Source organism: Argentina anserina, chromosome 7 (assembly GCF_933775445.1).
Source record: "Argentina anserina chromosome 7, drPotAnse1.1, whole genome shotgun sequence".
Taxonomy (NCBI): Eukaryota; Viridiplantae; Streptophyta; class Magnoliopsida; order Rosales; family Rosaceae; genus Argentina; species Argentina anserina.
In genome coordinates this window covers 16,576,424-16,644,300 of record NC_065878.1, presented here as the reverse complement: position 1 = coordinate 16,644,300, position 67,877 = coordinate 16,576,424, and the positions used below count along the sequence as shown (strand labels likewise).

The window sequence follows — 67,877 nt, the reverse complement described above, 5'->3', positions numbered from 1 at the left end:
TGCTAAAAATATGGACCCTCATCTAATTAAGAACCGTATGCAACTATGCATATAACCCATATGATCAATTTAAAGCTTCACCCAATCCTGATCCTAACCTTCAGAGTTGGCTAACGCTCAACTTGTATAGTTACATGGCTGATGTTGTACTCCCTTCTGATATAATCAATCACTTTGTTCAGCACCATGTCTGCATTTGCTTCTGGTCTGACTTTCACATGGCAAGCCAGCAGGACTTTCCCAACTGTAATTGCCCATATATGGAGCTCATGGATTTCCACCACCTCTTCCATCTCCAACAGCCCCTTCTCGAGCTTTGCTGCATCAATCTCTCGTGGTGTGCTTTCCATTAGTACATCGAGTATGTTCCTCATCATCCTGACAGTAGTCCCCAACACAATAACCGAGAAAATTAGGGTACAAATCAAATCAACTATTTTCCATTCCGGCTTGTACCATATGATAGCCCCACCAATCATGACACCGATACTTTGAACTGAGTCTCCAAGAACATGGAGGTAAGCTCCTTGCACGTTTATGTTCCGTTGCTTCTTCTGTCCATGCCCGTCTTTTGGCTTGTCCAAGAGTGGCTCATGAGCATGGCCTTCATCAGCACCATTGTGCTTATGATCATCATGACTGTGATGGTGTTTATCATGTGAGTGTTCTTCATGATCATGATGGTGCTCATCATCCGAGTGTTCTTCATGGTGATGATGATGGGTAGAAATTGTCATTCCATGGCTGTGATGATCATGATCATCATGTCCATGGCCATGACCATGATCATGGCCTAACAGTACAGCCATGCCAATATTAACTACTAGACCAAATGCAGCAACAAGAAACATCAGAAAACCATTCACCTCTGATGTGTTACTAATCATTCTAACAATGGCTTCATACACCAATATCCCAGCAAGCAACCATATGAGTTGGATAGAAACAAGAGCACCGAGTATCTCGATCCTGAAAAAGCCATAAGACTGACGGGGAGTGGCTTCCCAGCCAGCAGCCCACAGGGAGAACAAGGAGATGGCAAAGGCTGCAACATCGGACAGCAAATGTGCTGCATCAGTCAATATTGCTAAGCTATTGGCTTCAATGCCACCAAACACTTCAACACCCATGAAGAGAACACAAAGTACCACTGCTATCAAGAGCTTGCGCATGGCAGTTGATCGTTCTTTGGAATCTTTAGAATTCTGTCCAACATCTGATAGTCCACATGGTGCTTCTCCACAAATCTTAGTCCCACCCACATTCGTCTCTCCACCAGAAAAATCCCCATGAATCTCAATAATCTGGAAATGTTGTGTATTCTCCGATTCCATCTGAAAAATTAAAGAAGTACACTTATATATGCTGCAGCGACGCAAAATAGCATAAAAATATACAAGTACCACAATGTAATCTTCCTGAAAGTAAAAAGCATAATGTCTATTATTTATTTCAAAATTCGTCATAGTCTAGAGTGGCAAAGGTTCATTATTATTGTCATTTAGACATTTAGAATAGCTTTATGAGCATGTTAAGATCAAAGCACCGAGTACACAGTGAGTACACCAACTGCAGCATCATGTCCCTGTTCAACGAAAACTTGATGGAATATTATACTTACTAGTATCAGTTACAGTATAAACTTCTCGAAAGTATATGATCAATTATCTGATCCATGTCTTTTTTCAAAGGAAGCCGCATGTTATCCATATTTTACTAAATTATTAGGGAAGATATGCGTCCTCAAGTTGTACTGAAAAGGAGAATAAAATCATATTGCATATATTTGACATTCTTAGAGTTATATTTTGAATTTAGTATCAAGTGCTAGTTACTCGCTATGAATTCCTAACTTCAGTCAATCTGAAAGTCGCCCTATGGCAGTTCTATGAACCCAAAATTTGAAGAGGTTTATGATACAGATTCAACTTTTAGTACAAAAAACAGACAGAAATTTCTCAGTAAGAGGGAATATATCAACCAAAGCAAAAGGACCGGCAAACTCAGGCCTATGAACTCCATGAATGAAACAGCTTAACCAACAAATTTGACACTTCCAGGAAGTGGATGTAAACATACCCACACAAAGGAATCAGGTTTGAAATAGTTTCTCAAGTTAAAAGGTTTGCCATGAGCCCATGAAGGTCTCTAAACCATAAGTGAAATTTCAGACTGCTTTATGCTAAGTTGGAATCTATACAATGCATATGATCAGATTTTGTGATCAAATTAAGAAAATTGTTACAGGTTAAAGTCCAAGCAGAAAGTAATGCCATTAGTAGTTAAACAAAACATCCCAGCGACAAAAATAGATTAACTAGCAACAGAGACTCTCAATGGTGATCGCAACCCAGAAAACATAATCAAAGCTACACAGTTTCAAGAGAACAAACGGGCATAAACCCTATGGTCATCAGTAATGTAAAACCCTGCAGCCAATTAAGCATTTCAAACATGATTACATGAACATTCTCCCCAGAATACAAAACACTCAGTTTGATTATTGAAAAAAACATAAAGGCCAATCAAACGTCAAAATATACCCACAAACATCAAATTAAGCAAGTAAAACTACAAAACTAAGAGTTGGGCAAGAAATTATCAACCTTTAAGGAACTTCTGGCAATCTGGCCTGCAAAAGGTTGTGTCTTTCTTCTCTGGGTTTCTGCTACTGATACTGATACGGGTCCTTATTATGGCCTTGAGAATCTTATCAACTATCAATGGCCTCATGAGTCATGGGAGATCCCTAAAACCCTTAAAGGCTCCACTTTTATTCCATCGCAGTCCATGACTACTATTACTCTATTAGTCTATTACAGATTTAGCCTTCACCAGATATTCAAACCATCTTCTTCCACAACAAAACTCCAAGCTGCAGCTTCTCTTCAGCCAACCCTCCTGTGTTGTGGTAGAGTTGCTCACGTGGGCCTCCGGGTCGTGGCAAAGTTTGTCCATTTTGATAATGGCACATTACCACACCCCGGTTCATATTACAATATTCCACCTTCAATTCAAATGTATTGCTTAAAATAGGAAATGATCCTGGAATTGAGCAGCTCTGTTTGGTTGTATGATTCAGCAATCTTGTATCTCCATTATTGTCCATGTGGGTTCTATCTAGTATTCAATTGTGATCAGCGTAGTTGTATGGACCAAATGTGTAATTATTAAAGGGACAGCTCGAATGAGAAATGAGGGGAGGTTATTCCAAAAGCCTCAGTCCAAAATTAGGAATCCCACTTCCACAAACCTGGTAATGGTCTTAATTAGGATTAAAGAGCACAGTGCTAATCAATAGCATAGAATATTAGAACACCTTAATCTACACTATAATATATAGTTCAAACTAGTAGATATGACAAATTAGATATATGTTTTTTTTATATGAACAAATTAGTTAGTCATTTCATTATCTAATTATTTCTTCCACTACTGGACGAAAATTTGAGGTCATTAATCTGTGCATGGTTTTCTTTGTCAGTTAAACATGCTCATTTGATTAACATCAGCCTTTTTATTTCTTAATATCGGTTTACGTTTTACTCATCTTTTTGCTTGTTTTGTTTTTTTGCATGAGTGACTCGTGGAAAATAAAAAATATTGGAAAAAGATGGAACCTAAAGGGGCAGTTTCTTGATGCTGATATATGTTGGAGCATAAAAAAAAAACATGACCCAATTTTCATAGAAGTTTACTCACCCTTAACATGATAGGTTGACATAATCAGCTACATATAATATATTGCGATCCAGCCATTCGGATTGATATAGTTGTCGATTTGTCATCCAAACAATATCTTGCAATTGCAAATCATATTTGGCTGCTGATCGATTTCCCTTTCATACTTAAAGTTGCTTCACTTGCTTGTAAATTTGAGGGTAAAGAATACCAAAGAGGACGGAGTGATGCATTTTGTTGGGAAAAATGATAGAGTGGGAACAGAACTAACAGACAATAGCAAAATATCGATATAATCTTAAATTAATTAATCGATCGACAAGGACACAAGGGAAGGTAGGGCAATTCACAAGAATCTATATACCTAATTCTCATGCAGGTCGGTCTGCAAATTTCTATACTAGCATTTTGTATATATGCCACTTTTTTGAGTTTTTAAGTGCTGGTTAGTTCATTACATACGGATTGAATTCTCTATGATTTTCTTCAATTTTCTGCAACTTCGATATGTATCTTTCCGTCTTACTTTGGATATTAAGTGGTGTACACCAATTGAGATCTCTAGTTGATGAGTGATATTTTCTATAGGAATTCTATTTTGAATGTTTGTTTTAGCCTCGGTAGTTATAGGTTTTTTTAGCGCTCATTTTACGAGAATTAATTGTCATTGATTACTTTTATTCCAGACGGACGTAGGCTCACCGCTGATATTTTGTTTTTGGTCAATCACCGCTGATATTTTAGGACAATTTAGTTTGTGATGTATGTAGCCCTGGCCCGGTTTAATGGAAATCTTTCTTTTAAAAAAAATCTAGCTGTGGAGAATGATACTTGATAGTGCATATGCATGAAACGACATAGAAAGACAACACCAGAAGATTAATTGATCATCACGGAGCATTATTGACCAAAAAAAATCATCACGGAGCATTTGATTGTGACAGGACCAACCTACAAGTCAAATTCTTATTTCAGATTTAAATATTGACAATGCTCGTGAAGAAATATAGAAAAAAAGAAGGAGAGGGTGGTAGGTTTGAGTTTTGACTTCTAATACTCTTCAAAAGACACAGGATTTCCTGTGTTTTACTATGCTTTTCTCTCGGTGATTTGGATACTTTGAGCCTTCTTAACTAGGCCTGTGTCTTTGCTAGGATGAAATTATCACAAGAAGGGAGAGCCGTAAGGAAATGTGATATTTATCACTATAATAAAAAGTCTATTTAGCAGACAGTTTCATTTATAAATGATTAAGGGCAACGCATCAGCTCTTTATTAAAAATAAAAAAATAAAAACAAAACAAAAGGACAACTCTCATTTGATGAGTTTTCATGAGGCTTTTATGTGTTTTCATTGTTTAAAGGTTGTTTTCTTTCTAAACTTTTATTACAACCCTTTCACACTTTGAATTAGGCCGCAAATGTTCATGGGCTCAAACAGATAAAGAAAATACAAATGAAAAAAACGAGAATAACTTTTATTTCATTTTATCTCAAATAATCTGTGGGAAAATCACTTAATCTGGCCGTTCTAATTAGGATTTGTACTTGCAACTACATAATTATTAGTCTGTAACATCTAACTGACTAGTGCCTAAGGTCATTAATTCTGAAAAAAGAAGAAGAAAAGGTCTGATTCACGACTAACTGACTAAGTGGGCTAGATGGATACTATTATAGAAAACTAATTCAGCAATTAATTTGCAGTTGTTTAACAGATGAATTTGATACCTATAAGCTGCACGAGACTACTAGACACTAAAAAGAGTAGGAATCAAGCATATACAATGACTTGTCCAAACTAATCTATGATATATAGAGATGCGATGCCCATTACTACTCCCAATAAAGGCTGGCTTGTGGCACAAATCTGTCGACAATATATATAGAATCACTAGACTTGATGTATTTCAAGCTTAATTTCAAATACAGTTCGATTAGCGTGAATCTCTTGGTCATTCTAACTTAGCTTTGTGAAGTTAAGGACGAAATTCATGTGACCCTTCTCTCCAGCAATAGGCAATCGAGTTTCAATTTCATGCTTTTACAAGAAGTGATTTGTCACTCGCTATAAGTCCATGTACGTACATTCCTACGAAACACAATTTTAGATGAGTCTGCGAGAACACAAAGTTACCATCAAATACCATTACCTCATGTACCCTTCTTCATGGCCGGACCTGAGGGGAGGCCTAAGAGGCAACCGCCTCAGGCACCAAGGTCAAGGTGAGTGAGTGAGAGAGCGCAATTTCAATGATAATGAACAAACTCTCTAATATATAAAAGGTTCGTCTTAAGAGTTTGTAATACCATATTAAGTTTTAGGTATGATAAAATTGTCCGCAATAAAAAAAATAAGTCTGCGATTTAAGGAGAATTATCTTACAAGAGCTATAAACCCTACGTACCGGTGTGTCTAATTTGTATTATACTATCTAAATATATACAAGACATATTTCATCGTAGGAGAATTTCAAATGTCTAAAATATATATGTTAGGATTAAATACTTGTGACACCTTATATTTTAGGTGTAAAAATAGTTTTGTCATTCTACTTTCAAATTTAATCTGTATATCTTTTAACTCTTATTTTTTAACAGTTTTGTCCATTCCGTTAGTTGACCGTCAAAAAATTCCGTTAAGCTGTTAAAATGTCTAGAATACCCCCAATTCAAATTAGATTTTTTTTTCTTTCTTTTATTATGCCTTTTTATTTTCTCTTTTGGTTTTTCTTTTTGTTTTTAAATTTAATTAATCATATGTGCTATTAAATATATATAATTGTAATCAACACAAATTATCAAATTAATTGTAAACAAGAGAATGCCGATCTTGTTCCCTATCAAGTTATCTGTAATTTTGTTGAACGCTTGCGAGAACTTGGAGCAGATGTAAAACAAGTAAAATGGAATGGCTCTCCTCACGTAGGTGTGCTTCAAAACTCAAACTTAGAGCGAATGATAGTGAATGTATTGCTTGAAAACTTTATTACTAGTAATTTCATTTTGTTTCCAATTATAATCTAATCCTTATCGTACGACAAGAGGTTTAGTTCCAAATATTACTTTTTAACTTTTTTTCTTCCTTTGGTCAGAGCACTCAAGCCCATTGTTGGAAAGTTTGTTAATTTACTTGTGCAGTAAAAGGGGAATTAATGACAATTTCTTAACATCAAGTTGGAAATAAATAATTTGAAACTATTTTTGCATCAAAGTATGGTTATGATAGTAGAAGTCTTTTGTCTTAGCATTGTAGAAAATAATCAAAATATGTTTGTACAATATCATAATACAAAGGAAGTTTCTAACTGGATTTGCGTACAGACACTCACAGGTCATTTTAGGCATTATGCAATTGATTATAAGATGTTTACAATTAATTTGATAATTTGTGTTGATTACAATTATATATATTTGATAGCACATATGATGAATTAAATTTAAAAACAAGAAAAACAAAAAAAACCAAAAGAGAAAATAAAAAAGTCAAAAGAAAAGAAAGAAAAAATCTAATTTGAATTGGGGGTATTCTAGACATTTTAATGGCTTAACGGAATTTTTTAACGGTCAACTAACGGAATAGACAAAACTGTTAAAAATAAGAGTTAAAGGATATACAGATTAAATTTGAAAGTAGAAGAATAAAAATGTTAAAAAATCAGAGTTAAAGGATATACACATTAAATTTGAAAGTAGAATGACAAAACTGTTTTTACACCTAAAGTATATAGTGTCACAAGTATTTAATCTTATATGTTATATACATATATGGTATATTGTCAATAACAAAACAAGATTAAAACCAAATGACAAGTTTAATGGAGTTATTTTTAGAGGGCACCATTTATCACTACTACACATAGTACCTTTAATGACATTTTAGAGATGACGTTTTTTTTAAAAGGTCATTGAAAGTAGATTCAATGGCATTTTAAAAAAACGTCATTGAATTTTCAAGGCACCATTTTAAAATTATATTTATGGCGTTTGGAAATTTTATAAAATTTACGGCGTTTCAAAAACGCTATTATAATTGCATTTGATGGCGTTTGGCAAACGCCTTTGCCAAATGAAAGTTTGATGGCGTTTCTAAACGTCATATATATTAGATATGCTTGCTCTTATTTTCACTTATTTGTATCGATTCCATCGAGACCCTATATCTATCCCCAAACAAGTATTTACTTCTCTATCTCTCTCTCTCCCTGACCTCAAACACTTGGTTTCTTCAAACCCAAATCTTAAGCATCTGAATCTCTCCGCTTCAACTTCCTTGTTCTTCATTCCTACTCTTCCGCCATGACCGATAAAATTGATTCATCTTCACCCAGAAAGGCCAATAGACATGTTAATAGCTGTTCCCCCCAACCCGACTCCATTGCTTCCGATTTTTACACTGCAACTCGAACTTCGCGGATACACACTTCAGCTCTCATTCTTTCTTACTCCCCAGAAATTAGGGTTTTCAATTTCCATGGATCCCCATCCTCGCCTCGATGACGTAAGCCTCTCAGCTCAATCCTCATTCCATTTATATCAGCTCAATTTCTCTTTGTGATTAATTTCGATTCCGTTAAATTTAGGATGATGATTACGGAGTTGAGTTCCCAAGAACCAGCGGTGCCCCCTGGTCAGGTAAGCTTCGCTCTCGTCGTCAAGCTATTAATGCGTGATTGGTTTTTTGGTTGTTGATTTCTTGGTGTGTGTAAATTTTAGGGAATAAGAGAAGTTTTGGGGAGATTGATGACGAAGATGACTTCTTTGGCTCAAAGCAGGTATCTTCATATTCGTTCATATCGAAATTTCGAAGAATGATGTTTGAATTTGTAGGAGTCTATTTGTCGATTTACAACGAAACTTGATCAATTCAGCAAATGAAGCTTTAAGAGGCTTTAAAGATTATATTACACCTCATACTATCAGACATTACAAAAGTTTTCGTCATCTGATGTCACTATATGATGATAAAGTGTAGGGTTTATGGTGCATATGAATTCAAATACATTCTGATAGGTTTCATAGGAAGAAAATGCTTTGACAAGTTACATCTGATATATATGCATTGTTTTCTGTTCAGTTATTTGTCCTTTTAAAAGAAAGATACTGATATATTTACAATGTATGCTAAAGCAAAAGTCGAAGAAAATGGTCCTGGTGTTGCAACATGAATGATTTTGTCCCTGCATGAGAGGTATGCTGGAATTTAGAATGGTTTATAGTTTACTGATTAAACCTTTATACTTTGGGTAGTTGGTTTTGCGTTGAATTTTCTTTCAGTCCTGAATCGATTTTGACTATGAACTTTTCTTTTTGCAGTCTCGAGACGTGTAAGGTAAGATCTAATTGTTAAATTTTCACTTGATTTCCCTTGTATTGTGCTTCATTATAGTAATATCCTCTTAATATTATTTTTATGAACAATTGTTGAATTGTATGTTACTGTAGTAAACTCATTATTATCAATCTGTTTGAGTCATTGCCTCTCTCTTGCATATGGGTAGGTAGTTTCTCTTTATTCTTGTAGTCTGAGATAGTTGGTACATAATTTCTGAATTTGATGTTCAAATATGTAAGAACCAATGTCATTTGAGTTTCTGTTGATCTACCTTCAGAGCTTGATGTTCTTAAAGAAGTGAAACAGAAGCTTGACCTCAGATCAGTTAAATTTGAGGCATGACTACCAATAAAATGTTGATTTGTTTGATTACACTTTGTGAGAAAATTTAGAAGTATCTTTTGTCTACCATTCTAACTATATATACATACCACTCAGCTTGGTATGATACTATATGGCCAAAGTATCTATGCTGCAACTAGTTTAATGATATAGATGCTATCTTTGCACTATATGTTTACATCTTTATCCTTATGTTTTCTTGTTTTCTGTCCAGCAGATGTGTTTATCTTTCTGATGGAGGTCATTCTTTCTAACTCAAAGAACGTATGAGACGTATTTAAAGGAAAATGAGGATCTTCAAAGGTTAAAGGACGACCTATAAAGGCATTGTCACGAGTACCGACCTTCAAAGATAGAGAAAACCATACTAGTCTTTATCCCTTATTGTAATGTTCTCCATTCACTCATTGGTTTATAATTAACAGTTGCATGTGTTATAATTGGACATGAAAGTATTGTAGAATTAATATTTCTTCTTTGATTAAATTACAGAATCTATGAGATGTGTGTTTGTTGATTTTCTGTAATTAATCAGACTATCAATATATAATTTTTTTTTAAAGTTGAAATGAAATTCCATGGCGTTTTTCAAACATCATAGAAAGAAATTCCATGGCTAATTCATGGCGTTTTTGAAACGCCATGGAATTTCTTTCAACGACGTTTGAAAAACGCCATGGATCTGGCTCCAAAAGCACGGCGTCGGTTTCTACAGCATCTGACGATGGCGTCGGAAAACGCTATGGAAGACTTTTGATGGCGTTTTTCAAACGCCGTGGAAGTCTCTGTGTGTAGAAACTCGCTTCAAGTCTCAAAATCTCAGTTCCAGTCATGTCCTTATGTTCTTTTTTCCAATACAATTTAACTTTAAAAACATGCTTAGCCGAGATGAATCAGGAAGATTGTATTATCTGATAAGCTCCATCGATCACAATTTCTAGTTCTCGGAGAAACAAAGAACTTATTGCATACTTTCAACGCACTTCATAATAATCAGAAACAAATTTGTTGCACGCCCCTACTGTGTCCACCACATGCTCTCTTCACAAAAAAATGCAAATATAATTTTTCTCAACAAATTTATAACTATGGTTATAATAAAAGACACTTGTAATTTATTTGTGAGGTGAGCACAATAAGAATTGACGACAAATTTGTTTCTATAATATACTTTCTCATTACAATTCAAATAGTTTGCGGAGGTAAATTAGCTACAAGTGTCATGCCAAACCACACATACAACCACCTACACTGACATGAAGATCCCTTCTATGGCCATGCGTCATTTGCCACCTCTTCATCTCCATCGTCCCTTCAAATTCTGATCAAACTAGAATCACTTTTTGACACATACAGAAGGAAATAAATTTTCACCACCCTAAATAAATACCAAGTGACTTTTATAATATTATAGTTATAAATGTGTTAAGAAAAATGACACTTGATATTTACTTAGAGTGATAGGCATATCGAGGGGAGGTGAGTGAAAAATTTGCTTCTTAAAGCCATGTTCAATGAAACTTAAATATATACCTAATCATCTCCTTCCTCATCAGTCCCCATGTCACGTATGAACTCGAAATGATGGAGAAGAAGAAGAAGAAGAAGAAGAAGATCATTATCTTTGTTCATCTTCATGCTCAAATACATAATAAAATAAACTAACGAAAACTTAATTAACTACAGAAATACTCTAATGCAAGTCTGCAACAACCAAGAATCTACTCGATCATATATCAACTTTACAAGCAGGTGTACCCAGCAATGGAACTTGACCCACGAACCCTTTCTTCAATCCAACCAGCACATCACACTTGACGTAGATCCCATAATGCCCGGTCCTTATATCCAGTCCCGTTATCTTCCACCTCAGTCTCCCCACCACCACCACCCTCAGCCTCACCACCCCATACGCCTCGTCCATCATCAGACCGTTCACCACCTCCGCTGACACCGGCACCGGTACTCCCCCAAGCACAGGCGACACAGCCACGCTGCTGCGGCGCCGGTGGGCCAGCGGTGGAAGCATCACCTGCTGGGTGATGGCTTGGTTTCGGTAGGCCACAAAGGCCTGGAGACGATCGTAGCGTATGGAGACTCTGTGGTTAGGGTTGCGGGTGACGATGGTGAACTGCATGGTGGTGGAGATTTGAGAGGGAGGTGAGGTGGCGTTGAGGGAGTAGATGGCAGCCGCAGCGACGGTGAACTGCGGCTTGTGGGGGCGGTAGATAAGCCAGAGTGTGAGGGCGATGGCGCCGAGAACGAGGAGGACGATGGTGAGACAGGTGCAGATAGCTCTGTAGGAGTCACTGGTTTGGTAGTAGTTTGAGTAGGCATCCTTGTTTTTCGGGCGTTTTTGCTCCGGACTCATTTTGGGTGGTGGAGGGTAGTTTTGTGGTTGTTGTTGCCGTGGCGGTGATTCCGGAGGAAGGTGGTGCCGTTGGCATTCTGCCATGATAATGAGGAGTGTGAAAGTGAGTAGATATAGAACGAGAGTGGGGGTGGGGGGAAGGAGAAGAATATGAATGTGAGACAAGTGGAAGGAAAAAGAAGGCTTTTTGCATTGTGAACTATTCTAGTGTTTTTCCTCATTGTATATCAAATCCAACTTAGTAATCACTAAAGTAAGCTACTTTGATTATGGTTCTATTTAAAATTAGCAAAAGATGCCACTCTCTTTTAAGTTTTGAGAAATGGTAGTTTTCAGTTTGTATGAATACGCACAGTAAGAGTGATCATTTGAATTAATTTCCACTAGAATAAGTTTTATTTTTCCACTACATTAAGGAGATCGAACAACTTTGAGAAGGATGCCCCAATGGTCTCATTTCAGTATCTTCTGGATTTTCCTTTCCTTTATAATGTACGTTCAGCCTCACTGCCAATATTGTGTTTCTTCTTTCGGAAGTCTCCCCACTTTTTCTTTGCCATTGGAGTCATAGTTGGTTAGTAGAGTTGCTTTGTGGCTAAACATTGCATTCGTTTTAACTCACCAGTTAAAAGCAATAGACTTCAAAAGGTCCCAACCCTACCCTGCTTGTGTGTGCCCCTTTATTCTATTCGGATGGTCCTAATGTTTGCAGTCTTATTCCCTTCTATCTATTTCTAATGTGATGCTCCTGACTTCTTCATGCAGAGTAATCTGTGGTTTACTATCCCACCCTATCATATGAGTATGAGACCCTCTTGATCAAAAAATTAGCAAGCTTAGTACTTAAACGTAGCAATTTAGCTATGACATATATAACAATATAAGGTAATATCAGCCATTATGATCAAGAACAAACACAAACTAAAATTAGCCGAATGGTTTTGCTAATACAGTAATACACAGTCATGTCTACCATTTCCCAATGGAAATGTATTGGAGAGGAGGTTGGAAGAAGTGAAGCTTCTGTATCTCTCTGGAGAAAGAGCAAGCAAAGCGCCAGCTTAAGCACTAGTTGTAGCTTACGTACTGCTTCTTTATCCAAACATGGATAAGTTCTCTATAATGGAAGCAACTGTATCTGCATGGACTGGAAGGTGGCTCTTTCTTGCCTTTAACACTTGCTTGGTCTCTGTTGGCTTTCTGCTTCGTCAGATCCCAACCTTTACACACAAGTATCCATGCTCAATAAAAGCAAATGCTGACCTTCCATGCGCGCATTTGTACTATTTTCTTTATGGCCAAACTAAAGATCCAACACATTTTTCACGATAAATCCAAATCCAAGTCCCAGTTGCTAGAATAAAGCAAACCCATTCAAGCAAATAACTATACCAATCAAACTTCTCTGACTACAATCACTCATCTAAATATATAGAGAACTCACTGTGTAGTACAGGTGACACTGAAACTTTTCTCAGATAGCACTACCTACATAATTACAGCACTACCTCATTCCTAAAACCAAAGTAGTGTTAAAAGGACTCAAAATCAATAGCAATGCCGGGGACTTCAGCACTCGCCGTGAGTGTCATTCTACTCGTTACAAAAGCTTTAAATACAAAGAATCCCTCACCGCACAACCTGAGATGAAGACCTTGACAGGAAGATGTGTGAACTTGGTATCACGAACCAACAGCATTGGCAGTTGGCGAATTAGTAGGAGCTCTATGCACGAATTGACCTTTCACTCTCGGCCGCTTCTCTGCCAGTATTTTCCGGCTTTGGTATCGAACCTGTATAACGATTATAATGAAAAGATGAGAAAGAGGCTGCAATACATACGTTATACCCGTGTTTGATTTGGTATCAGTTTGAAAAATGACGTGTTCTATTAATGGCAAGTGCAGTCAATTTGGAATTTTCTTTTACATGGACACCTGAATATATATCAATGTGTATATGCATAAGACACACATACAGTATTCAAGGTCCTGCATTCAACTTCAATTGACTATAGCAGCAGCAACAGTTTTTACACGAGTTAAAGAAGATGATGACAATACCTTCTTCTCAAAGCATCTATCTTTCCGCTTCAGTCGGAACTTGGTCAGAGCTGCTTCCCTTTGGCTGGAACGAAGAGAATCCGGTCCAAGACCGTCATAACAACTACTGCTGTTCAAACTCTTGGAACCTGTGGCCATCTCACCTGGTACAGCCAAACTGGTCTTAACATCATTGCTACCGCAAATGCTTCCATATGTACTGCCACTTTTATGATTATCAACGGTACCATTTCCTAAGCTACTACAACCACTCTGAGAAGTAGCAGGAGAGCTTGGTTTCTCCACATTCTCTGGTTTCTTCTGCTCATGCAGGATTTGCTCAATATATATGTCAGTAGTTTTATCAGACCGGTCATAACATTGTTCTGCGTCAAAGGGAGATTGTGTGCTCAGGCCAACTGATTTGGTACCGAACTTAGGCGTCAAATCGGATTGTCCAGGAAACAAGGATGGGAAGTACTGACTGTATCCAGCATTCATATTATCTGACCTCACACCGGTGACAGGAAACACCCCAACTTGAGGGCCTTGGATGGATGAATCAGCTTGCTCAGTTTGACCATCAACAAGGTTTTCTAGATTGACCTGTCTATCATACGAATTGCTTGCATCCTTTGAATCTTTACCGGAAAGTGTTGAGAAAAGAGATTGCAGTCCCTTGCTATGATTATACCTGTATACAAAAAAAACTTTGAATATCAGAAAACTAGCAACTATAACAAGAAGTTTGCAGTAATTTGAAGTTATTCTGTTTTTCTTTCTAAGGTCGTAGAAAGAAACATGCAACTTTCATCAATCTAACAAAACAAAAAACATCATCTTATAATGTAAAAAATGCTCAAGTTCATCATTGGAAAACAACCATAACACTCACCGTGAAAAGGCAGAGGCATCAGAATGGTTCAGTGCAGGCCTCTCCTCATTCACTTCCTTGTGTGAGCTATCCAAACTTCTTAAAGATAGTTCTAACCCAAAGTGCTTCATACCATCATATTTGTTCTTTGAACTTCCAACATTGCAGTTCGGCCAATTGTCAAAGGTGCAAAGCAAGTCCCTGACCCCACTATAGGGTTCAACTGGTTCATAATTGCAGCCGGGAGTTCCACTAGCGGATTTAGACTTTCCTTCACCAATTTCTGCTTGGACATCTTCATCTCGAACCATTGGTTTAACAGACACATGTTTCTCTCTCAGTCTTGAGGAAACTGCATTAAGTGCTTCATCCAAAGGTGCAATATCAGACCCAAATGTACCTGAATTCTCTGAAACCAATTACTTGTTAGATACGCACTACTAAAATTACTAGGGTAAAAAGAAAAGTCCCCAAGACGTAATTGAGATGGAAGCACGAAAATATGGTATACCTTTAGTTTCATTCTCATGCACAACTGATTCATTGTCCAATCTATCACAGTCTTCAAGCATTTCGATATCTATATTGCTCAAATTAGAAGCACTGTCATACTTAAGCTGTGAAAAATCCTGCATAGTTTCAATGCATGCACTATTAGCTTCCAAGTAAGGAGTTGTACAGGAGTTCTGCACATGAGGTAACAAAACATGCAATCTGCACATGAGACTCCACAAAGCTATCTATTCTAGAAGGAAGAAGATTTCACGATTGATAAGCAACTTCAGGAACATTTGCCTGTAACTACATCCATCTAACAACCTATTTCTTGTCCTTCTTAACTGTTATGATATGAAGTATACAACCTGAAACAGGAGCGTCTTCTATATTTGGTGATTCTTGACTAATTATTGATCATTTTTCCTTTTGTACAAAATTCAAGATCAGAAACTAGCCACAGCTAACAATTTACTGCATAATTCGCAGAATGCACGTATATGGCAGCATCTTTCATGTCATAAGTACAACGAATACCCTAGAGTAAATGACTGAAAACAAGATCGCTAAAATATAAATAGACTCACTTGGACATCAATGGCTTTCTCACAGAATCCCTTATTTTCGAGCACATCAGCTGCACAATCATTTGAATGATTACTTGTTGCATTATTTTCCGAAGTGGCTTCAACTTTTTGTCGAGAAACTGTTAAGTTCTGAGGAGCTTGTCCGCTCAGTAGCTGTTAAACAAAAACAGACCACAAGAACCACTAATCAGTTTTAGACTAATACAACATGAAACTCAAATAAATCACAGAAAATGAAATAAAATGGTACTGAAAGAACAGGGCAGAAATTTCAAACTCACAGCCTGCTTTCTCCACACATGTTGCCAAAGGTTCCTCAACTCATTCTTCCTCACCGGCTTAATCAAATAGTCTGCTGCCCCTTTTTGCATGCACTTCAAAACCATGTTCACTGAATCTTGAGACGACATCACTACATAGCCACCACAAAGAGATTTCAGTTTCAATATCCATTTCCATTTCTATATCAAACAGCTCTACCAAAAAGAAAAGGCAGATTAAATGAATCCAACATACTTATAACAGGTATGTGCCTGCAGATATCATGCTCCATAACCAAAGTAAGAAGCGCAAATCCAGATATAGATGGCAACTCTGCCTCAGTCAGAATAAGGTCAATCTTATTATGCTTCACCTTAATCGTCTCCCACGCCCTCAATCCATCAGAAACCGAAACAACTGCTCAAACCAAACACAAACCATATTCAGAAAACCAAAACCCAATACAAAAGATCCCTACTTTCTCAACAACCCAAATTCTAAAACAATATAAAACACCAAACTTTGAACTCAAACCAAGTCAACTTTCAAACCCCATAAACATCATACCTCTGTAATTACATTTCCGAAGAAGGGCAGTGATAATCTGACGAGTAGAGTCATCAGCTTCAACCAAAAGAACCCTAAGCACGGTTGTGGGAAGATAGCTCCCCCACCTCACCACCTCAGTTGAGCTAGCACCACCCTCCTCTTCTTTTTCCTCCTTCCTCCCAATTTTTACAGCCTCCATCGAAAAAACTTACCCCAACTAATCACAACTGAAAACCCAGAATCCAGAGACAGGGATTAACTGCTTTGGTTGTGTTGCAGTGAACTGAGATTGATCCAAGAACCTAATCCGAATTTTGAGGGAGAATAAAAAATGGGTAGAGAGAGAGAGAGAGAGAGAGAGAGAGAAATCTTGCGGGAAATGCGGGGTAGTTTGTGGAAGATTAAAATCAGCCGCTGATTGTATTTGAGGAGAATCGGAGGTTGGCTCTCGGCCGCAAAAACAAGGGAGAAATATCTTGACGGGATCAAAAGGTGGGTCGTCATTGGCTTCTGCTTTGAGGGGTGACGTGGCGCGTCCTCAGCCCTGGTTTTGATTATTCTCGGTTGTACTGATCCTCTACGGCCATCGTTTGACACGTGTTTAGGGGAATGGGATTTTTGGAGTAGATATTTTTATGGAATGATGCCACATCGGCTTCGGGCTCCACTAGTACTCAGAGTTTCGTGGTTGTGAGCGTTCCACGTGAGGATTGAGGTTGAGTCGTTGATGCCATGATGGTGGAGGTGCCCAAAAAGATAGTTTGGTTGAAAGTTGAAACTCTAGGGATTCTAGAGGACTAAAATACCGGTGATTAAAAAAATATTGAGAAAATAAATTTTTTTGAAAAATATCGATATTAAAAAATAATTGAGAGAATTGATGAATTTTTAAATAAAAACATGGAAGTTTTTAATGAAAGTTCGAGAGATATTTCTTTGATTCAATTATCTACTATATTTTATAAAATCTTGTATAAATATTAATCTATGATAAGTTATATTAATTTAAAGTGAAACAGTCGTCAATAATTCTTAAAAATTGACTTGAAGGAATATAGTTAAGGGTGAGCACGAGAAGACATAAGATAAATGAGACTAGTTCTGCGTCCCGTCTTACTCTTTGAATTTGAGATAGGATCGGGACCATACTTGTATTTCAAAGGGATTACAGCTTTTTATGTCCAATCTTAAATATAATTGCATGGCCATTGTTAAATTTCTCCCCTAAGTTTATCGTTAATCTATAATGGGTAAGTGGAACAATAATCAAATTCCTACTCAATAATACTAAATATATAATTACCAAAGTGCATCGCTAATCCAATAAGGGGGTAAGTGGGAAAAAAATAAAAATAAAGAAGAACAAAAATGTGCAACCCTGCAATAATGTATTAAATTCATAGTGATTTAATTTTTGAACATAGTTAAAAACTGAAATGCATGTGAATAAGTAGAGGTAGAAAAACAAATAAAGTAGAAAATGAGGCTTTCCATCCCTTATGTTATGTCATCTCATGATTTGATGATGTTTACTTTTTTAGAGAAGAGTTAGTCTTGTATGATTTTGATGAAGAAAATCCTCAAAAGTTCATGAATTTATCGCTTTTTCTAATTGGGTTATTGGTTATGCAAAAGAAGGTAATAGGATTTGTTTGGTTTTTTAGTCCAATTGAAACTAGTTACCCAAGTCAGTCCCAACAGAAAAGATGACTAAGAAACTAAAGAAGAAAAGAAACAGAAGAACTGTAGGCCTCATCATTTAGCCCGCGGATCCGATAAGTCACAGAGGCCTGCAAGCCCGATGAGTTTTTACCCGGCCCGGCCCGTGAGAAAGCCCGCTTTCGTGGGTAGAGGGTCGGGCTTAGTTTAGAGGTGTGAAACCTGACCCGCCAAAAGCCCGCAAGGCCCGACCCGTAAAAGCACACCAAGTAATAAAATATTATACATACATATTCTATTAGATTTATAATAAAACTATCGCATTATGTAGCGACTATATAAAAGAAACTTCTCGGGATCAATCGACAACAGCCGATATGATCGGTATATATATTTAGTGACCCTGTAAAAATTTCATTAAATTCGGACCTCGTATGACCGTCAGAGTTTCTAGTAAACCGAAAACACCACTAATATGTCATAAAGGAGGACCCATTACTAAGATGTGAATATGCCTCATCATTTAGCCTGCGGTGGCCCCCAAGCCTGATGGGCTTTTACCCGGCCCGGCCCGCGAGAAAGCCCACCAAAGCCCGCTTCCATGGATAGAGGACCGGGCTTAGTTTAGAGGTGTGAAACTTAGTCTGGCTCGCCAAATATCCACAAGGCCCGACCCGTAAAAACCCGCTAAAAATAAAATATTATATATGCATATAATATATTATACATATATCAATTATATGTCTTTTTTTAAATAATTATACATAAAATATTATATATGTTAATAATACTAGATTTAAAATTTTATATTTATTTATATTATAACTTTATACTATATTTAAAATAAAATTGTAGCATTATGAAAAAACTATATGAAGTATATGAAGTAAACTTCTCAGGATTAATCGACACCAGCTGATGTTATCGGTACTAATATTTAGGGACCCTGTTAAAACTTAATCTAATTCGGATCTCGTCTGACCGTCAGAATTTCCTGTAAACCGAAAACACCACTAATATGTCATAAGGGAGGACCCATTATCAGGATGCGAACGTCAAAAGCAGTTTGCATATCTAAAATCACATATTTTTTTACACCGATCGTGCGTGGTCGCACCGAGGAATCCCATTTGGCAAAACCCCGGTCAATAGGGGTTTTAATATGTCAAAACGCCTATCTTTTTTTACAGTAGGTACAAACAGTCAAACTATGTCCAAAACAGACGAAATTTTTACAGGGTCCCTAAATATATATATTGATCACATATGCTGAAGTTGTTGATCGCCGAAGTGTCCACTAATGTATCATAACCTTTATATTATGTTTATAATAAAACTATTGCATTATGAAGTGACTATATGAAGGAAATTTCTTAGGATTAATCGAAACTAGCCGATGTGATTGGTAATTATATTTATTGACCCTATAAAAATTTCATCCAATTCGGACCTCGTTTGACCATTAGAATTTTCGATAAACCGAAAACACCACTAATATGCCTAAAAGGAGAACCCATTACAAAGATGTGAACACTAAAAGCCGTTTGCATATCTGAAATCACCTAATTTTTTTTACTTATCGTGTGCGGTCGCACTGAGAAAACTGATTTGGCAAAGCCCCGGTCAATGAGGTTTCAATATGTCAAAGAGCCTCTTTTTTTTGTTGACCATAGGTACGAACAGTCAAACCATGTCCAAAACAGACTAAATTAAAACCCCTAAATATATATACTGATCACATCTGCTTGTGTCGTTCGACCATATTTCGAACTGGAGTTGTCGATCGCCTAAGTGTCCACTAATGTATCATAACTTTTATATTATGTTTATAATAAAACTATCGCATTATGAAATGACTATATGAAAGAAACTTATCGGGATCAATCGACACCAGCCGATGTGGTCGGTATATATATTTAGCGACCCTGTACAAATTTCATTCAATTTTGACCTCGTTTGACAGTTAGATTTTTCGGTAAACTAAAAACACCACTAATATGCTATAAGGGAAGACCTATTACCAAGATGCGAACATCGAAAGCCGTTTATATATCTGAAATCACATATTTTTTGTCACCGATCGTGCGCGGTCGCACCGAGGAAACTCATTTGGTAAAACCCTTGTCAATTGGGGTTTTAAACTTTTAATATGTCAAAATACCTTTTTTTTATTGACTGTGGGTACGGACAGTCAAATCATGTTCAAAACGGATGAAATTTTTATGGGTTCCCTAAATATATATACCAATCACATATGTTGGTATCGATCGACCATATTTCGAATTGGAGTTGTCGATTGTCGAAGTGTCCATTAATGTATCATAACCTGTTTACATATTTGAAATCACTTAATTTTTGTCACCGATCATGCGCGGTCGCACTGAGGAAATCCATTTGGTAAAGCCTCGGTCAATGAGGTCTGAATATGTCAAAACACATCTTTTTTGGTTGACCGTATGTACGGATGGTCAAGCTATGTGTAAAACAGACAAAATTTTTATTGGGTCCCTACATATATATATTGATCACATCTATTAGTATCAATCGACAATATTTTGAAACTAGAATTTATTTGTCACCTTTTTTGGGAATGTTTCCGAGAATTTTTTTATTATTCCAAACCTTTAAATACGAGTATTATATTTTTTTTTCTAATACAAGCTCACAAGCCCCTTAAAAACCCGTAAGTCCCGGCCCGTAAAAGCCCGCAATCTCTACTTTAGATGGGTGGCCCGTCACTTTATTCAAATGTACCTAGGCGCGGCCCAGCCCGAGCTCACTACTCATAGACCGGGCCCGTTAACGAGCGCTAAGAAAAAAACTGTAGGCGTAGCCACATTGGGGCCAAAAGGGTCAATTGACCATCCTCAAGATTTGTTGTCAAGCTATGATCAGTTGTTATATACGTATTGTATCATGGTTTAATCCTATTATTGACCATTCTCACACTACTTTGAAAATGTTTGTCTTACAAATTATATTTGTGTTGTGGGTACTCTTCTATGACAAATGACCCTCATCTACGATTTGATAAAAAAAGAAGAAGATTCATCTGTATTCAAAAACTCAATAGGTACTCTTAATCTCCGTGATCTCTCTACTTCTGCTTGGCATTTGCTAACTAATGTCAACTACTTAACTGAACATAGTTAATTAAGCATTAACATTTGTTTTCTTGAACATATGCATATATTTAAGCTTATTAAGTTTTTTTGTTTGTTGTCTCGTGCTATTCACCTTAATCGTTTTTTCTCGTCTTTCGTATGTTCTAATAAAACTTTCGGTTGATTTTGTTTCTAGCAGTAATTGTTACCCCTGCTTATGAATTCTGGCTACACCACTGGAAGGAACAAAATAAAAGAACAGAGCTCCGGCGCCGACGAAAATCAAGACCTCGGCTGAGTCATGGGCGTCCAAAATTCGAGTTAGGAAGCGGCGGGCAAGGTAATCCACGATTGGTTGATCAATTGAAGGTTGTTGGGTCATATTATATCTCTGCGTGCTCCAGCTTCAAGCTTCAAGCTTCGAGCTTTGCTGGGTGTCTCTCAGGTACTTTCCTTTTTATCGATTCAAAAATTTCAAATCCTTGTGATCCGGCAATGTTACTTGCGACCCTTTTCTTTACGTTTGATTCGTCAACGCATCATTTTCGTGGTTGGATCTGGGATTCGATTCTGTTGCATTCACTCCCAAACCTAATTGTTCTGATTTTGAAACTGAATTTTCAATATACTAGTAACTAATTGCGTATGCTATTCTCACACTGAGGTTGTCCGGTTCATATGTTTTTAATCAATTTTGTTGTGCGTGCGTTGCTTAATTATAAGTTGAAACTCAATTCTAGTATTCAGACTGAGAAAAACTTAAAATGATCTTAACATGAATGATTAGCGATGCCTTCAATTGCTAAGGACATATGAAACTCTTTCATTTGTTTATATATATATCGATTTTCTACTTTCTATAGTTGCCCTGATTTGTTCTTATGTTGATGTTTTGCAGAACAAGCGCACGCAAACGGGGCTCCGAATACTTCAACCCGGCCCATAATCACTCGAGCTCAAATACCTCCGACAGTCTTAACCGTCTTCACTGATGGACTCCGATCCACCGTCGATCGACTTCGGCAGCCAAGACGCGCTCCGCCACGTCCGCAGCCTCACCGACGTCGGCGCCATGACGCGCCTCCTCCACGAGTGCATCGCCTACCAACGCGCCCTCGATCTCAACCTCGACTCCCTCCTCTCCCAGCGCTCCGACCTCGACAAGCACCTCTCCTCCCTCCAGAAATCCTCCCAGATCCTCCACATCGTCTCCTCCGACGCCGGCTCCGTCCTCCGCAACGTCTCCTCCACCTCCGACCTCGCCGACCGCGTCTCCGCCAAGGTCCGCCAGCTCGACCTCGCCCAGTCGCGCGTCAACTCCACGCTCCTCCGCCTCGACGCCATCGTCGAGCGCACCACCTGCATCGACGGCGTCAAGGCCGCCCTCGACTCCCAGGACTACGAGTCCGCCGCGAAATTCGTCCGGAGGTTCCTCCAGATCGAGTCGGAGTACCGCGATTCCGGCTCGGAGCAGAGGGATCAGCTCATGGAGTCCAAGAGGCAGCTGGAGTCGATTGTGAAGAAGAAGCTCTCCGCCGCCGTGGACCAGAGAGACCACGGCAATGTGCTGAGGTTCATCAGGCTCTACGCGCCGTTAGGTATAGAAGAGGAGGGCTTACAGGCCTATGTGAGCTACCTGAGGAAGGTGATAGGGATGCGATCGAGGCTAGAGTTCGAGAACTTGATGGAGCTGATGGAGCAGAGAAACATTAATAATCAGAGCCAGGTTAATTTCGTGGCGTGCTTGACGAGTTTGTTCAAGGACATTGTGCTGGCGATTGAAGAGAATGATGAGATTCTGAGGGGGCTTTGCGGCGAGGATGGGATTGTGTATGCGATTTGTGAGCTGCAGGAGGAGTGTGATTCGAGGGGGATGATGATTTTGAAGAAGTATATGGAGTATAGGAGGCTGGCAAAGCTGTCGTCGGAGATTAATGCGCAGAATGTGAGTTTGCTTGATGTTGGTGTTGCCGGTGTTGGAAATGAGGGGCCGGACCCGAGGGAGGTGGAGATGATATTGGAGGAGATACTGTTGTTGATGCAGTTGGGGGAGGATTATACGGAGTTTATGGTGTCGAAAATCAAAGGGTTGAGTAATGTGGATCCGGATTTGGCCCCGAGAGCAACTAAATCGTTTAGGAGTGGGAGTTTTAGCAAAGTGGTTCAGGACATTACGGGGTTTTATGTTATATTAGAGGGGTTTTTTATGGTTGAGAATGTGAGGAAGGCTATAAGGATTGATGAGCATGTGCCTGATAGTCTTACGACTTCTATGGTGGACGATGTGTTTTATGTTCTGCAGAGTTGCTTGCGTAGGGCAATATCCACTCTGAATATCAGCTCGGTGATTGCTGTGTTGAGTGGCGCCAGTAGTTTGTTGAGTAATGAGTACCATGAGGCTTTGCAGCAGAAAATGAGAGAGCCTAATCTTGGTGCCAAGCTGTTCTTGGGTGGTGTTGGTGTTCAAAAGACGGGTACTGAGATTGCCACGGTTTTGAATAACATGGATGTGAGTAGTGAGTATGTGCTCAAACTGAAACACGAGATTGAGGAGCGGTGTTTGGAGGTAATTTAAATGATTTACTGTGTTGTTTCTCACATTGTACCTTCCTTTGGATTACGTTCAAAGCCCCATTTGCATATTAGATTCGCTGTATCATTGTACTGTAGTGTAGTGTAGAAAGATATACAATTCTTGGTTTTGTATTACTGATCCTGCTTGTTAGTGCCCCCTGCCATGGAGCTCTCTTATGCTTTTTTCTTGTCTTTAAAATTTTATTTTGAATTCTGCAGTTTAGGCTTTTCATATGATCAAATTTAGAAGGTTATTTACAGTTGGTGTTTGCATACATTCATATCTGCTCTTACTGAGTGCATAATCTTTTCTTGTAGCTATTTCATATGTATTGAACCTCTGAAACTTTCTAGTCTGTTCCCGAAAATTGTTTTACTGAAACTCTTGCTTATAGTGATAGAGATGTAAATTGAAGAAAGTTTTTGGACTCAGTTAGGCAGTTGTTTAACCTTTCTGTAGAGCCCTCTGTTACCTCTGAACAATATGAGGCGAGTATTGAGAGCCAAAGGTTGTCCGGACTTGTAAAATTATGGTCTTGAGAATATGTAGGATTTGTTTGGGGTTGTATACCACCATGCCTGTCACTTTGTTGGCTGTAGACGTACTTCTGTATATTTTTGCATTGTCCTGTATAACATTATGAGCTGTATGAGCTTCCCTTGATTCCATAATTCATTTTTTACTTGTTTAGTTGAATTAGAATCTATGCTACAAATTGATTCAAAAAAGAATCTATGTTACAAATTGTTGTGTCCTTATCAAAGTTTTTCCATTATCGGGTATCAAACTGAATGATGTTTTTATTTATGCAGGTATTTCCTGCACCAGCTGACAGAGAAAAAGTTAAGTCTTGTTTGTCTGAGTTAGGGGATTTGAGCAACACATTCAAGCAAGCTTTGAATGCTGGCTTGGAACAACTTGTGGCAACTGTGACACCACCTATCCGACCAGTGCTTGATAATGTTGCAACCATCAGCTATGAGCTGTCAGAGGCTGAATATGCCGATAATGAGGTCAATGACCCATGGGTTCAAAGGCTGCTTCATGCTGTTGAGATGAATGCAGCATGGCTGCAGTCACTGATGACTGCCAACAACTACGACTCATTCATACATTTGATAATTGAATTCCTTGTTAAGAGGCTTGAAGTAATTATGATGCAGAAAAGGTTCAGTCAACTTGGAGGCCTTCAGCTGGACAGAGATTGTAGGGCATTGGTGAGCCACTTCTCTAGCATGACTCAAAGAACTGTTAGAGACAAGTTCGCTCGCCTCACTCAAATGGCAACCATTCTCAACTTAGAAAAGGTCTCTGAGATTCTGGATTTCTGGGGTGAGAATTCAGGACCTATGACTTGGAGACTGACACCAGCCGAGGTCAGGCGAGTGTTGGGTCTAAGAGTTGATTTCAAATCCGAAGCAATTGCCGCACTCAAGTTGTAATTCCCTCTGAACAACACTTCTCCTTCTTACTTTTTTTTTGTTTCTGCCCTCTTGAAAAAGATTCATATCTTCATTTTTTTACTGCTTACTACAGTTTTGTTCACCATATTTCTCTGTATTAATTATATATCTCAGTCAGATTTGTGTAATACTTATGCTTGGACATGTACTAGATATCTTTGAACCTCTATAGAAGTGTAGAATAGCTGAATAGTACTTCTGACTGCATTACTACAGCTTGAACAAGTAAACTGCTTCTAGTAGAAAAGCAAATACATCTAACATATTGAAAAGTAACTAGAGAAGGGAATGAAATGAGAAGAGAATTTGCATCAAATTATAATTTTAGATTTATTTGCATGAGTCCATAATTGTTCCATGAGATCTTTGTTTCATGCAGTGTCATATATATGTTTTGACCGGCTTGAAATTAATGATAGACGATTAGCTAGGAAATGCATGACAGGAGATCATGAAAATTTGGTTAGTTTTGCTCATTTGAAATGTAATGATACTAAGCTACATACTGGTCAGAGAAAGAGAGGAAACTCGATCTTGTGGTTTTCCTTTTATCAAAGTAGCTTCCATTCATATCTCTTCGATCTTGTTCAAGCTTTTTTCCTCATTTTACCCGATGGTGCTATGGAATGATTTTGTCACACACCACTTAATGGAACTATGGAAGTAGGTTCTGCAGAGATTGGTAAACTCAAGGCAGCGGCCATAATCGGACATGATTATGTCGTTCGGGCTGCGAGTGCTGCTTTCCCAAGGGTTAGCTCTTCTCCATTTCAATCTTTATTTGTGTTTTCGTTCTTCATAGCTACAATTTATTGAGTCCACTTCATCCGATCCCTATGTTACTTCAACTTGAAAGTAAGAAAGAGATACTGATCAATGTCTTTTGTTTCATAGTTTGAATTTGATGAGTTAACGGCTGTTCTAGATGGGTTTGAAGATCCACAGACCTTGTCAAACGGTTTTTCATTTGGGGGAAAAACTTACTTGATCATGCCACAAGATGATGAGGAGATCATTCGTGGAGTCTTGGTGAGCTTCTATACCAAATTTATCTATCTAATATCTATATAGCTAACTCATGTATATTTAGCATCAGTTTGAGCTAATTAATGTCTAATATGATTGATTAGGACACTGAAAGTATTACCATAAAAAAGACTCGGACTTTATTCGTTGTTGGTATATATGACGGGTACTATGAGTCTTCATGTAACATGCTGTGCGACCAAATTGTAAGAGGCTTGCGGTGTAGTGGTGTACTTTGTTGAAGAGAACTTCTAACTTCTAATTTCGTAATTGCACTTGCTTTGAGAATAGCTACGGATCGTAATAAACAATTGATCTTTTCAATCTTATTTATGTAATTTCGAATTTTCGATCCTGTACCATTCTCCTTGTATGGATGACACTTTCTTAATCTATTATGCTTTTGAGGATAAGTTGTGCATGAGTCATACAACACCTCAATTTTTTGATCTTTTATGAGTTTTACCGATGCATTGATATTGTAACGCATCCCATACAGTGAACATGAAAATCAGAAAATTGAAGTCGAGTGAACCATATATCTCCAAGCAAAATTTGTACAGAATGTGTAGATATAAAAGTATGATGAAATTGGGCAGAAGTCACAAAACAACATCCCTTTAGGGTAAACTGTTGCAATTACAGAAACAGTGATAATTTAGAACAAACACAAATGACCAAAATTCAAACGAAAACCCACCCTAAACACAAGTATTCAAGTTTCTAGTAGAAATGCAAATACCATCATTTTAAGTGACACGAGAACTGCTAGCAGTAGCTAAAATTTTATAGCATGCACCTAGGAATAGAGAAATAGCACAAGCAGACTGCTCAAGGTCCGACAAAGATTAGACCTTGGCAGTGCCTTGAGTGAATTTAGGGTCCTCACATCTATAGCGGCCATCAGGCCCTATTCCAAAGCCTTTAGGATCGGCAAACACATTCTCCAGCAGCTGGCTGCGAGGTGGGAGCGGGCTCTCATCGGCAAACTCAACAGCGTCTTCAAGCACCTCATCAATCTTCTTGTCTATGGCCTTCAACTCTTCTTCTTTGGCTAAGTTGTGCTCAAAAATGTATTTCTTCAAGGCTGTGATGGGGTCTCTGGCAGCATAGTGTGCCTTCTCAGCTGGCAAAGTAAAACCAAATATGGTGGTTAATATATAACAACCTCGATTAAGTGATGTGAAAAAATAAATGAATTAACCATGCGAGGTGAAAAGTCTGGTAAAGAATAATGATAATAGGATAGTGGTGTTCACAGTTGAGGTAGACAAATGGATTTAAGGAAACTGGTCGCGTCAAGGGCATAAACACACACAAAAACATTTCTCTGATAAATGATTTTATCAGCAGATGCTAAGAAATCAGAGACTCCATAATGCCAGCCAAGTAAGATGACTAAAATGCTTCTTCAAAATAAAAAAGAAGCAGATATCTAATATTCAAACAGCAGAACTATCTACTTTATTTGGTTGTACAACGTAATAACCATCATCTAATTGAAAACTAACAGGAAGTGATGTTATAAAAAAGGATCCAGACAAAAAGGACTGGCAGGAATAGGTAAAGTTAACTCTTGAATGTACAAAAGAGAAGCATAATTAGGAAAAACATCAATCAAATACTCACCAGGGTCACGGAGCTCATCGGGATCAGCCAATGAGTGTCCTCTAAACCTGTATGTTTCACATTCCACCAAGGTCGGTCCCTCTCCTCTCCTGGCTCTACCAATTGCTTCCTTCGCAACTTCCCTCACTTTCAAAACATCCATCCCGTCCACATGAACTCCGGGCATACCAAATGCTTCTCCCTTCTTCCAAATTTCAGGAACAGAAGTTGCCCTCAAGTGAGACATTCCAATAGCCCACAAATTGTTTTCCACTACAAATATAATTGGTAATTTCCACAATGCCGCCATGTTCAAACATTCAAAGAACTGGCCATTGTTGGCAGTTCCATCTCCAAAAAATGCCAGTGTCACGTGATCACAGTCTGCCTGATTCAAAACCTCCCTCCTATATTTAGAACTGAAGGCTGCCCCTGTAGCCACTGGAATACCTTCACCAATAAACGCAAACCCACCTAGCACATTGTGAGCTTTCGAGAACATGTGCATAGAACCACCTTGTCCCCGGCAACAACCAGTGGCCTTTCCAAAGAGCTCACTCATGACTTCACGAGCAGGGACACCCTTACTCAAAGAGTGAACGTGATCACGGTATGTGCTCACCACAGTATCTTCCTGCTTTGTAAGTTTAATGAACCCAGTTGACACAGCTTCTTGGCCATTGTAAAGGTGAACAAACCCAAACATCTTGCCTCTGTAATACATCTGAGCACACATGTCCTCGAAAGCTCTACCCAATACCATGTCTTCATAAATCTCCAAGCCTTCCTCTCTCGTGATCAGCTAAATACAACAAACCAATCCAAAAACCATAGTCTTAGACACTGTTCATTTTAATTATGAAAAATAAAAAATTCTTCACAAACCACATTAGAGAAACAGAAAAAAAAATACAGCACTTCTGCGTACGTTTGAACTTAATGAGATGTGAACTTTCCCTTATATATTTAACTCAAGTTGATCCATACACACCAAGTCGTATTTTTTATTCGACAACAAACTTAGAAGGGTACCTCTACATATCTCTCAACTTAATTAAACAAATGCAATGAAGTTCGCAGGACTTTAAACATTACACTCAAATCAGTTCAATTTGACTTAAATGCACCCTTGAACTTTTGAATGGAATCTCTGGATCAAACAACTCAGATGGTTACTTCTAGACATATCTCAACTTAATACAATGAAGTTTGCTGAGACTTCAAGCACTACACTCCAATCAAATCAAATTGAACTAAATGCACCCACGCTGAATTTTTTGGATGAATTAACAGCTACCATGTAACAAATCAATCCAATTCTCCTATATTCCAACAATGCATGGCAAACTAAACCAAACCATCCAAACATTCAATCAAAGAAATGAAATTTTAAGCAGAAAGTGATTACCAGATTGGTGGAAGCCTTGGCCTTCTTCTCCTTGACAGCCTCGGAGACAGAAACGACGGCGGATCGGCGCTGCGCATTGGGCTTGGCAGCAGCCACAGACCCATGTCGGAGCTTGCGGTTGGATCCCAGAAAAGACGAAGTCTTTGACACGAGGAGAGAAGAGGGTAGCTTGTCATTGGATCTGGCGGAGGATGCGACGGCGGTGGTGCTGAGGTGGAGGGGCTGAGTGGTGGCAGCAGAGAAGGACATGGCTCCTCTTTAATCTCAAACTCTCTCTCTCTCTCTCTCTGTTGTTTTTGGGTGAAGAAGAAGAGGAAGGAGAGGAGGGAGTTTAAGAAGGAGAAGAGAAGGCGGAGGGAACGAGGGGGAGGAGCTTGGAAATAAACGCCTGAAGAGCGTTGGAAATCCAAACCAAACTCAACTAATTCACTTCTCTCTGTTGCTACTTGGCACTCGTGTGTTCTGTTTTGGCTTCTATGTTATTTTGGGGGTGTCATTCACTAGTTGTCTAGTTTAGGGCCTTGTAATGTCCGAGGGTCGTAGTGCCATTATTGCTCTTGCACAGTTGGGGATTTGGAGGAGAAGGGTGGAAATGGTGATGGTGAGGAAGGAAAGGATGTGTGAGGCAAAAGATTGAATGGGAATTTGGGTTAATTTTTGTGTGACATGTTTAGGGTTGTGATTGTGACCTTGTGGACATGGATGAGTTCCAACGTGTCATTGGATGAGGACTAAGAAGTGCATGGAAACAACTTTTTCTTTTTTATCACATGGGGATGATAAATTAGATGGTTAATGGTATGAACTATGAAATATTATTGTATCCTGAGCGAGGGGTGAAAAGAAATTCAAAATTCTAAACATATTTAAAAAAATGTTTATCTTTACATTCGTTACGTGATAAATCGTTTTGATTAGTCTAACCGGCGCCTAAGCCATCTATGTTTAAAATTGTTCCCATCAAGCGTTTCCACAGCCTATCAAAGTATGATCTACAAGCGTAATGACTTATTAACGTAACAATCAAGAAGCATAATATTGTTGAGATGTGTCTTCTACCAGAATTGTTTTGACTAATTAACGTATGACTAAGTAACAAGGGGGTCCATAGCTCAGTGGTAGAGCATTTGACTGCAGATCAAGAGGTCACCGGTTCGAACCCGGTTGGGCCCTTTTTTATTTTTATTTTCCTTTAATTTTTTTCTTCTCTGAAACCTATATATTCAGTTTTTAACTGAAATGTTTCAGGCTCTGTTGTTGTCCCCGCGTTCCTGTCTCTCGTGCAAATCGCAGGTCTTTGTTTCCACTTCTTCGATGAAACAGAACAGCACCCAGGTCAGTTTATCTAATTCCTTTCTGGTTCTTCATTGCTTTTTTTCACTTTTGCTGCGCGTCTTTTGAGTTTTTGATTCCCTTTCGATTTCTGATAGAAATATCTCGAATCTTGCTTGCTTTAGTTTCCTTTGATTCTAAGGTCTCCTATTGGAATGCCACTGATTTTCCATCATGGGTTTTGGGTTGATGAAACGTTAGACCACAGTGGTCTCTTTAATTTTTATAGTTTTGAGGATTTTGGATTCGCATGTTTGGCCAGGGCTTCAACATTGTTGTTAAAGATTAATTTTTTTTAATAAAGTTTGGATTTTTAGTGTAGTGTGGCCTAAGATGATACCAGAATGTAGTATTGGTTCCTACCCTTGTTAGTGTATCTACATCTTAGTAATTGGTTGTGTACGCATTTTTGTTTTTGATTTCTGCATTTTGTAGATTGAGGTTAAGAATATGAATTTCTTGGATGTTTACAGCTTATGAAAGCCTGCACATAAGGAAAAGGAGAGTTCTTTAGCTTGTTGTTATCGTGTCGGCTGGTGAGTGTCCTTTTTTTCAATATGGTCTAGTTCTTCCTGTTATCATATTATGAAATGGTTGATTAATATAGGATGTATATGTTTATTGTTTCTTCGATTTCTTGTTCTGTAGAGTACTTGGAAGAAACAAGTGAAATTCCAAAATGCTTCAACAGCAGATTGTACAATCCCCAGCTAGGCTAGGCCTATCGAACCCCAATTCACCTGCTCTTCACAACCCTACCCCTCCAAAAGTTCCTTCCCAGCAGCAAGCTTCTTCTGCTTTGTCCTCTTCACAGCTTCCCAATCTCTCCCCATCCCTAGTCTCTCTCCTCTCACCCCTCCCAAGAGCTCAATCCCTTCTAGTTCAAATGGCCTCCCTTGCGTCTAAGCTCTTTGAAGTTTCACCTAATCGATCGCTTTGGCTCAATGCATTCCGTGGGTCCCTGCCAACCTTCCTTCCTCCCCAAACTCAATCCCAGTCCTCAATCCCGCTTGAGAGTTGTCCTTCCTCCACCAAAGATGTCCTTTCCCAGTTCACAGCTCTGCAAACCCAACTGTTTGAGGCTGTAGCTGAACTCCAAGAAATTCTTGATCTTCAGGACGCTAAGCTGAAAATTGCATGCGAAGTCCAGTCCAAGGATGCCTCACTTCTTGCCTTCTCCAAGAAACTCAAGGATGTTGAGCAGGTGCTTGATAGTCTTGTTGATGATTACTCGGATCTATCCTGCCCGAAAAGGGTAAAAGTAGATGAGGGTTCAGAAGATGATTCGTCATGCACTACTACTGTTTCATCTCAGTTGAATTTATCAGATATTTTGTCATATGCACATCGGATCAGCTACACAACGTTTGCACCACCCGAATTTGGGGCTGGACAAGCTCCTCTTCGCGGATCACTCCCACCTGCCCCGCAGGAGGAGCACATGCGTGCTTCTCAGCTATACAATTTTGCAAACCTGGATGTTGGTTTGCCCAAGACTCTAGACAGCACGGAGAAGACAATTGAAGCAATCATGGAGCCCCCATCTCTTGCGCCAACAGAAGCCAATCAAGCTCCAAACCTTGGTCCACTGTTTCCAAATATCACTGTTCCGTTTGGCTGGAAACCTGGGATGCCTGTGGACTTGCCTGCTATGCCCCCCGGCTGGAAGCCTGGGGACCCAGTGCCTTTGCCCCCGGTGGGATCTCTTCCAGTTCCTAAGGTTGATGAGCAACAACTACGGGGTAGACCTCAAGCATTGCATAAACCGCCAGAGACAATACAAGTGCGGCATGTTATACTGGATATTCCTGAAGTTGATGATAGCGATTATAGCAGCTCTGAAGAAAGCTCTGAAGATGATGATTAACAGATTGTCCTTTGGAACTGAGTGCATGTCACTGTCGGTTTAGAGTACCATTTACGTTTCCCTAAAATCTCAATTTTGCTATTTCATGTACATTCCAACTCCAGCTATTTTGAACATCAGTTGGTGCGCTTGGTTCTTGCCATCCCCAACTTTATTGGGAGTTGAATCAAGAGATGAGAAACTATTATCATCTCGGCAATCTCTTATTTGAATTATGAATACGCCGAGTTAATACGTAACTTTAGGTTCAGTTGGGCTTCTCGTGCATCTTCATGTAATAGTAGACACAAGTCATAAGAACAAGCTCATGCAGGTCTCCATTAGTAAAAGGCACGAACGGAAAGTCCTTGAAGCAATGTATTACTGTCGGTGTTCCCAAGTAACATTGCTATTTAGGAATTAGACTAAGGAGATTCTGACAAATTCACCAAGAATCCAGATAAAGTCGCTATAAACATGAAGAAATTTATTCCATTTACCACAAAATGGCATATGGCTTTCTATATATCATTTACAAAATTTGTGATAATTTACAAAGTAATTACAACATATCTGTATAGAAAGCACATAAGGATTAATAAAATTACAGAGGGAACAAGGGTTAAAACTCAGCAATCATGGTTAGTGCCTAATATATATATTGGACAGTCTCCGCAGAATCCAACTCCAGTATTGTTACTTGTTAGTTGTAGCTGGCAATAGTGTCATCGCCTGCTGATCTTGTCCTTTCCTGGAAAGTGAATATCTACTCGTTAGAAATGCAAACCTTTTCACAGACTCACAAAATTCATTAGGTTTACAGGAGACATAATGAGATACGTACCATTGCCAAATAAGTTTGTTTTCAAAGGAAACCGAAGAGATGATCCTTTTAATTTTACCTCCCTGAGGTGCTTGATTTTACTTTTTTTCTCTGCACTGGCAAGATCATTACTGCTCTCTCCTGGTGACAAAACAGGTCCATGCTTAACCTTTTCATGGTACACAGCTGGTGGGGCAAGTCTCAATTGAGGCATGTTTTCAATCTCGACTAATCCACTATGTTTCTGCAAATTGGTCAACATCTCAAACTGCAAAATCCAAGTTCAATTTCTTATTTAGTTTCACATACCAAAATCGAGAAAATCAAAATGATAATGACGCTGACAATAAGAAGTTGCCATACTCGTGAAATTTGCTGAATCCCATAGCTATTCTCAGATGCATTGCTTTCATGTAGATGAACATTTGCTTTATGAGTATGTTGAGGCCTTGATGAAAACTCCTTTACTAAACTCTCCTCTACAACTGATTTGTTTTTAGAACTCTGAGATTTCTTCTTGGGCATACAAACAGGGCAACCAGAGGATGAGCTACGACTTGATGTTTCAAATTCTGAAGCTTCGCATTTAAGATGTGTTGCATGACCACAATTGAAAATGCGAATGTAGCTGGAAGAGTTCTTGTCCAGAAGGCAATCGCATATACAACATTTTTGGTTGCGAGGGGCATACCCATGTGAGGCTCCTTTCTTGAGGATGCTCATAGTATAGAATGTATCATCTTCTATCAGGGACTTGGCAGTATCCTACATGAAAGATCAAATATGTTAAAGGCAAACCAAAAAGAACAAAAATAAGCACAACAAAAAGTCTAGAATTCAAAATCTAGTAAGTGCAACACGTTTAACATATTGTTGAATCAGTAGTGTGCAAAAAGTTTTGGAATACTGCTCAGTAACCTCGTACTGCTTGTATCTATCCAGCAGATATATTAAATGCAAATGACAATTGTAGCTTTGAGAACCAACTTTTGATGTTGTAGACATTCACTAGGTAAAGAAGAAACATAAATCACCAAAATGAAATTAAAAGAAATTTTAATTTTTAAATATACCATAGAATATTACGCATGCTCATTGCCTCAATCATTCCCTTAAACCAGAATACAGCATGTATATACCTAGCATAATTGAGATTAAAATATAACTGCTGTACCAGAATTCTTCTTTCGAAACCGTATGTGCTAAGCATCCCCAATATTGTGAATTTAAAATCACCAAATTCCTGGCCACCATTGTCAGAAAGGAGCTTTGACATGATAGTTGGAAGGCGAACATATCCTATCATGCCCTCGACAATTTCCTTGATGAACCGAGAAAACAATTTTCTTAAGATATCAGCACCTTTATGGGGCTTTGGGATTCTCCACTTGATCATGAAATTCATCTCATCCTCTTGTGTATCCAATGCCTTGGATACCATTCTATTAAGATCTTGTCCTTTAGATACTGTACCAGCACTAAACGAATCCATTAAAGGCTCACAGAACCTGTACCGGAAGTTAGAGAATAGTTAGTCTTTAATAATTCCATGATCACATACTGCATGACTACAATGAATACCTCATGGATTATCCCAGACAGATTATAAGGAGCACGAGAGGCAGGTGCACAAATTTTTTCAGGTCAAGATAATCAAACAAAAAATACTGAAATCAAAGAACATATTATGGCCAGCTAATTGTGCACAGGTAAGGCTTAACTGAGACCAAACAAGAAAAATGAACTTACGAGTCAAGTAATCTGAACCAGAGTGCCTCTGATTCATCAGGATTCAAACGATGTGTGTTCCGTTGGCACAATCCAATACAGGCATGCAATATACTGTCAATGTCATTCACCTGGAATAGAAAAATTACAAGTGATTAATAACAATTGAAATAATCTATAGAAGCATAAAAAAAGCCTAACGACATGCTAGATTCAAAATTATATTTACCAACCTCCTCTACTTTTAAAGCATTGCTCAAGTATTCTCTACTAGCAGAACCACGAGAAGCCCCACTTGATGCTAGACTTCCAACAGCAGTTTCAAGCTTGATGAATTTGTCATTGAGAGTGGAAAGTGTAAGTAAAAGTGCACTCCCAACATCTCCAACCCTTTCCAACAAGAATGATGAAGCATCTACTATAGCATATTTCTGGCAGAGGCGTAAACAGTGCTCCACACGATAGCTATCAAAAGTCTCTAGAAATTTGAGAACTGAATTGCGTTCAAACTGACATAACAGCTGCAAAATTAAAGAATGAAACATCAGAACCTGAGCTGGTATCAATGAGTGCTCGACAAATAATTTCTGGACCTAAGCAACTAAGTAGTAACAGACAGCAGTTGACACCGAGTAAGCTTCATGACCAGAAAAAAAAAAGAAAAAAAAACTCACTCAGTGACCCTTCCAAGCCTCAACAATCAAACTTGGCCAAAATGGACATATGAAAGTATGTACACTTTAACCAACCCAAATAGACTGAAGCACATTGGACACTTATAGTTAACATCGATCCATCAAATACACATAGTTATAAATAACAAAAGATCACAAGTTCAGAAAACACTCACCTCCAGATAAAGCTCGATCATATCATCGGTCACATTAATAGGACTATCACGCAAAAGCTGTGGGAAATTAGAGACCCTTCCCAAGAATGCCTCAACTCCTTCTGTTAGATCCCTTACTCCCATAAGATTATTATTTCTCAAACTTGAAAAGTCGAGGGTGCCAGATAAATGAACCTCAATCACTGTTTTTAAGTAAAGGAAAAGGCTTCTTGGATGGGACCGGAGTTCAGAGAGAATATGAGAACCTTCTTCACTGGCAAAATGGTCCATGACCAAGAAGAATGCACCCTCTCTACATAGGATCAGGAAGTGGTCGAAATTGAATGATTAATGAGGAAGAACTCCAATTGACATTTGAGCAACGAAAAAGAAAAAGAAACATTTATCATAATTACATAATTACCTGTTTAAGTCAAATAGCTCTGGAATTCGAGAAATAACTGCTGATCGAAAAGCAACACATTCCTCATCTGTCAACAGCAATAATGTTTTGTTGATAAAGGCAAAGGCATGAATGGGTTCCGCTTCATCTTTCATATAGCAATCCAGAGCACCAAGATACTGGTGTCGGTTGGTATGAATCAGACCACATACCTAAGAGGACATAAAGAAACCCAGTAGTGAGTACACTATAAATTGTATCAACATGTTTCTGAGACAACGTCATAGGTAAAAGACACTTGATAATGTACCTGGTAAAATTGTGCTTTCTCACATAGCTGTAACACAGAAGATGAATCCCAATCAGTCTCTGGCACTACATCAAGAAGGCGAAGAACCTGCTTCTCCCTTTTTTTTGAAATCATGCTATCTCCAGAAACGGATGATGGGAAGTTATTGTCTGATGTCAAATGCTCCAAAATCTGAGACAGTACTGTCTTTGAGACATTAGCTTTTCCACATGCAACATAAAATGCAATGAACTCGAAGAGATGATCAATATCTTTCTTTGAAGGCCACGATACGACTGGTTCAGGGTCAATACTGCTAGCAGATCCATCCCTCTGGGGCATGTCCTTACTAATAATCTTAATAAGAGTATCAATTGTATTCTGGACCAACGAATCCAGGCTTTGAGCCATTGAGTTATTCCCATACTGAAGCTCTGTATCTGCATCAGCTGAATTTTGAGAAGAGAAGTCGGGTATCGAAATTTCATCCTTCGTGAAAGCACATCTCAGAACATCTAAAGTAGCTTCAGTATCTAGTTCTAAGAGATAATAAAGGTTGAGATATTCTCCTCCTGGGTATTTGCTTGAGAGTGCTCTTGAATTAGGGGCATCAAAACCCTCCAATAAAAACTGCAAAAGTTCTGTTCTAAGAGATGGTAAGCGTGAAGGAGGAATTTTTCCTTGTCCTGCAATAAAGATGATTGATGCAAAGTTTATTAATCTGAATAATTACGTCAAAGCATAGAAGATAGAGGCCCTAGTTATTTAATCATGTGTTCCTGTTGGTCCTCCTTCACCCCTTCATACTTATTCTGCGACATTTATATATCTTTTTCTGTACATGACCCAAACCATTTCTGTATAGGTTATCAAATAAAGGCATATCCTGCTAGTGTCCTCTGATGAGAAGTCCATACCTGGGGGGAAAGCAATGCCCGAAAAGCAGTACTTCAAATAAACTAGCATCCTGTATCTGCAAACAAGAAAAAGTAAAATAAGACAATGGGAAAGTCAAGTACCTACAAACAGCGAAAAGATAAACTGAAATATATGAAACAACTTGGTATTTGTTTTTAGCACATTGATCAATGAGAAGAAAGATCTAGTAAGATGCTGGAATAGAATGAGAGGGAACTGAAGTAGTACAACAAACTAACCAAAACATTTTCAAACTCGAGTAATTACAACATGAAGGGTACAGGTCAAAGATATCGTACCCAAGGGCCTTAGCGCCTTCTTTTTGACTATTATGCAACACAACCAACAGCTCCTCTAGTGGTGATATGAAATCATTCAAACCTTTATTGAAAAGATACACCAGGGCACTATATAACCCATGTTCCCGGCATAACCTAACAACCTAAAAGAAAGAATTGTTAATGTTAGAGGTGAAAAGTAAGAAAAAAAATATTAGTAGACAAAGTAGACAAAAATCACTAGCAAAAGTATGAAAGGTAGAGACCTGATTGAAATCCAATGAAGAAATATCCATGTGAAGGACACATTGTTCCACACGCTGTACCCACCCTTTGTGGCTGTAATGTTCTACCAGAGCTTGCATAATCTTAGAATAAGGGAAAAGGGGAAAGAATGTCATTATGTAGATTGCAGAATATAGCTGCCAATACAGCCAAAATACATGAACACTATGCAGTACCTCAGGCGGAAGAGAACCAAGCATGTCCTTCAATATATAAGGCTCCAACAGTTCCAAAAATGTGTCTAAAAAGATTTAAGAAGTGAAACAGATTAGTAGCATGATATAGTGGACAGAAAGGATAATTTCATATGCAGCGTCCTTCAAGCAAATGAACAAAGTACATATTTCAGATGTTGCAAATCTACAGCACAGCAGCTCACACAAACCTAAAGCAATACACAACTAATAGAACCTAGTTGCCTTGTTCTATAAAATATATTCCAGTTTCCATCAAATCAGAAAACAAAGTTAAAAGGCAAGTCTCCAAAGACTTCAATAAAGTTATTCTTAAAATGAGAAGTTTCATCCCATATTAGATAAATTATGCACTCCAGCCTTTAGCTTGACCCTTATGAGTTGTAGTAGGATAATAAAATTGGCAATTTTGTAATTTTTATGTGTTGATAACTTGATACTAGTCATACTACACAGGTACACTTCTTAAAATGCCATTCAAATTCGATCATAGTTGGTAGCAAAGTGGAGTTTACCTCTTTATACATATAATTCAAGAACATAATTTTCACTACATTAAACCAACTCTTAATACAGAGATCCAAGAATGCAGAGAAGTAAAGGAAAAAAATGCATGAAGTTCTATCAAATCATTAAATGCAAAAGCCCACGGGGTTGATTATACCTCTCTGTTGAACAGCTACAAACTTCATGAAGATTTCATCAAAAAGTATGTCATTCCTCTTGATATGGACACAGAATTCAACTGCGACCCCACCAACACGGGTGTATTGCTCTTTTATTTCATTGTGCACAGAACTACTTTGTCTATTCACGTCATCAACTTGATCCATTTTTCCAATTTGGTTGCAAAATGCTACTGAAATATATGAAAATACTTCCTCTACATATGCCAAAAGCAATTCAACCAGGTAAGGCATTATGGCCTCCTGCACAGCATCCAAAGTTCTTGGAAGGTCAACAACACCATGAGCTTGGCCATCATAAATTGTCATTGCCATGTTCAAAGAACCCATCCAGTCACCAGCTCTTCGTAAAACCTGAATGCGTTCCTTCCATGGGAGAAGCCGGGAAATAATAAGATGAGTAGGTCCAAGTACATATACAGAAGCTCCTCTTACAGCTATGCAGTTGTTATAAGCTTTTTCAGGGTTTCCAAATATATTGATGAAGTGAGTATGATAAGAAATGAGATCATCCCCTCCAACACCATCTAGGGAAAAACTTGTTTGGTGAATTATGGTTCCATCCTTTGCAAACAGACAAAGTTGTCCAGAAACCGTAAGAACCACCAGCATCTGTAGACAAAAAAACCTCCAACTAAATCCATCAAGCTGTGAAGTAAACTCAACTCCTACAAAATGTACATAATTCTTCTAGGCAGAATAACACAAATTCAGCAAAGTAAAAGACCAATAAACATACGCATACCTGATCATCCAACCAAGCCACACCTATGGCTGAACTTTCAAGAGACCATTTACCATATATTTTCAAGTCCGATTTGACCAACTTTGCTACTTGAACCTTCCGATCCCAAGCAATTGCAAGTAATGAAACTCTTTCAACAGCTTCAGTAGGCGTATTCTCTAGTCCGAATATACAAACGAACAAATAAATAAATAAGTAAGTAAATAAATGATGAATACTTCATCCTAGGAATCTGCCAACTGGTAATTTAACAAAGAAAGTCAACTTTTACCATTAATAGTAGGCAAATTAAGCAATTGAGTAGTGCATTTCCAAGCAGTACAAGGCATTGAACCCTCACGGACCCCTTCTGGTTTAGAAAGTTGTGCATAGACATGCAAAGTGGGAGTTAGTCTTACCTGCAAAGAATACACATGGGTTAACACATTGTTAAAAGACGATGTGTAAAAAGAGAAGAGCATCAATTCTCAATATATAAGGTACATGGAATTCACTCTATCATCTGAAGGCTTCATACCACCAAAGCATTTTGATGGGTGACAAATACGACCACACCTTCTTCAACCACAGAGGATCCTTCATTAAAGAGTTTCCAACCTGCATCCGCACCAACCACACCACCCATCATCCCACCTATACTGCTGCCTGAACCTGTCGCATTTGCCTTTGAGGAAAGTATAGAGCTTCCACATAATTCATCAATGAGTGGTGAAGCTGACAGTGTGGTGCCTGTTTTTTGTCCATCCAGAAGGCACTGTTCCAGTGAAGATGAATAAGATTTATCAAGTGTGATAAAATTATATCATTGGAAGATCACACATCTACTACTACATGCCTACATCTGTCAGCAATGCCAAATAGTGTTTTACCTGTGTTTTGATGGAGAATCTATTAACCAGGGGAATTACAGAGAAGGAATGTAGCAGTACCAGACCCTTACTATCACCAGTAACTGCCTTAAAATTACGCGTGACCTGAGAATCTTGCCCCAAGAAAAAAGTATGTACAACTGGAGCTGTATGTTCTCCGGTAATCACTTTGGCAGCGGATGCCCTCTGAACATCCCAAACTGTAATGTGACCATCTGCGTATCCAGCTAAGAGTAGATCCCCTTGCTGATTGAAGCATATAGAAGTTACCGCAGCATAAGAACGCTCGCCTTGCAATCCAAGAAATAGCAGCTGGAATATAAAATCCATAGTTGACAAATATGAGCTAACTATCTTAATTCAAATAATCCTTAACCTAAGCTTAAGCAATTAAATTAGAATGCTGATTGAGATTTATCGAATCAAACATAATAAGAGTGAGTTGACAAAATGTAACCTTTGTGTCCATGTTGTCAGCATTATGAGGAGAGTATTTACTGGTGACAACAATAACAACCCCTCTCGACATTCCTATGGCAATGTAGTTACTGTGAACACCCAGTACTTGCGGCGAACCATGATCACGCCTCAAAGCCGGAGCAGAGAGGGTCCGAGTAATGATATTGTTAGCATCAACATTGAAGTACCCCAATGTGGTGGACCCTCTCCGGACACCCTCAAGCCTCATGGGCTGAGCAGCAGCACCCTCTTCCCAATCCAAAGCAGTCGAAGCTTGTTTCTTCTCCAGCTCTTCCGCGATTTCAAGCGGCTTCCTTGATTTCTTTTCAGCTTTTTTACTAACCCTCCTGCTCTCCAATTCCTCCATTCTCTCCTCCACAAGCTGAGTGATTGAAGTTCCCAATGCATCATCATCGAAATGATCACCACCATCATTATCAACAACCTCATCATGATCATCATTACCACCAAAAAAATGCTGCTGATCCTCACCAGTAGGCTCCTCCTCAACATTAGAAGGACTATTTTCGTCTAACTCCGGCTGCGATTCCACCACAATCTCATCGAATTCATCATCTTTAGCATCATTTACATCGAAATTCGCCGAGTTCTGATCAACACTAACATTACTGACCTCTTCAGCATCAGCATTGCCGCCACTAACTTCATCAACAACCTGACTCACCTGCTCAACCTCACTCTCCCTCTCCAAAATCTCATCCTTCCTCCCCAATTCACCACCAGATTCCTCCTCTACTTCATTCGAATCCTCCGCCGGAGTTTCGGAGCCAACCGCATTGCTCTCCTCGTTAAAACTAGACCCTCCCTCCGATCTCTCACCCAATTCCGCAGCCTCCACAGCCTTCTGGAAGCTCCCGCTCCCGGCGCTGCTCCTTCTCGACTTGATTGCAGCGGAATGCGGCGTCGGCATCAACCTCGAAGCCGCCGCAGCCGCCGCGAGCGCCGCCCCGGGCTTAGCATTCGTCCTCACGCCTCCCAGCAGCCACGGCGACGGCCTCGAGACTCTCCCGGCCGAATCTACGGGGAATTCCGCCGACCTGGCGCGGCTGTACAAATTCAAGCCCGGCCGGACCGCCTTCTCCTCCGACTGACTCAACCGCGCCGCGGCGGCGGCTCCTCCTCCTCCCTCGGTTCTGACGCTGGCGACGGACGCGGCGTCGGTTTGCGGCGGTTTGGGATCGGACGCGAGGAACTGAGATAAGGCGGAGGTGCTGCGAGGGGAGGAGTCGGGGGAGGCGGAGGCGGAGGAGTCGGTGTCGTTGAGGATTTCGTCGATCGTGCGGCGGGGGACGGAGGTGGTGGGATCGGTTTCGGAGTCGGAGTCGAGGTGGGAGGTGAGGAAGGAGTCGAGGTCGAGCTCCATGGCGAGTTGTGGTGGCTCCGACTGTGTGAGCTTGTTGGTCATCTCCTCTGCTTCTTCTTCTTCTTCTTCTTCTTTGTTTGCTGTGGCCGGTTAAGTCCGACTCCGTCAGTAATTCGGTGATGCTAATACGCATGTCGTTCGGTTTCAGTAAATAGTAAAAATTCGGAAAATAATCGAAAGGAACGACATGTCGTCTTTGTGTTCAAGGTTGACTTGGAAGTGGAACTCGCGAGTTTGAGCTTTGCTCGAGTCCATCCACGAAATTGATTCAATTCGTACGGCCTCAAATTTGGATTTGATGGATGATATGCATATATTGTTTATTAAAAAAACAGTGGAATTACTGTCTGTACAAAAACGTAAATGTGTGACATCTATTAACGGAGTTGATATGAAGTATCCTAAATTCTCAATAGGGGACGTCAAAAGTGACTAGGAAATCACAGTGTTCTAGAAGTAAAACATGACTCATGATCCTCTGTGATTTCAATTTAGAGATTTACCGGTCATTTTGCTTAATGAAATCGCTCAACAAAAAGATATGTTTTCTTAGCCATTGAAAAATCCAAAACGTCTAGCATGTCTAGCTTCATCATAGAGCTTTTAATTACCCGCCTAGACTCGCCTTGAGCTTCTAATGACCCTCCTAGTGGCCGCCTAGCGATCGCCTATCACTTATATTGACTACATAAGCCCTCTAGGCTGATTTTTGTATACCCCTGTGAGAATAAATTATGAAGAGGAACCATATAAAAATATGGCTTATCATTTATTGGTCGTTCCGACTTTCCCTCATGGGTTGTGTTGTATATCTGTGGGTTTGGAGAATAGTCTCTTAGTTGCTAGATATGAGCTTATTTCGTAATTAGTTTCTTGTAATTAATTATTATTTTATATCTTATTTATTTTAATACAATTGTCGTCGTGTCTTTAAAAAAAATAAAAATAAAGAGGAACCGTATGTCCATGTCTAAGCAACGCCCGGCCCCTCGAATGGTTGCTCACTCCTAGGCAACTATTAGGGGAACATGGACAGAGATCGTCCGAACTCCCTACCCTACTAGAACTCCGGTCCAATAATCAATTTACACACGAGAACTTCTCGTGCATGTTCCACCGTCAGTTTCACAACCGGGGTCCTCAACCTCAACTTGTAGACCGCAAATGAACCTTGAGGTCGTAGAAACTTCAAACCCCTCAATTAAAGATCTTTTAGTCGTCTCGTGAAAACTGAAATGACACTCTCACCCCCTTCACCGTTGACTTTAAATCCCCACAAACTCGTCGGCACCCCGAGCACTTTGGTCAGGAAGAAGAAATCATTGAAGCTTTTGTCTAGGTAGGTAACCTGAGCTTTCTGTTTCCTTTTTACAACTGATCTAGCTTCTTAAAGCTCCACTCTTTTTTTTCCCAGAACAGCCACTAATGGCAACTGTCACTGCTTCGAGCTTCACTTCCACAAGCACTCATGTCAACTACGGCGTGTCATCTTCTTCCCTGGAGCCGAAGACGGCGTTTCGGAACGTGGGTTTTGGGAAGCAGAGCCAGACTCATAATGGGTTGAGAGCTTTGAACTCGGTTAGTTCAAAATCGATTGCAATGAGGCAAGTGAGCACAAGGAGTGAGAAGCGTTTGGGTGGTGTTGTATGTGGGAAGGGGATGAATTTGGTGTTTGTGGGTACAGAGGTTGGTCCGTGGAGCAAGACTGGTGGACTTGGAGATGTGCTTGGTGGTCTCCCACCAGCTATGGCCGTAAGTTGGCTTTGTTTTCTTTTGATTCTCTGTTTTTGATGTATCAGAATATTGATCAATGTGAGCGTGACTAGTGAACTTGATCGATTTTCAGGCACTTGGGCACCGTGTGATGACTATCTCACCGCGTTATGATCAGTACAAAGATGCTTGGGATTCAAGAGTTACAATTCAGGTGTGTTTTTACTTTGTATATAGGTTTATATATGTTCTTAGGGTTTGAGATGTAAAGTCTTTAATTTTATTGACATTGATGATGTTTGTGTGTAGATTAAAGTTGGAGACAGGATTGAGACGGTTCGGTTTTTTCACTGCCAGAAACGAGGGGTTGATCGTGTTTTTGTAGATCACCCGCTGTTTCTTGAAAAGGTTTGTCTTTTGGATCATTGCTGTATCTGAATTTCGACAAGTTTGATTAGTCGGAAAGGGACAGGTTTTAGTTTGGTATCAATGGTGTGTGATAATTCTGGTTTTTTTTTTTAAAGGTATGGGGGAAAACTGCATCGAAATTATACGGGCCTATGGCTGGAGAGGATTACACGGACAACCAACTTAGGTTCAGCTTGTTGTGCCTGGTATATTCTCTATCTTTGTCACTGTCTGCTTGCATATGTATGCGAACTTGATCTGAGATTAAATTTGCAATAGATGACCACAAAAAAGTTTTAGATGTGCTGTTACATTCCTATGGTTATATGACCTTTGTTTCATGCTTTTGTGACCAAATTTTAAACTTCTTGCACAAGTGGTTGCCTTTTACAGTTGTAACTGGCTATGTAGGCTATTAATTTTAAGTCAGAAGTGTTTGATAGGGCAGATTTGGCTGAAGAGCTTGCCTGATAGATCATTTTGCCTAAAGTTTCCAATTTGCGTTACATATACTCTTCATTACTCTGAAATTGTTAGGAAATGGCTGATCTGATGAATCCTTGCATCTTATACATGTCTTTACTCTTTACTGATTTCTTTTCTCCCCTTCCGTTTTATGCTCAGTTCTCACGATTGTATAAAATTATATGGTTTAGGCAGCTCTAGAGGCACCAAGAGTTCTGAATCTAACCAGCAACAAATATTTTTCAGGACCATATGGTAGGAAAATGCTGCTACGATTCTGTAAACCAATACTCACTATATATAACGTAATAAAATCATATATGAATTAGTACTATCAACTTCCTACGTGCAGGAGAAGATGTTGTTTTCATTGCCAATGACTGGCACACAGCCCTCCTCCCATGCTACCTAAAAGCCATATACAAAGCTAGAGGAATATACAAGAATGCCAAAGTAAGTGGCTGGTGTATGTTCAACTTTTGTTTTGCCCATTCCTGTCTGCAATTCCTTAAGGTAGTTGCCAATCTTGTTACAGGTAGCCTTTTGCATTCACAACATTGCGTACCAAGGCAGATTTGCATTTGCGGACTTCTCACTTCTCAATCTCCCAGCCGCATTTAAAAGCTCCTTTGATTTCATTGATGGGTATGATTTTCTGGCACAATAGAACGGTTGTATTCTATGACTGCACCTTGATTTTGACTCTTTCCAATTCTACAGCTATGACAAACCAGTGAAAGGGAGGAAAATTAACTGGATGAAAGCTGGGCTCTTAGAATCAGACATAAACTTGACTGTTAGCCCGTACTACGCCAAAGAAGTTGCTTCTTCAGTTGATAAAGGAGTCGAATTGGATAACATTATTCGGATAGCTAATATTCTTGGTATAATAAATGGCATGGATGTCCAGGAATGGAACTCAATGACTGATAAGTATATAGATGTCAAGTATGATGCTACAACGGTATGAACAATTATTAAACTTGAACTTCCATTGTACAAAATTTTTGATGTATATGGCATTAGTTTCTGAATGTTTGTTTACGTAGGTGGCGGATGCAAAGCCTATCTTGAAAGAAGCCCTCCAAGCAGAAGTCGGTCTGCCAGTGGATAAGAAAATTCCTGTGATAGGTTTCATTGGTAGGCTTGAAGAGCAGAAGGGTTCTGATATTCTTATAGCAGCAATTCCCCAATTTATCAAAGAGAATATGCAGATTATAGTTCTTGTAAGTACCAGGCATGAAAGATGTTTTCAGCCCATATTTCAAATTTTAGATCTAAGTACTAGAGAGCTACTTTTATACTAATCATAAGCTGCATTCTGCAATTGTATCAGGGGACTGGCAAAAAACCAATGGAGAAGCAGCTTCTTGAATTGGAAACAAAATACCCTGACAAAGCTCGAGGAGTTGCAAAATTTAATGTTCCTCTGGCCCATATGATAACAGCCGGAGCTGATTTTATGTTGGTTCCCAGCAGATTTGAGCCGTGTGGTCTCATTCAGTTGCATGCTATGCGTTATGGAACTGTAAGATCAGTGCCTTCCAGAAGTTCTTATTTTGAATTAGCACACACATCTTATTACTAAATTACTCCTGCTCTTTGCAGGTTCCCATCGTTGCATCAACTGGTGGTTTGGTAGACACTGTTAAAGAAGGATTCACAGGATTTCATATGGGAAGTTTCAATGTTGAGGTATACATATCTTAATTTAGGTTCCCACTAAGTTCCCTTTATCTTAATATGAGCTTCAGCCTTAGAAATGATCTTTCAGTGCGAGGTTATTGATCCTGTGGATGTACAAGCCGTGGCCACAACTGTTAAAAGAGCTCTTGCAACTTATGGAACTTTGGCTTTTGCTGAGATGATTCAGAACTGCATGTCTCAAGATTTATCGTGGAAGGTATGATATTTGAAATCAAGAATGTATCATAGAATCACAACGGTCCATATCTCATGCGATTTTGCCACATTGTGACAGGGACCTGCTAAGAAGTGGGAAGAAGTGCTGCTGAGTTTGGGGGTTGCTGACAGTGAACCCGGAAATGGTGGTGATGGTGAGGAAATTGCACCCCTAGCCAAGGAAAATGTTGCAACGCCATGAAAAGAACACAAATCTAGCCTGTTGATTCAGAAACAACTTGGTGAACCAGCTCGAACAGAATCTGCGGTCCTAACTGACGCGGCTTGAGTACGCACTGTATTTAACAGAAATTATGCAGCTTGCAGTGTATAATCCTTGGCCAGAATAAGCGAAACCATCTAGGCAAGTGTAATAACTTAATTATCGCAGGTAGCGGTGGCTCTCACCACAAAGCCGAAAATACTGTTGTGCAATGATAATCAATATCCACTTTTTTTTTGCTCTAAATTGCATCACTTATCTCATGATATGCTATACAATCGACACTAGAATCAAGCAAAACACCGATTCAGTATGTCATTCATCAAATGACACCAGTGAGTTGATCCAGCCTCATGGTTTTACACACTGCCTTTCACGAAATAGCAATCAACAGATTTGACGGACTCATGATAAAGGGTTTCTGGGCAGCTGTACCTTTTCATCCCATCATACGAAAATATATAATCAAGTTTTTGACACAGGAGACCAAACAAGAGGCTTTAAACACTGGCCATCCAAGCACGAGTGAACCAACTTGATCTGGTTTCAGACACTGACAAATTAAGCAAAGAAAAACATAAACCTAAGGGGCATAGGTAGCAGCAGATCACCAACAATGCAGGTTTAGTTAGAGCTGCAATGGACTCCTGCTTTCACAAGCTAGCATACGAAACTCACAAAATGTTCACAAGGGATTATTCTAGTCCATGGGGCTTAGAACATGACATTTACTAAACAGCCATATGTCTAAGACAAGGTTAAGAAACCCATGAAGTGCAACTCCAAGAAAGAACTAATCTATGTTTTTCTTTTCGACAAATGACCTCAAGTTCATTGCATTGTGCAAAAATACATGCATAACACATTTTGGCAGCATACTTGTACGAAGCTCAAAACAGAAGTATTCAAAATTAAGATGAGTGCTCAGAAACCCATGACTCTGAACAATCTGTCTTCACAAATACACAATTCCAAAACCAAAAGGGAGAAACCCTACTAGATAAATCAAATGTAAAATAGTCTGATACACAATTCCAAAACCAAAAGGGAGAAACCCTACTAGATAAATCAAATGTAAAATAGTCTGACAAGTACTACAAGTTCCGAAACACAAAATCACTGCTTATAATTCTGAAAGGGAGCTCCTAATCGAACAAGCTGAAACCCATATCATCATCACTCTCTTCCTTTGCCTCCTCCTGTAACATCAAACAACAATGAAAAGGCCGTATCAGATAACACCTCCATATCTCATTAGACAAACAAGCTACGTAATCTCACAAGAACAATTTTAATACCTTCTTCTCTTCAACTGGAGCAGCTGCAGCAGGGGCAGCACCAGCGCCAGCACCTGGGGCGGCAACGGCAACAGCACCGCCGCCACCTCCAGCACCAACGTTCAAGATGAGGTCACCAATGTCTCTCTTCTCGGCGAGCTTGGCAAACAAACCAGGCCAGTATGACTCCACAGAGACATTGGCAGCTTTGACCAAAGCAGCGATCTTCTCTGACTACAACAACAACCAACCAACCAATACAACAGTCTCAGAACACAAACACATAAACTCAAACCAATACAGAAATAACAAAACAGAACCTAACCCAATATCAGTAACTCAACTCCAACAAACACAAAGTCTTAAAAGATCGAAATTTTATATGAAATTTCAAGTAAAAAGAGAAGGGTCAACGAAGCTTACAGTGATGGGGATGCCATCATCGTGGAGGATCAAAGCGGCGTAGGTGCAAGCAATCTCTGAAATCGACATGGCTTCTGCAAAACACCCAAAACCCAGAACAGAAATGAAAACTCTAAACTATGAAAAAGAAAACACTACTACCCAAAAAGCTTAAACCTTTGAGTGATTCGGAGCAAGAGGGAGGTGGGTTTACCCGAGGGAGATTAGATCTGAGACTGATCGTGCTTAGAGTGCTCCGCGGCTGCTACTACACAACAATGGCTCTGCTTTAGGGTTTCTGAAATTGTGGCGAGGTATAGCTTTTAAAGGCGATAAAGTGGGCCTTTCATATATCTCTGAAGCCCATATGATGAATTTGGACCACCATGCCAAAAGATCCATGATCCATGTATTTGATGCAGTCGTTTATTTATTTATTTTGTTCGATGCAGATAAAACAACTGTGTTTTTGCCCAGCATAGTCTTTCCTTTCGTAAGTGGAAGGTTGTGACTTCAACTCACGCTAGACTTATCGTAGTATTTAAATTATTTACCTGATAAAAAAACGATAGTTTCATCTTATTCTTAAACTGCCGGATAGACTTATAGTTTGGCGAGTGAGGTAGGTTACAAACAACATCTGCTATAAAATGTGCTTCAGAGTATAGTTGATAGATTTTATAGTGTGACTGGAGCAATGTTGTTTGCATGAGTTCTCTTAGTAATGGGAGATTCAAACGTCAACTTGTCATTGAACAATTTAGACTATCAAATTAAGATTTTGTATTAAAAAAACAATTTAGACTATCAAACTTTATTCAATCTATAATATGGGTATTCGATACAAGTTTAATTTTGTTGTCACCAAGTATGAGAGTAACCTTGAGATCATTTTGTAATTGAAAAATGGTGAATCATATAAGAACCAAAACCAAACTGAATGACTAGACATGCATTTGACGACAATGATTGTCTTTTTTTTTTGTTTAGATAATGAAATATATATTTCACCAAAATAAAATTATAACAAATAAACATTCGGTGGTGGAACTAAATTTCCCACACTCTATCTGACCAACACTGATAGTCACAAGACTATCGTAAGAAGTAATATACATGTGTCAAGAAGACCCAATTTAGAATCAATCAAATCTGATTCCATAAATAGTCAATAACATACTTGCTACTAATCTCAAGAAAATAACTGCTCCAATAATACACATATCAAAACCTCATGCATATTTGCAAAGACAACTTCCTCATTACATTGACACCCAAAATGAACTAACTTTTAGATAATCCTTAAAAATGACATGCATCATAAATTTGTGTACTCAACGACACTACCAAACCCTACCTAGGGATGACAAAACACCTGAAAAATAAAACTCAAACAAACAGACCTGGGTCAACATACCCAAGCCCACATATACAACCAAACCTAGGGCCAAAAGAGCCCAGGCCCACCTCCATGGACCTATAAAGACCAACTACCAAATTCATCCACTGGCCATCGTTGCCTTTTGACCGCAAATCTCCACCCCGATGTCAAACGTCGACTGCCACCCACTGTCCACGGTAGAAGAAAAACTCGCCACCCATCAAGATTCAACCTAGCAAAGATGAACATCAAGATCCAATCCGGGTTGAAGAATCAACCCATGCAATATCAGGGGCCTTCGCTCTTTATCCGCATATCCGCTGTCAAACTCATACCGACAACTCAGAACCGAGACCACAATATCAACACCAACTCATAGACTTTGCAAAATAAAAAAAATAAAACAACAATGTCACCCAAACCCGGAACAATGTCCCTTTGTTAATCCATCACCACTCGATCCTCCACATATTGATGTTGCCGTCGGATGGAGACAACAATTTTTTTTTGAAGAAACCCTAGAGTGTTCCGACAATTGCGGAGCACACAGGGACGAGAGCGACTTTGACGCCAATAATTGTCTTGGTTTGGATTTGAAGTGAAAAAACGCAAATATGAAAAGTTGAGTTTTTAAATAAGCAATATCTTACATTCTTTTTAATATATTGATTATGAAATTTCACAACTAAGCACTTTATAAAAATTTACCAAACAGATACTTATTTTACTGAAACCTTACTAGCAAATTAAAGCAAACATTATTGAGTAGCCAAAATTACTTTTATAACAAGTCATTTTTACAAAAATGGCCGATGATTTTTCCATTTTTCCTTATGGTCCAGGCAAAGTTTGTAGGTAAAGATGCATGAACAACTCGTTGGCATCTCTATGACATTAAAGCTTTAGGTTGTTCATTTGAGTGTGTTTCTTTTATTCATGTTTTTATATGATAGGATTTGGTTGAATAGAGTTCCAAATGAGGCTTCCATAGCCATTTTATTTTCATCTAATATAGTTTTTTAAAAAGCCGTACGGCTTGTTATAGTTATTCTTTTTTGTGTTGTGCTACTCAGAAGTTCAGCTCTATTATTCTATTTCCATAATTCTATTCCCTCCCAAACTACATCTTTAATTTCAAATTTCAATGATGGTGCCATGTAAGGTTTCAGTACCCATTTCTTTTCATTTTTCTCCCAAGTACCTCAAATTCGACTTGCTTTTGCACCTTTAAAAGTTAAACAAGAACATTCAGAAAAACCAGCACGACACCTTTTGTGAGATCCCCTTGGATGCCAAACACATTCTTCAAAGCTTGAAAGAGATTGATTATGAAAAAAAATTTGAATCAAACTAAGTAAAATTGCACAACGACAATATGACAGTAAAAGCTCTATCAACAGAGAAACAAGAGACAGGTCTTCTATTTTCCCAACTAATCCTGTGATCTTAAAAAGAATCAATCATGAATAGTGGAGCAAACAAATTACAAGTTAAAATTGGCCAAGCTCTCCTAGCTTTGGCCAAACTGGGATTCAAAGATATAAAAACAATCTTTTTCATCCCTTTACTTTACCAATATAAACAAGATGATATATGTCATTGGATGCTCTCTGCATCCTAGACACAATCATCTAGTAAATTAGTATACTGAGGTAGAATCCAAAGCCAATATTTAGCCTCTACCTCATACCATGCCTGCCAATACATGAATGATTGAGTCATACGATCCTTAAATCCTAATGAATGCTAACAACTACTTAAAAGACCTGAATCCTTATTCACCTAATTAACCCGAACATGTGTGATGATGATTGACGACAATGGCGAAGAAGAAGAAGAAGATGATGATGATGTTAGTGAGCAAGCTTCCCTAAAATGCAGCCTTTGGTACCCTTTTTCTTCTAACCTTCTGGTTGCTGATACATATCTGCAGCAAGGCACCCTTTTGAATGCCGTTTCCTTATTAACATGTTCCTTTCACTTTTGCACTTCATCAACTATAACCCATTTACCAATGTGGTTAATTATCTTTTAACTCGAAGAATTGTGTTCAGAATTGGTGGCAGAAGCTCCAGTTACCCCAGTGGCTGCTGTTACACCTACAACAGGAATTTGCATGTAATCAAATCCTCTTGAGATGATTCAAAATTGATTTGCAGTAAAGAATCTGAAAAAGGGTAATTTCTATATTTACCTGTGGTGGTAGAAATGGTAGTAGTAACTGGGATTGAAGAACGAAGTGATAGAATCCCAGCTGAGGAGCCATTGTGCTGAGGTATATATGGGTATTGCACCATTTGGGGATATTGAACTCCATAGCCTTGAGCTTGGTTACTACTAGCTTGTGCATACTGAGCAGAAGCATAGTATGGGTAGTAATTGTGGTACATGCCAGCTGGCCCTGATGTCCCAGTTGTGGTGGTGTAATAAGGTGAGAATTGTTGACCACGACCATAAACACTATAATAGTTCTGCAAGAAACACAGTATGACATTGTTTAGTACAGTTGTCTATGAACATTGAATATAAGCAATGCTGCATCCGAAGACCAAAAAGGAAGGAATTTCTGAAAATGATGGATGATTTTACCATGGGATATATAGAATCTTGTGAATATCCAGAGTACCTGTAAGGATTAATTAATCACAGAAGAAGTCATATATTATAAACAGATCGAATAACAGTATGAAGAAACTCAAGAAAGAAAGAAGGAAATATTTGAATGAATCATTCCCTATGATTTTATGACGTACCCATAAGCTGAATAAGGAAATGTGTATTGACCAGTCGGTTGATGGAAGTATGTGGATGAAGAGCCATGATAAGCAGGTGGAGCTACCAAACCAGGTGCCGGTCTAAACCTTCCTAAACCTGCATTGCCAAAATAAATGAATGAGAGAAAGAAAGAAAGAAAAGGTACACCATTCATGTTCTTCTCAATCCAATCCTAGCATTTTTTAGATCCACACTTCAATTCACTACCAAACAAACACAGCAAGTGTGGAAATGAGTTCTGTGAATATGATCCAAGGGATCACTGACATGTTCATAGAAAAGGATATCAAAACGAATATGACTCTCAAGACATAAAAAAAATAGAGTGAAACTTGTAGCATGAGAAAGACAGAGACCATGTTGAGGAGTGGGTGGACTAGTTTTCTGTGCACCAAGAGAAGCAAGATTGCAGTTTGCTCTTCTTCCATCTATAACAGGAGATGGGTTCTGACAAGCCCTCATGGCTGCCTCTGGATCCTTAAATGTGACCTAAGAAAAGATCAAAAATTTATTGATATCAGTTATTAGAAAAGACCTCATACAAAAAAATACATGCAAATAATAAAAGAACAAACCAAAATCCACACAAGATGAAATGTGAGACTTACAAATCCATAGCCTTTGGATCTTCCTGTGTTTTTATCTGTTATAACAACAGCCTCCAAGATATCCCCAAACTGCTCAAAGTACCTCCTCATAGTCTCCCTCTGAGTCTCCCAGGCCAAACCCCCAACAAAGATTTTGGTAAAAGTTGTGTCATTGTATTGATGGCCTGGAATGTAATTGTTACCTCCCACCATCTGAAACTGCCTTGGTTGAGACATTTACACAAAACACTAGTCTGTCCCAAAACAACAAAGCAAACAGAGAAAACCCAGAAGTCCAGAACCCCAGAACACAGAGAATAAGAAAGAAAGAAAAACTTGGGAACTTTTACAGGGATTTTTATACAGATTAAGGATATCACATCAAAATGAAAAGAAACACACTCGTGCAGAGAGCTGTGATTCTTCTTCTTCCTCTTCTTCTACAACTCTGTTTTGTTTCACAAGGGGTCTAAAAATGATAATAATAATTCTCTGTTTTCAGGACAACTCCTCAGATTCCACAACAACAAGGATGATACCCGTAACGAGGAAATCATTACTGTTGATGGTGGAAAGGGAAAGAAGAGAAGCTTAATGCTCCAACATACATATATATATATAATCACACTAACACAGAGATAGAGAGTCAGAGAATATGATTATTAATCAAAATCAAAACTCTGAAGAAGGAAAAGAAAGGAGAAGACAAGAAAGCTGCTAGTGGGCACCCACGACACAATAGGGTGTCCAATGAAACTGTCCAAGACCAGAAGACCAACACTACCTTTTCCTTGCTGTAATACAAAAACATAAAAAGAATGGATATTTGACACTGTGAAATGAAAACCAGAATTTATAAAGATTGCATTTTTATTTTGGTTTTGTGGGATGGTGGGTCTTGGATCAACATTTGCTTCGCTGTCTTCAACCTTCCATTTCACCCTGTGGTACTCTTTCTGTTTGAACTCCGTTTATGGCAGTTTCTTTTGTGGGTCTCTGAGATATGATACCTTGAGAAAGTCTCTCTCTCCTCTCTCTTTCTAGAGCTTGCAGCTAATGTCAAAATTCAAAAAAATAAAAATTAAAAGGAACGAGAAATGGTGGGCCTAAACTTTCAAGCACAACCTCCTCAAATTTCCTGAGCACAAAATTTGGGGTCCTAAATTTACTTACGGCACCTTTGTTCTTCCTTAAGTAGATGAGGATCACTAAAAGCTCAATTATGCCCACGGCCCACCATTGCAGTTTTTACCTAGAAGTGATCCTCTTCAATTTTTCTTTCCTATTTTTGACAGTTTGGATCCATTTCATTTTCATGATGAAGGAAAAAAACATTGCCATATTGTTTAAGCAGTTGTTGTGCAATTATAATAACACAGATGGATGATCATGTTAAGTAGTTGAAAGTTGAAGAAGTTCTAGGACAAGTTATTGAATCACAATAATGGCCAACTCTGCAAGTTTTCCATAATGCAATTGATTCAAAAACTCCTCACCTCTAAATCTCATAGCTATGGTTGTAGGGGTTTAGGGTTTTAGCTCAAACCATGTCAGCTGATGGTTGAAGTTGACCATGCAGATAGGGCAAGCTAGTATTTTCAGAGGGAATCAAACTACTACCCAGGGCACCCTCATGTAATTAGTAGTTGCTAATCTTGTACTCCAGATATAATTAAGAGAGAACAAGAAGCAGTGGTAAGCGTGGTAACCGGCGTTTATAGTGGGAGACTGGGAGAGTGAGAATTTACTTAACTAAGTCTCACCGGAGATATATATAATTCTAAATCTCTGCTGCCTCTGCAACACCGAATCATGACTGTCTCCACCGCACAACGGTTTTGGACTGACGGAGAGAACGGTCATACCTCTTCTCCTTATTTTAATCCAGTCACCTGTTTCTAGTTTTATCGGGTGTCGGCTCTCTTGGCAGCTAGTCGTTTGGTCTTAGCTTGGCTTGAGGGAATAGGGTTCTGCAGCTATGGATATAATTCATCACCATGCACAATGCTTGACATAAAAGATAATATCTTTAATATCTTCTATTTATATAGGGAGATGAAAATGACCTAAAGTGATTCCCACTTTTGGGTTATGAGTGATTAAGTTTGGATAATTTCATTTGGCTGGTAATTAAGCTCGTTGCTCTGCCTACTTATGATAGATCTAGGACATCTTTGTGTTATTAAGCACGAAATCAAGCAAAATCAAGCACAAAATCGCAATAAAATAATGTAATCAGTCATAGGTATGAAACCCTTTAATCCTCTTAAAATATATATATATGTAATCAGTCGCTGTTAAGTTCAAATATACAAATTAAGCACGAAACGACAACAAACATATATGAAATCGGTTATTACCCAAGTGCAGATTGTATCGATAGTAAGTAATTTGTAAAAAGCTGGCAACGCAAGATAACAAACATTGCATTTTGTCATGTCATATTTATGTTTGCATGTTCATTTTTTTTCAGTTTGTAACTTTGTAATGCCTTTCCGATCATTATTTCCTACTGTGATTGAAATCCCTAATTCTTCATGACCTATCAATTTGTTGTTTTGATCTCACATGCCGATGCCATGATTGCAAAACAGGTACTATTTTTGCTCATCATAAGTAGTGGACATCATATTTTGGCAAATGGCAGTGTCGAAGAAATTAGGGACTGCATATATAGAAGGGTCGTATCTAACCAAAGCGCTAAAAAATTGGTCACAATTGGTAAAGCGCAATTTTTCAAATACACCAAACATTGATATAGTGCTCCATTAATCCCAACATTGTTATCGTTATGTGCCAATTTTCCGGCCCTAAATCCATTCTCTATGCGCCTTTTAGGGTGTGCATCCCTTTAAGATCGAGGTGCAATTTAGATCATATGCATTTAGATAATTAACTAATGGATAGTCACACATGCGATGCCAAAAGACTAAGCTAGAAGAGGAAGTCCCTTTATATGATGACATGCAATGTGATCACATTGTTGATTCGTGTTCATCAGTTTGATAAAACGTATTTTAAAAAATAAATTCGTTGATATGGTTTTGCTTAGTGTTCATAAAATGTTTTGACTTTTGAGCTAGCTCAGTTGCATATATATCCTAGCTCCAGTTTTATATATACGGTTTCTCTAGGAATCGTCTTCGATCTAATAATGAAATGAGGGGCACGATTTGATTTTCCCTCGAGCAAGCAGGTCGACTAACATTGCTTGTGGAGGCCGGAGTAAATTAATAGTAGCTAACTCTTGCCGTGATACGGGTAACGTAACAATGGTACATGAACGCTAGGGGATGCGAATGATCGATGGTAGTGATTTTTTTTACCACTAATGGTGATTGTGGTCGAACAACCCCATGGTCCCTTTTGAGGCTGGTTTCATTACAAATGTGTTTAAATAGTCATTATATTCGACTTCTAACTCATTATAACATTTTGTCTACCTTACTAGCACAATTTAGCTCAAAACAGGTCATGATCTGCAGATACAATTGGTAAAAAGATTCGATGAAATCAATCTAGCAATTCAAATACAGTAATCGTTGGAGTTTCAAATTGATAATGTCACACATGCCCTCATAAGAAAAAGATCACAAACCACATGTTACTACAGTTCTGCTGTCTATACTCTATAGATCCACTTCACGCTATGCAACTCCCACATGGGTATTAGTAAATCCATAAAGTAACCCAAAGTTTTAGTTACAAACAGATAGGTCGCATAAAAAATAGTGCCAAAGGCAAAGCTGGATTGGCTTCAGGACAAGCATGCAAGCCGATATGGAGCTTAATAAGCTCTAGCTGAGTGAAAGTGAGATCGAAATCAAATGAAATCCACGATGAGAAAAGTGAGTGAGGAAGAAGAAAGAATGTGGAGAAAATGTGGTGTGTGTCGTGTATATGGTATTAGGATATAATATCCACATGAAGAGAAAGCTGCAGAACCAGGCAGGCAAATTGCAGCAGCAAAGCACATGCGTCTCTTATTACTTCTTGCTATCTTTTTCTTCCCCGTTACCATCCCTAACCTAATTCTCCAGCTGGGCCTCTTTTTCAAGCTTTTCCCAGTTGAGGAAAGTGAGGAAACTAGTGCACCTCTATCTCATCTAGGGCAATCCAACGGTTTGAGTGGCAAGGTCTGACCTAGTCGAGTCGATCTGAAGCTACTGTTGAACTATGAGGGTAACTACAAGAGTTTTCGACTATTATTTTTGTCACGACCCTAAAATTTTGAGTATGAAATTCAAATTTCGAAGTCATGAAAACTCTAACACAATCTCAATAAATCGAAATCATTTTAATGTTACACCAGATCATTACTGAGTTTAATTGTACAACTCAATCAAATTGATTATTACAAACCAAATTTATAATTCGACATCATAACAAATGAAAATGTAAAAATCCTCACAAAATCCTCCCTACAAGATAGGATAAAAACAACTTCGAGTCCTCAGAGTAGTTCGTCGATTTCCGCTAATCTACACCTGCGGAATTATCCCTACACCATCGAATAGGTGCACCGGGATTGTAAACACAAACCCGGTAAGCTTTGCAGCTCGTATGAGTAAAACAACAATATAACTAGCATAAAAATATATACGAAACTCCACAAAACAACAATCATAAATGCACTCATGAGTAATTAGACGGCCCATCTGGTTGTCTAATAAAATGAAAATGTATATGCTCATGAGAAATTGGGCAACCCCTCTCTTTACCCAAATGCATTTATAATACGGGTACTCATGAGCGCTGATACACCTCTGTTACCACTCATGATAGTACGCCGCCGACATTGGGCAACCATCTGCTACCCAATATCCAAACATGGGTACTCATAAACCGATAACTCATATGTTACCTCTTATGCAGTACTCCGGCAGACAGACTAGAGCTCTAACTGTATCGTAACTTTCGCCCGGCCAAAGGCTAGGTTCCGACATGCCAACACGTCCAAAGACTGGTCCGAAGACAGAAAACAAATCCAAAGACATAAAACACGTCCGAAGACATAAACACGTCCGTAGACAAAAACGTTTTAACAAAACTCAATGTTAAAACCATGTACAATAATCATCACATTATATTGTACAAATCGAATCACCATGCTCAATATATAAATCTCAACACCACAATGAACTTATTAACAACGGAAATCACGACAGTATATAATATAGCAAACTATATATATGTACTTATTTACCATTTATATACATACACAATCCACTATATCAAATACATATCATAGTTCATTCTTTAAAGTTTAGCATATTCCTGAATCTCCGCAATGGTAGATTCGTCATTGTGAGGTTTTACTCACCTTATAATCTCGAGTGTAATTTTCACAATTCCCAAAAAGAATCCTTACTCGATGTGTCGCTCACCTAGAATAGATAAGAAAAGAATTTAGAATCGTTACGTAAAACCTTAAATGCCGAAAGAGTAATAATATTTTACGGTTCAGTAATTTCTGGGTTTACGAAATTATTGTTCATGTAGTTACTATTCACGTATTACTGTACAAATACATATTAATTACGTATTCTTGTATGAGTATATACTGATTACGTGTTTCCATACGTATAATACTATTTACGCATTTATGTACCTCCATAGACTATTCAAACGTAAATACTCTCTCAGTAAATAATAATTACCTATTTACCCTTCCGAAATTACTTTTAAAATTACGGTACATAATTTACATTTATATTTACCGTACGTAAAATAAATTTACATTTCACTATACATAAATTATTTTTTACATTCACCGTTCGTAAAAATAAATTTTACAAAATTACTGTTTCAAAAACCCTATTCACGTTAAATTCCTTTTTATACCTGTTTCCAAAATCAGAAACTACTTCCATCGTTAATAACTTTCACGTCCGACGTCGGATTCGAATGTGCGACGTGTCCACGAACTTGTATCGGCGAGCTCTACAACTTCCGTGAAAGAAGTTTTCACAAACGAGCGACGCAGCAAAAGTCGATTATCACGTCGCGGAAACGTAACGTCTTTCTAATTAAAAGTTCCGATAACGTTTCCGTTTTCGATTTCCGACGTCGCAAAGCGAAACAACCACGTTTAATGAATTTCACAAACTTTAAAATTTTTAAAACAATCTAATAAATTGTTCCGAAAAATCTGGTTATTACAATCTACCCCACTTCAAGGAATTTCGTCCCGAAATTCAGGTTAACTACTGCACAAACAGCTGCGGATATCTTGTCTTCATATCAGACTCTAGTTCCCAAGAGGCATCACCCTCATCATGGTGGCTCCACAACACTTTGACTAGTTCCACTTCCTTTCTCCGGAGCTTCATTGTGGATCGATCCAGAATACGAACCGACTCAATAACAAATGTGGCATTGTCCTTCACCTCAATGGTGCTATGATCAATCACATGCGACTCATCTGGTTCATACTTCGTCAACATGGAAATGTGGAAGACGTGGTGAACGCCCGACATGCTAGTAGGTAAGGCTAGTCGATATGCTAGTTCTCCTACCTTCTCGAGAATCTCAAAGGGCCCAACATACCTCGGAGCCAATTTTTATTTCTTGCCAAATCTCACTACACCCCTCATAGGTGAAACTTTTAAGAACACATGATCACCGATCTCAAATTCCGCAAGTCTCCTCTTTAAGTCCACATAGCTCTTCTGTCTACTCTGTGCGGTCCGGATTCTATCTCGAATGATCGAAATCTTCTTTGTGGTTTCCTGAACCACCTCTGGACCCATCAGTGCTTCATCACCAACTTCGGCCCAACAGATAGGTGATTGACATGGTCTATCATAAAGAGCCTCATAAGGTGACATGCCAATGCTAGAATTGTAACTGTTGTTATATGCAAACTCAATCAATCTCAAATGATCCTCCCATCTACCTTTAAAATCCAGCACACAAGCTCTCAACATATCTTCCATCACCTGATTCACCCTTTATGTCTGTCTATCAGCCTGAGGATGAAAAGCAGTACTCATATCCAAGGTAGTACCCATAGCCTTCTGCAAACCACCCCAGAATTTCGACGTGAAACGTGCATCTCGATTGGAAACAATAGAAACTGGAGCTCCATGAAATCTCACTACCTCATCCACATATAGTTTTCCTAGCACGTCCACAGAATACTTCATTGACACTGGAAGAAAATGAGCCGACTTGGTCAATCGATCGACAATCACCCAAATAGCATCGTGACCCTTCTTGGACTTAGGCAATCCAGTCACAAAATTCATAGATATATGTTCCCACTTCCATAGAGAAATAGTTAATGGCTTCAACATGCCAGCTGGTCGTTTTTGAAGTGTCTTACTTGCGGACACGTAAGACACTTTGATACAAATTTAGCTACGTCTTTCTTCATCTCGTACCACCAAAATTGCCTGCATAAGTCCTTGTACATCTTGGTGTCCCCCTAGATGAACGGTATATCAAGATCGATGTGTCATGCGAAAGACCTTCTTCTTGAGATCGTTACAATCTGGGACACACAATCTTGCCCCAAACCTCAACCCTCCATCGGGTCTGACTCTCCACTCTGAAGGACATTCATCAAGCGTATCTACGACAAGGTGTGCTAACTTAGCTTGTGAGAATTTATCTTGCGCCTGACCCTGTATGATCCTTGAGATTAATGTAGGTTGCACAATGACGCTACTAAGAAAGACCTTTGGCTCTCCTCCCGATGGTACCAAGTCAAACTCTGATGCAGTTTCAAGCATAAACCATTCTTGAACCATAAGTGAAGCTACCACACCTCTCGGTTTCCTGCTCAAGGCATCGGCCACCACATTTGCTTTCTCAGGGTGATACTCCAATGTGAAGTCATAATCCTTGAGGAGTTCCATCCATCTCCTCTACCTCATATTCAATTCTTTATGTGAGAATAGATACTTCAAACTCTTATGATCAGAAAAGAGTTGAAATTTCTCACCATACAAGTAATGTCTCCAAATCTTCAGGGCGAAAACCGCTGCTATGAGCTCTAGATCGTGAGTGGGGTAGTTCTTCTCATGGATCTTTAACTGTCTTGAGACATAAGTAACAACTCCTCCGTGCTGCATCAACACACATCCCAAGCCTTGGAGTGAGGCATCACTGTAAATGACATAACCGCCCCTACTAGAAGGAATCGTCAACACTGGAGTTGTGGTCAAACTGGTCTTTAGTTTGTTGAATGCCTCTTCACATGCTTCCGTCCACACAAACGGAGCATCTTTCTTGGTCAACTTGGTCAATGACAATGCAATACTAGAAAACCCTTGGATAAACCTCTTGTAGTAACCAGCCAAACCAAGGAAACTACGAATCTCAGTAGGGTTCTTTGGATGACTCTAACTCTTTACTGCCTCCACTTTTGACGGATCTACTAGTACTCTATCCTTTGAGACGACATGACCGAGGAACTTGACATATTCTTTCCAGAATTCACACTTCTCTAGTTTGGCATACAATTTTGCTTCCTTCAAGGTCTGCAACACCGTCCTCAGATGCACTACATGCTCTTCTTGAGACTTGGAGTATATCAGAATGTCATCCACAAACACCACAACCAACTCATCTGCGTACAAGCTAAAGACTTGGTTCATCAAACTCATAAAGACAGCTGATGCATTTGTTAAACCAAAGGGCATGACCACAAACTCATAGTGTCCATACCGGGTTCTGAAGGCTGTCTTCGATATATCTTCTTCCTTCACCCTGAGTTGATGGTAACTGGATCTCAAATCATTCTTAGAGAACACCGTATCTCCTTTAAGCTGATCGAACAAATCATCAATCCTAGGCAAGGGATACCTAGTCTTGATGGTCACCTTGTTCGGTTCCCTGTAGTCCGCACATAACCGCAGAGAACCATTTTTCTTTTTCATGAACATAACCGGTGCTCCCCAAGGTGAAACGCTAGGTCTAATGAACCCTTGGTCCAATAGTTCGTCAATCTGCTCCTTCAACTCTTTGAGTTTGTTTTGTCCCATTCTATAAGGCGCATTTGACACAGGTGCCGTACCTGGTACCACATCAATACATAAATCTACAACTCTTCGAGGAGGTAACCCAGGTATCTCTTGGAACACCTCACTATACTCAGATACTACCATAATGTCTGCAATAATTACTTTCTGATCTCCTGATTCCACAAGTGTCAAAACTCCTGTTCTCATGGCATTATCTGACTTGAGGCATCGATAACGAAACACTGGTTCCCCAGGTCGATGAAAGAACACCACCATGTCAAAACAATCAATCACCGCGTGTTACGGCCTCAACCAATCAATTCCTAGGATCACATCATAGGTGTGGTCCGGAATCATTATCAACGAAAGAGAGAAATCTCTACTTCTAATCACAATAGGACAAGCCTTGCAGATTGTCTCTAATTCGAGGGACACTCCAAGGGGTGATGTGACATATAAAAAGTTTCCAAGATGTGTAGGAATCAATCGTAACATCTCCACTACCGAACTAGCAATAAATGAATGTGATGCTCCCGTATCAAACAGTACTCTAGCAAGGTAGTCAAAAATAGATAAAGTACCTTCCACTCATGTGTCTCGTTGACCCACTGCAAACACCCTAGCTTGCCCCGCTGGTAACTGTCTCTACTGATGTTCCTGTCCACCCTGACGGGGTCGGGTACAGTCTCTAGCCATATGTCCCACTTGCCCACACCTATAGCAGCTTGTTCTCTTTGGTTTCGGACATGTCGTGGCGTAGTGCCCCATTTCGTTGCAAACGAAGCACCTCACTGTTGCCAACGTTCTAACAGGTGCAGTCCTAGCAGATGGAGATGATGTCTTAGCCGGAATCTGATAATAGGGTCTTGGTCTCTTCCAAGATCCACCTTTCGGCCCTAAGGGCCCGCTGCCTGAACTGATTGCCTTGCCTTTTCCTCTAGTATCTCTATCTTTCCCGTCACCTCCACAAGTCTTATCAGCCTATTCCAAATTCATGGCACTCTCATACATCAACTCCTTGGTAGACAGGCAAAACGCTGATATAATGGTCTTGTATTCTTGTTTAAGCCCCGTAGAAACTTCTGGGCTAAGGAGGTTACACCCATTGGCCTGACATACCGGTACAACTGTGCAAAACGAGCCTCATACTCCCTGATAGTCATATCCCCCTGTGCTAGCTCAAGGAACTCAAGCTCTAAATTCTCCTGCACTGTAGCTGGAAAGTACTTCTCTCGAAAAAGTGCCGTGAAACCATCCCAGGTCAAGGTAGACACATCTACTGTCCACCTCGTACTCTTCCACCAATATAGTGCATCATCTTTCAGAAAGAATGTGGCTATCATCCTCTTCTTTATCTCAGAGCACTCCATCATCTCAAAGTAGGTCTCCATGCTCTCGATACAGTGGTCCATTACCATATGATCCAGGCCTCCATGAAATGACGACGCTAACAGACAACTGATGTCCCTGATCAGCTTTAGCACACGACCATCGTCTCTAACGACCGCAGCGACATCAACATGTTCTTCCTGTGGTGTCGCCTCCTCATAAAGGTTCTCCACATTGCGGACTCGGCCTGCATCCCAACCTCGGCCTCGACCTCTCGCCCGTCCTCGGCCCTGTGCACGGCCCTTCTCCAAATTCATCACCTTGAAACTTTTAAACACTTAGTCAATACATGTGAAGTCTTGAATCTGAACAAAATAGATCCAATCATATATTAACATGAAATTTCAGAAGAAGGGAAATCATTGAAGTATCGTCTCAATACTCCCCAGAGGACCAAACCTTAAGGTGTGGCTCCTAACACTTTCGTGTACCTGACAACATATCAATACCGAAGACAATGTGATGGGGGCCCTCTGCAGTCTGGTCATCGCTCCTGGATGATATTGATAATCGCTAAATACACAACCTGGCTCTGATACCAACTGTCACGACCCCAAAATTTCGAGTATGAAACTCAAATTTCGAAGTCATGAAAACTCTAAAACAATCTCAATAAATCGAAATCATTTTAATGTTACAGCGGATCATTACTCAGTTTAATTGTACAACTCAATCAAATTGATTATTACAAACTAAATTTATAATTTGACATTATAACAAATGGAAATGTAAAAATCCTCACAAAATCCTCACAAAATCCTCACTACAAGATAGGATAAAAACAACTTCGAGTCCTCAGAGTAGTTCGTCGTTTTCCGCTAATCCACACCTGCGGAATTATCTCATACACCATCGAATAGGTGCACCGGGATTGTAAAGACAAACCCGGTAAGCTTTGCAGCTCGTATGAGTAAAACAACAATATAACTAGCATAAAAATATATATGAAACTCCACAAAACAACAATCATAAATGCACTCATGAGTCATTAGACGGCCCATCTGATTGTCTAATAAAATGAAAATGTATATGCTCATGAGAAATTGGGCAACCCCTCTCTTTACCCAAATGCATTTATAATACGGGTACTCATGAGCGCTGGTACACCTCTGTTACCCCTCATGATAGTACGCCGTCGACATTAGGCAACCATATGTTACCCAATATCCAAACATGGGTACTCATAAGCCGATAACTCATATGTTACCTCTTATGCAGTACCCTGGCAGACAGACTAGAGCTCTAACTGTATCGTAACTTTCGCCCAGCCAAAGGCTAGGTTTCGACATGCCAACACGTCCAAAGACTGGTCCAAAGACAGAAAACAAGTCCAAAGACATAAAACACGTCCGAAGACATAAACACGTCCGTAGACAAAAACGTTTTAACAAAACTCAATGTTAAAACCACATACAATAATCATCACATTATATTGTACAAATCGAATTACAATGCTCAATATATAAATCTCAACACCACAATGAACTTATTAACAACGGAAATCACGACAGTATATAATATAGCAAACTATATATATGTACTTATTTACCATTTATACACATACACAATCCACTATATCAAATACATATCATAGTTCATTCTTTAAAGTTTAGCATATTCCTGAATCTCCGCAAGGGTAGATTCGTCATTGTGAGGTTTTACTCACCTTATAATCTCGAGTGTAATTTTCACAATTCCCAAAAAGAATCCTTACTCGATGTGTCGCTCACCTAGAATAGATAAGAAAAGAATTTAGAATCTTTACGTAAAACCTTAAATGCCGAAAGAGTAATAATATTTCACTGTTCAGCAATTTCAGGTTTTACAAAATTATTGTTCACGTAGTACTATTCACGTATTATTGTACAAATACATATTAATTACGTATTCTTGTACGAGTATATACTGATTACGTATTTCCATATGTATAATACTATTTACGCATTTATGTACCTCCATAGACTATTCAAACGTAAATACTGTATTAGTAAATAATAATTACCCATTTACCCTTCCGAAATTACTTTTAAAATTACAGTACGTAATTTACATTTACATTTACTATACATAAAATAAATTTACATTTCACTATACGTAAATTACTTTTTACATTCACCATTTGTAAAAATAAATTTTACAAAATTACTGTTTCGAAAACATTATTCACGCGCCACCGCCGCATCAAACCGCTCCTTTCTTTCTCCTCCACCCCTACACGGCCCAAGGCCGCCTCCAATCCTCCTTACGCACTCACACGCGCCGCCCTAGGTTGCGGTATCTCCTCCATCTCCTCCTCCAAATCTTCCCCAAATCGATCTAAAATCATCACACAATCACACACAAACATCAAATTCATCAAATCATACCTAGATCGTACGGTGGAGCCTTCAGAAAGTCGCCGGAGAGGGATGGATCGCCGATTGTGTCGATTCCTCGTGGAGGGCGTGTCGTGGCTTGATTCGAGTTCCAATTACTCGTAGGAGGTGTCGGAGGGTGGAGGGGGATGAGGGGCGAGCGCTTGCGTCGGCGGCGTAAGGTTTGGACGGCGACAGAAACCTCGCAGGTGCTCGGGGACGTCGCGCGACTTCACAGCCGTCCAAAGCTCGGGGTCATGTGCGGTGATCCGTGCGAAGCTTCCTGGACTGGCGGTGAGAGACACGGACGGCCGGAAGGATGGATTGCCGGTGGCGATTTCGAGAGGGGGAGGGAGCTCGGGGAGGAAGAGAGAGAAGAGAGAAAGGGAGGCGGGGTGAGGGTTTCCGAAAATGGAAACCCTAACTCCATTAAATTCCTCTTTATACCCGTTTCCAAAATCGAAAACTACTTCTATCGTTAATAACTTTCACGTATGACGTCCGATTCGAACGTGCGATGTGTACACGAACTCGTATTGACGAGCTCTACAACTTTCGTGAAGGAAGTTTTCACAAACGAGCGACGGAGCAAAAGTCGATTCTCACGTCGCGGAAACGTAACGTTTTTCTAATTAAAAGTTCCGATAACGTTTCCGTTTTCGATTTCCGACGTCGCAAAGCGAAACAACCACGTTTAATGAATTTCACAAACTTTAAATTTTTTAAAACAATACAATAAATTGTTCTGAAAAATCGGGTTATTACAATTTTGATATAGGTGGAGGATGTTTTCACTTTCAGACGTAGAAAGAATTCCCATCCAAGAGGCCGTGTCACTCTTGTGAATTCAATGAATCTAGTCGTTTTGCTTTCTCAAGTTCATGTTGTTCATCAATCAGCAAATTTTGTTTCTTCAATATTGCAGAAGAATACCATGATTCTAGGTGCAGTGGCACAGGGTTGTGATGTCTACAGTTGAAACTTGAAACCAAGAACAAGGACGTGTAATGGAGCGTAGTAGGCTAATAGCAAGCCGTAAGGGCAAAACATACTCATTATATTCAACCATCGGAAGAAAATAAAAAATAAATGACTTATAGCATAACGACATGTAATAAGACAAAACCTGGGCTCCCTGAGCTTGAGCTCTTTCCAGAACTTGCCGTTGTTTCGGCTCCAGATCAGGAACACTTTTTTTTTTGGTCTGAAGTCTGAACAGGAACACTTAATAAGTTGAGAAAACACAAGAAATTACACGCTGTTGTGACTTACGCGCTTGCGAGCCTGGGGATTCGAGACGTGTTCTGATCCATTACATTTGAATTCAAAGGCCAGTGAGGTAATTGTTGAGATAACCAACGTCATCAGTAAAAAAAATCCGTTAGTATGGAGAGGTAAGGGTATAAACATAAGTGTATCCAGCAAATATCTAACTATACCCAACACAATTTTTTTTCTTGGTATTTTCCAGTTTTACCTCTATTTTTTTTCTCCAAAATCTGTGAAACCGATAACTTCACTCTTAACTCTTCATCAAATTATGCAAGTAATCTTCATTCTCAATCAGACTATGTTTGATGAATC

General features: G+C 39.1%; 12 protein-coding genes and 1 non-coding gene across 15 annotated transcripts in view; 5 read left to right on the top strand and 8 right to left on the bottom strand.

Annotated features, from left to right (window-relative positions):
- LOC126802183 (metal tolerance protein 1-like) overlaps positions 1-2,953 on the bottom strand; it is a 3,291-nt gene extending 338 nt beyond the window's left edge. The window contains exons 1-2 of the mRNA XM_050529763.1: positions 2,607-2,953; positions 1-1,334 (exon numbers count right to left, since the gene is read on the bottom strand). The exon at positions 1-1,334 is cut by the window's left edge and continues 338 nt beyond it. Coding sequence (XP_050385720.1) covers positions 111-1,334 — 1,224 coding nt within the window. The 5' untranslated portion in view covers positions 2,607-2,953 and the 3' untranslated portion in view covers positions 1-110. The remainder of the gene's footprint in view (positions 1,335-2,606) is intronic.
- An 8,018-nt stretch (positions 2,954-10,971) lies between these two features.
- Positions 10,972-11,813, bottom strand: LOC126803680 (NDR1/HIN1-like protein 1). Its single transcript, XM_050531440.1, has one exon. It carries the CDS (start codon positions 11,811-11,813, stop codon positions 11,088-11,090), a length of 726 nt encoding a protein of 241 aa, XP_050387397.1. The 3' UTR covers positions 10,972-11,087.
- An 846-nt stretch (positions 11,814-12,659) lies between these two features.
- LOC126802213 (two-component response regulator-like APRR9) lies at positions 12,660-16,905 on the bottom strand. Of its 2 annotated transcripts, none has more exons than XM_050529803.1 (8): positions 16,556-16,905; positions 16,244-16,405; positions 16,009-16,139; positions 15,728-15,880; positions 15,157-15,331; positions 14,667-15,054; positions 13,793-14,465; positions 12,660-13,522 (listed from the first exon to the last, which is right to left on the bottom strand). In XM_050529803.1, exons 1-8 carry the CDS (start codon positions 16,734-16,736, stop codon positions 13,412-13,414), a joined length of 1,974 nt encoding a protein of 657 aa, XP_050385760.1. In that variant the 5' UTR covers positions 16,737-16,905; the 3' UTR covers positions 12,660-13,411. The 2 variants fall into 2 exon arrangements, with proteins under 2 accessions (XP_050385760.1, XP_050385761.1); XM_050529804.1 differs by having other exon boundaries at positions 15,157-15,274.
- Positions 16,906-21,600: 4,695 nt separating this feature from the next.
- On the top strand, positions 21,601-25,466 carry LOC126801741 (conserved oligomeric Golgi complex subunit 4). The gene is made up of 3 exons (XM_050529187.1): positions 21,601-21,745; positions 22,199-23,866; positions 24,688-25,466. The coding sequence occupies exons 2-3, from the start codon at positions 22,292-22,294 to the stop codon at positions 25,315-25,317; spliced, it is 2,205 nt and encodes a 734-aa protein (XP_050385144.1). The 5' UTR covers positions 21,601-21,745; positions 22,199-22,291; the 3' UTR covers positions 25,318-25,466.
- A 100-nt stretch (positions 25,467-25,566) lies between these two features.
- LOC126801742 (profilin-6-like) lies at positions 25,567-26,732 on the top strand. Its single transcript, XM_050529188.1, has 3 exons — positions 25,567-26,091; positions 26,233-26,367; positions 26,469-26,732. The coding sequence occupies exons 1-3, from the start codon at positions 25,996-25,998 to the stop codon at positions 26,604-26,606; spliced, it is 369 nt and encodes a 122-aa protein (XP_050385145.1). The 5' UTR covers positions 25,567-25,995; the 3' UTR covers positions 26,607-26,732.
- Positions 26,733-26,945: 213 nt separating this feature from the next.
- On the bottom strand, positions 26,946-29,987 carry LOC126802099 (pyruvate dehydrogenase E1 component subunit alpha-3, chloroplastic). The gene is made up of 3 exons (XM_050529646.1): positions 29,381-29,987; positions 27,994-28,774; positions 26,946-27,490 (listed from the first exon to the last, which is right to left on the bottom strand). The coding sequence occupies exons 1-3, from the start codon at positions 29,627-29,629 to the stop codon at positions 27,213-27,215; spliced, it is 1,308 nt and encodes a 435-aa protein (XP_050385603.1). The 5' UTR covers positions 29,630-29,987; the 3' UTR covers positions 26,946-27,212.
- Positions 29,988-30,481: 494 nt separating this feature from the next.
- On the top strand, positions 30,482-30,553 carry TRNAC-GCA (transfer RNA cysteine (anticodon GCA)). The gene has a single exon. It is a non-coding gene; the product is annotated as a tRNA-Cys (tRNA).
- Positions 30,554-30,624: 71 nt separating this feature from the next.
- Positions 30,625-32,765, top strand: LOC126802638 (mediator of RNA polymerase II transcription subunit 4-like). The gene is made up of 3 exons (XM_050530290.1): positions 30,625-30,715; positions 31,186-31,248; positions 31,361-32,765. The coding sequence occupies exon 3, from the start codon at positions 31,392-31,394 to the stop codon at positions 32,577-32,579; it is 1,188 nt and encodes a 395-aa protein (XP_050386247.1). The 5' UTR covers positions 30,625-30,715; positions 31,186-31,248; positions 31,361-31,391; the 3' UTR covers positions 32,580-32,765.
- Positions 32,766-33,091: 326 nt separating this feature from the next.
- On the bottom strand, positions 33,092-42,504 carry LOC126802206 (uncharacterized). Its single transcript, XM_050529791.1, has 19 exons — positions 41,063-42,504; positions 40,606-40,917; positions 40,254-40,490; positions 40,008-40,134; positions 39,737-39,894; positions 38,970-39,603; positions 38,288-38,352; positions 38,093-38,194; positions 37,848-37,990; positions 37,548-37,603; positions 36,652-37,316; positions 36,363-36,553; positions 35,960-36,251; positions 35,343-35,630; positions 35,131-35,240; positions 34,556-34,889; positions 33,745-34,146; positions 33,403-33,649; positions 33,092-33,309 (listed from the first exon to the last, which is right to left on the bottom strand). The coding sequence occupies exons 1-19, from the start codon at positions 42,488-42,490 to the stop codon at positions 33,284-33,286; spliced, it is 5,817 nt and encodes a 1,938-aa protein (XP_050385748.1). The 5' UTR covers positions 42,491-42,504; the 3' UTR covers positions 33,092-33,283.
- Positions 42,505-43,685: 1,181 nt separating this feature from the next.
- On the top strand, positions 43,686-47,399 carry LOC126802035 (granule-bound starch synthase 1, chloroplastic/amyloplastic-like). Of its 2 annotated transcripts, none has more exons than XM_050529562.1 (14): positions 43,686-43,787; positions 43,868-44,200; positions 44,295-44,375; positions 44,471-44,569; positions 44,686-44,775; positions 45,226-45,289; positions 45,387-45,487; positions 45,570-45,679; positions 45,755-45,998; positions 46,084-46,260; positions 46,371-46,562; positions 46,643-46,729; positions 46,809-46,937; positions 47,016-47,399. In XM_050529562.1, exons 2-14 carry the CDS (start codon positions 43,874-43,876, stop codon positions 47,136-47,138), a joined length of 1,824 nt encoding a protein of 607 aa, XP_050385519.1. In that variant the 5' UTR covers positions 43,686-43,787; positions 43,868-43,873; the 3' UTR covers positions 47,139-47,399. The 2 variants fall into 2 exon arrangements, with proteins under 2 accessions (XP_050385519.1, XP_050385520.1); XM_050529563.1 differs by having other exon boundaries at positions 43,740-43,787; positions 43,863-44,200.
- A 646-nt stretch (positions 47,400-48,045) lies between these two features.
- LOC126802238 (60S acidic ribosomal protein P1-like) lies at positions 48,046-49,147 on the bottom strand. The gene is made up of 4 exons (XM_050529835.1): positions 49,053-49,147; positions 48,860-48,933; positions 48,458-48,670; positions 48,046-48,358 (listed from the first exon to the last, which is right to left on the bottom strand). Exons 2-4 carry the CDS (start codon positions 48,926-48,928, stop codon positions 48,305-48,307), a joined length of 336 nt encoding a protein of 111 aa, XP_050385792.1. The 5' UTR covers positions 48,929-48,933; positions 49,053-49,147; the 3' UTR covers positions 48,046-48,304.
- A 2,490-nt stretch (positions 49,148-51,637) lies between these two features.
- LOC126802673 (uncharacterized) lies at positions 51,638-54,065 on the bottom strand. The gene is made up of 6 exons (XM_050530328.1): positions 53,603-54,065; positions 53,351-53,483; positions 52,973-53,090; positions 52,809-52,845; positions 52,414-52,690; positions 51,638-52,318 (listed from the first exon to the last, which is right to left on the bottom strand). The coding sequence occupies exons 1-6, from the start codon at positions 53,816-53,818 to the stop codon at positions 52,251-52,253; spliced, it is 849 nt and encodes a 282-aa protein (XP_050386285.1). The 5' UTR covers positions 53,819-54,065; the 3' UTR covers positions 51,638-52,250.
- Positions 54,066-61,929: 7,864 nt separating this feature from the next.
- On the bottom strand, positions 61,930-64,196 carry LOC126803679 (uncharacterized). The gene is made up of 4 exons (XM_050531439.1): positions 63,651-64,196; positions 63,338-63,531; positions 62,313-62,422; positions 61,930-62,156 (listed from the first exon to the last, which is right to left on the bottom strand). Exons 1-4 carry the CDS (start codon positions 64,194-64,196, stop codon positions 61,930-61,932), a joined length of 1,077 nt encoding a protein of 358 aa, XP_050387396.1.
- Between the last annotated feature and the right edge of the window lie 3,681 nt (positions 64,197-67,877).

Excerpts from the sequence above, each read along its gene's own strand:
- LOC126803680 (XM_050531440.1), bottom strand. The coding sequence starts at position 11,813 with ATGGCAGAATGCCAACGGCACCACCTTCCTCCGGAATCACCGCCACGG.
- LOC126802213 (XM_050529803.1), bottom strand. The coding sequence starts at position 16,736 with ATGGAGGCTGTAAAAATTGGGAGGAAGGAGGAAAAAGAAGAGGAGGGT. Across the intron at positions 16,140-16,243 it reads CAGGCACATACCTGTTATAA|TGATGTCGTCTCAAGATTCA; the intron begins GTATGTTGGATT and ends GTGGCTATGTAG. Across the intron at positions 15,881-16,008 it reads ATGTGTGGAGAAAGCAGGCT|CTACTGAGCGGACAAGCTCC; the intron begins GTGAGTTTGAAA and ends TTTGTTTAACAG.
- LOC126801741 (XM_050529187.1), top strand. The coding sequence starts at position 22,292 with ATGGACTCCGATCCACCGTCGATCGACTTCGGCAGCCAAGACGCGCTC. Across the intron at positions 23,867-24,687 it reads TTGAGGAGCGGTGTTTGGAG|GTATTTCCTGCACCAGCTGA; the intron begins GTAATTTAAATG and ends TTATTTATGCAG.
- LOC126801742 (XM_050529188.1), top strand. The coding sequence starts at position 25,996 with ATGGAAGTAGGTTCTGCAGAGATTGGTAAACTCAAGGCAGCGGCCATA. Across the intron at positions 26,092-26,232 it reads CGAGTGCTGCTTTCCCAAGG|TTTGAATTTGATGAGTTAAC; the intron begins GTTAGCTCTTCT and ends TTTGTTTCATAG. Across the intron at positions 26,368-26,468 it reads AGATCATTCGTGGAGTCTTG|GACACTGAAAGTATTACCAT; the intron begins GTGAGCTTCTAT and ends ATGATTGATTAG.
- LOC126802099 (XM_050529646.1), bottom strand. The coding sequence starts at position 29,629 with ATGTCCTTCTCTGCTGCCACCACTCAGCCCCTCCACCTCAGCACCACC. Across the intron at positions 28,775-29,380 it reads CCAAGGCTTCCACCAATCTG|CTGATCACGAGAGAGGAAGG; the intron begins GTAATCACTTTC and ends TGTTGTATTTAG. Across the intron at positions 27,491-27,993 it reads CGATGAGCTCCGTGACCCTG|CTGAGAAGGCACACTATGCT; the intron begins GTGAGTATTTGA and ends TTACTTTGCCAG.
- LOC126802638 (XM_050530290.1), top strand. The coding sequence starts at position 31,392 with ATGCTTCAACAGCAGATTGTACAATCCCCAGCTAGGCTAGGCCTATCG.
- LOC126802206 (XM_050529791.1), bottom strand. The coding sequence starts at position 42,490 with ATGACCAACAAGCTCACACAGTCGGAGCCACCACAACTCGCCATGGAG. Across the intron at positions 39,895-40,007 it reads TAATTTGCCTACTATTAATG|AGAATACGCCTACTGAAGCT; the intron begins GTAAAAGTTGAC and ends TATTCGGACTAG. Across the intron at positions 34,147-34,555 it reads GTTTCGAAAGAAGAATTCTG|GATACTGCCAAGTCCCTGAT; the intron begins GTACAGCAGTTA and ends TCTTTCATGTAG.
- LOC126802035 (XM_050529562.1), top strand. The coding sequence starts at position 43,874 with ATGGCAACTGTCACTGCTTCGAGCTTCACTTCCACAAGCACTCATGTC. Across the intron at positions 44,201-44,294 it reads GTCTCCCACCAGCTATGGCC|GCACTTGGGCACCGTGTGAT; the intron begins GTAAGTTGGCTT and ends ATCGATTTTCAG. Across the intron at positions 46,261-46,370 it reads ATATGCAGATTATAGTTCTT|GGGACTGGCAAAAAACCAAT; the intron begins GTAAGTACCAGG and ends CAATTGTATCAG.
- LOC126802238 (XM_050529835.1), bottom strand. The coding sequence starts at position 48,928 with ATGTCGATTTCAGAGATTGCTTGCACCTACGCCGCTTTGATCCTCCAC. Across the intron at positions 48,671-48,859 it reads ATGATGGCATCCCCATCACT|TCAGAGAAGATCGCTGCTTT; the intron begins GTAAGCTTCGTT and ends TTGTTGTTGTAG. Across the intron at positions 48,359-48,457 it reads CTCCAGTTGAAGAGAAGAAG|GAGGAGGCAAAGGAAGAGAG; the intron begins GTATTAAAATTG and ends TTGATGTTACAG.
- LOC126802673 (XM_050530328.1), bottom strand. The coding sequence starts at position 53,818 with ATGTCTCAACCAAGGCAGTTTCAGATGGTGGGAGGTAACAATTACATT. Across the intron at positions 53,091-53,350 it reads TCCACCCACTCCTCAACATG|GTTTAGGAAGGTTTAGACCG; the intron begins GTCTCTGTCTTT and ends TTGGCAATGCAG. Across the intron at positions 52,319-52,413 it reads TACCATTTCTACCACCACAG|GTGTAACAGCAGCCACTGGG; the intron begins GTAAATATAGAA and ends TTCCTGTTGTAG.
- LOC126803679 (XM_050531439.1), bottom strand. The coding sequence starts at position 64,196 with ATGAATTTGGAGAAGGGCCGTGCACAGGGCCGAGGACGGGCGAGAGGT. Across the intron at positions 63,532-63,650 it reads GGTATGTCAGGCCAATGGGT|GCTGATAAGACTTGTGGAGG; the intron begins GTAACCTCCTTA and ends AATTTGGAATAG. Across the intron at positions 62,157-62,312 it reads TAAGAATGATTTGAGATCCA|ATGAGTTGGTTGTGGTGTTT; the intron begins GTTACCATCAAC and ends GCTTGTACGCAG.